General features: G+C 35.8%; 4 protein-coding genes across 6 annotated transcripts; all 4 read left to right on the top strand.

Moving 5' to 3' along the window:
- Window positions 1-20,751: 20,751 nt before the first annotated feature.
- LOC138885438 (uncharacterized) lies at window positions 20,752-22,402 on the top strand. The gene is made up of 2 exons (XM_070166386.1): window positions 20,752-21,288; window positions 21,704-22,402. Exons 1-2 carry the CDS (start codon window positions 20,752-20,754, stop codon window positions 22,400-22,402), a joined length of 1,236 nt encoding a protein of 411 aa, XP_070022487.1.
- Window positions 22,403-23,281: 879 nt separating this feature from the next.
- On the top strand, window positions 23,282-25,486 carry LOC138885437 (uncharacterized). The gene is made up of 4 exons (XM_070166385.1): window positions 23,282-23,645; window positions 23,730-24,259; window positions 24,371-24,757; window positions 25,250-25,486. The coding sequence occupies exons 1-4, from the start codon at window positions 23,282-23,284 to the stop codon at window positions 25,484-25,486; spliced, it is 1,518 nt and encodes a 505-aa protein (XP_070022486.1).
- Window positions 25,487-40,151: 14,665 nt separating this feature from the next.
- On the top strand, window positions 40,152-45,156 carry LOC104211382 (CDPK-related kinase 5). Its single transcript, XM_009760424.2, has 11 exons — window positions 40,152-40,995; window positions 42,094-42,224; window positions 42,472-42,513; window positions 42,633-42,741; window positions 43,133-43,211; window positions 43,358-43,654; window positions 43,737-43,849; window positions 43,952-44,059; window positions 44,143-44,205; window positions 44,304-44,471; window positions 44,626-45,156. Exons 1-11 carry the CDS (start codon window positions 40,438-40,440, stop codon window positions 44,764-44,766), a joined length of 1,809 nt encoding a protein of 602 aa, XP_009758726.1. The 5' UTR covers window positions 40,152-40,437; the 3' UTR covers window positions 44,767-45,156.
- A 3,204-nt stretch (window positions 45,157-48,360) lies between these two features.
- Window positions 48,361-57,695, top strand: LOC104211381 (zinc finger CCCH domain-containing protein 62-like). Of its 3 annotated transcripts, none has more exons than XM_070168155.1 (10): window positions 48,361-48,697; window positions 48,856-48,953; window positions 50,004-50,142; window positions 52,088-52,149; window positions 52,255-52,306; window positions 52,398-52,503; window positions 52,716-52,814; window positions 52,901-53,033; window positions 53,105-53,543; window positions 53,870-54,067. In XM_070168155.1, exons 1-10 carry the CDS (start codon window positions 48,570-48,572, stop codon window positions 53,931-53,933), a joined length of 1,320 nt encoding a protein of 439 aa, XP_070024256.1. In that variant the 5' UTR covers window positions 48,361-48,569; the 3' UTR covers window positions 53,934-54,067. The 3 variants fall into 3 exon arrangements, with proteins under 3 accessions (XP_070024256.1, XP_070024257.1, XP_009758724.1); XM_070168156.1 differs by lacking the exon at window positions 53,870-54,067 and adding an exon at window positions 57,530-57,695 and having other exon boundaries at window positions 48,362-48,697; XM_009760422.2 differs by lacking the exon at window positions 53,870-54,067 and having other exon boundaries at window positions 48,362-48,697; window positions 53,105-53,868.
- Window positions 57,696-72,089: the final 14,394 nt, after the last annotated feature.

Raw genomic sequence — 72,089 nt, 5'->3', positions numbered from 1 at the left:
CTGGGCCCATATATATATCACCTTTTATTCTTTCCAGAAATAAAGGGATTCAATCCCAACCTTTAACTAGTATATCATGAGAATAAGCAGCACAAGAGAATTCTTGAAGAATCTTCTATTCTTCAATATATGTCAATGTAATTCTTAATTAATTTTTCGCATCATAATTGAACCGAGATGGTCAATCGGTCATGCCAATTAATATTTGTTTTAGTAAACAACAACAACAACAACAACAACGACCCAGTATAATCCCACAAGTGGGGTCTGGGGAGGGTAATATGTACGCAGACCTTACCCCTACCCCGAAGGGTAGAGAGGCTATTTCCAGGAGACCCTCGGCTCAAAAAAGCAACAGGAGCCGATATATTAGTACCATAAAAATGCATAATAAAATACCAGCCATATAAGAGATATGAAATACAGAATACGAAATACGAAATAGATGGTTGGTATAGTACAACTAGCAGGTAAAGCCCTGCATCAATAGACGACCAATGACATTCTTAGTCTAACTCCTAACTGGCTAGTCTCACTCTATTGTGCTGTAGAAATATTCACAAGTTTCCCCTAACCTACAACCTTAATGCTCGACCTCCATAATTCCCTGTCAAGGGCCATGTCCTCAGTAATCGTAAGTCGCGCCATGTCCTGTCTGATCACCTCTCCCCAATACTTCTTAGGTCGCCCTCTACCTCTCCGCGTGCCCACTACAGCCAGTCGCTCACACCTCCTCACCGGTGCATCAGTGCTCCTCCTCTGAATGTGCCCGAACCATCTGAGTCTTACTTCCCGCATCTTGTCCTCCATGGGGGCCACGCCCACCTTCTCTCGAATATCTTCATTCCTAATCTTATCCATCCTTGTATGCCCGCACATCCACCTCAACATCCTCATCTCTGCTACTTTCATCTTCTGGATGTGTGAGTTCTTTACCGGCCAACATTCAGTTCCATATAACATGGCAGGCCTAACCACTGCTCTATAAAACTTACCTTTTAGTAACGGTGGCACTTTCTTGTCACACAAGACTCCCGACGCTAACCTCCACTTCATCCACCCCACCCCTATACGGTGTGTGACATCCTCGTCAATCTCCCCGATCCCCTGAATAACCGATCCAAGGTACTTGAAACTACCCCTCTTGGGAATGACTTGAGAGTCAAGCCTCACTTCAACTCCCGCTTCCGTCGGCTCAACTCCAAATTTGCACTCGAGGTATTCCGTCTTCGTCCTGCTCAACTTGAAACCTTTAGACTCAAGAGCATGTCTCCAAATCTCTAGCCTCTCGTTGACGCCGCCTCGTGTCTCGTCAATTAGAATAATGTCATCAGCAAATAGCATGCACCATGGCACCTCCCCTTGAATATGATGAGTCAGTGCATCCATCACCAGGGCAAATAGGAATGGGCTGAGCGCAGACCCTTGGTGCAACCCCGTAATAACTGGAAAGTGTTCAGAGTCGCCTCCTACTGTCCTAACCCGAGTCTTAGCTCCAGCATACATGTCTTTAATCACCCTAATATAGTCAACCGGGACCCCTTTATCCTCTAAGCAGCTCCATAAGACCTCCCTAGGAACCCTATCGTACGCTTTCTCCAGATCAATAAACACCATGTGGAGATCCTTCTTCCTATCCCTGTACTGTTCCACCATCCTCCTAATAAGGTGGATAGCTTCTGTGGTAGATCGCCCCGGCATGAACCCGAACTGGTTGTCTGAAATAGACACCGTCCTTCGCACTCTCATTTCTACCACTCTCTCCCAAACTTTCATGGTATGACTTAGTAATTTGATACCCCTATAGTTATTACAGCTCTGGACATCACCTTTATTCTTATACAACGGAACCATTGTACTCCATCTCCACTCTTCAGGCATCCTATTAGTCTTGAATATAACATTAAACAATGCAGTAAGCCATTCCAAGCCTGCTCTACCCACACACCTCCACAGTTCAACCGGAAATTTGTCTGGCCCGGTAGCTCTGCCCCTTCTCATCTTACGCATTGCCTCTATGACTTCATAGAGGCAATGCGTAAGATGATTCCAGCATATGATTCCAGCATCATGCTTATATTTGTGTAGTACAAATAGAATGAAGATCGGGTAACATTTTATATTTACCCGGTATGATTATAGAAATACGAAGATGTTCAATCTTCCTTTCATTTATAATCTCAATATGCCAATCACTTTGACTTATATATTTGAAACTCAAAAAGTTTCTTTTGAGACTTTACAATATCAATGTCATGAATAAGTTTATTCATCCGGGTAGTAGCAAATTAGTTTTTCCGGAGTTCTTAACAACTTTTGTACTACTAGATCTTTTATCATACCATTCATATGGTAAATGTCTCATTCACGAATAAAATTATATCATAATAAATTGTCATGGTCAAAATCATCATAAGCAAAATCATTTCTTGCTTTAATTTTTCCTTTAATAACTTTTATAAGGCATGACAAATAATATTTGGCGTATCACATGTACGCGACCAATGACATATTCATGTAACCATACAATAATATTTAGTCTCTTTATTTTACTCAAACCTCCCTTAGAGGTGAGTTGTGTGGTATTCATATAATCATGAATTGCATGTCTTTATTCATTGCTTTTATCATATATTGCCACATTCAACTTTAGGAATGGGTTTGCATTCTCAATGCTTATCACAAGTCACATTCTCTTCAAGGAATGGATCATAATCAGCGATGTGCTTTATTATTTTCATACCAATTTGATGGTAAGCATTGCCTTCACATTTTGAAGGACTATTTTGAGAACCCTTATTGTTCTCCTTTTATAATCATAGTGATGATTATTATTATTTTGATATTTGGAACGCCCACGTTCATTGTTCAACTACTTGTCTTCATTGAAACTTATTATGCACTGTTATCACATTCACTTCAAGAATGGAGCAAATCAAGTGGGACAATTTTTATGCCTTTTCATGAAAAATATATTATTTTTCTTTAGTCATCATTATATCATCAATATGGTACATTGAGACCCAAACCCAATGTCTGGCCAATATAAAGGCATGTTAGGACATAATAAATTGGGACTCAAACCCAACTCTTATCATTATGGATCATCAGGACTTGATCCCGATGTCTTATCCTCAATTAATGGCATAATAGGCTAAACAATATTGAGATTCATTCTCAAGCCTTAATTTCAATCACATGCCAAGAAAGTTATACACAACTAATTTGCAACTTAGCAAATCAAATTTGCTTTCTTAAATAAGTGTACAAATCTCAAATCAGCGTAAAGCTTTATTAATTATTTGTAGCATCTATATGAAATACAATTGTTTGTAGTCAGAATATTTCTTCTAAATTCTATTAGAGTTTAAAAGGATCATAAAATCATTGTCATAATATTTATTGAGTCTCTCTCAAAAATATTGTTGTTTTCGGGGTATACCCTACCTATTGGATTTGATTTAACGCCATGACTTTCCTTCACTCAATTCAACCAAGCAATTAGTGAATAAATTTATCAAAAGTACACCATATAGGTAACAACACATATATAGTACTAATACATAAATTCAGCATTTATATTACCTGAAAAGTGACATTATAGGTAACAACTTACCAGTTGTAGCTTGTGCATCATTCATATAAAATACTTAAAAATGGTAAGTCAGTAGCAAACATCAAGTAGGTCATGGATACTCAAAAATACCTCTTCTAGTAGTCATACTAATCATTGTTTGCTTTCAAATGATACGACCATAAATTATGAAGTATACTTTCTCAATAGCTGGTTTGTTTTCCAAACTTCAAAGAAGTAATTAATCAACCTAGATAAAGATGTGAAGTATTTCTTGTTTTCTTCAAGATGATTTATGCTTTTAATCAGTATGACCAATTTTATTTTATTTTTTATTCCTTTTTTTTTGGTACTATATGCAAGTGTAAAAATCCAAAAGGAAAAAAAATATTCATCCAAGTAAAAGAAAATGTTAAAAGCGGCAGGACAGATTGAAGATAGTTAACACATAAATATGCATAAGACAATTTATATAAAATATCCTTGGTTACCATGACATGCATCATATCAACAATTAACTGTTACTACGATTTTAACATACAGAACTTCAAAAATTTTATTCCATTCATGTGATATAAAAGATGTAATATTAATATGTGCTTATGCAATATAGGTGTAGTACGAAGTTGTGTGCATAAGAGATTTTAAAGGAATGACAAGTATAAGATAATCATACCTTCTTACATTTCATTACTTACCATATGTAGTTTTTCTTTAAATTTAACCATGTGATGATATGTATAGCTTCTAATTGTAATTTTTTCGGATGTAGGAAATTTTTTTGTAGATATATATACAATTGGTTAGAGACTCGTGTTGATAACGTGTTATGAAATAAAAGCAATTTAGTAAAACGTGAACAAGAAATAAAAGCAATTTAGTAAAACATGAACAAGAAATAGAAGCAATTTAGTAAAACATGAACAAGAAATAGAGATAGAGAGAAGGAAGAGATTTTCTTCTTCAATTGTGTGTATTTTCTTATCTATTACAAAGCCTTTATATAGGCATGAAAAGTGAAGAAAATATGTCATGGAATATGTCATTGAATATGTCATTAACCATTTGAGAGAAAGATCATGGAGGAAGAGTAGACATCCACCATATTTTAATTTTTATCATAACACTCCCCCTTGGATGTCCATAAATAATGTGCCTCGTTAAAACCTTATTAGGAAAAAGCCCTATAGGAAAAAATCCTAATGAAGGAAAAAGAGTACACATATTTAGAAATACGCCTTTTGTGCCTCGTTAAAAACCTTGCAAGGAAAACCCAATGGGACAAAACCTTGTAAGGGAAAAAGAGTACAACATGTATTAACTCCCCCTGATGAGATCATAGTTCACATCGTTGAGCCTTCGTATCTGGTGGCCCATGCAGGTCTCCATATAAATTTTTATTCTATTTATGTGATATAAAAAATATAATATTAATATGTGCTTATGCAATACAAGTGTAGTACGAATTCTTTGGAAAATTTTATTCTTTCTTCTCCATTTCTATATCACAAGTAACTACTGTTGTGCCTCGTAAAGTAGATGGTGAATTTTTCTGTGGGATTACAGTGTTCCACCTAGGTGGTGGACCATCTTCATCGTCTTCTGATTCGTGTTCTATGCTCCCCATCTCTACATCAGTAGTCAAGAGAAGCTGTTGATTTTGTTGCTGAGGATTTGAGGGCCAACCAGGAGGTGGGCCCTCATCTTCATCAGTCTCATCATTAGTTACTTCTTCTGAAATGGAGATGGGTAGCAAACAAGAAGGCACAAAAAATGAGGAGGTAAAGCCCCCAATTGAAAAACAAGAAGGTACAAAGAACGAGGAGGTAAGGCCCCCAATTGAAAAGCAACCTACATCGCATTTATCACGGATTAAACCTACAGCGCCTCAATCCTCATTACATGCAACAACATCTTCTGCCAAAATGGGTCAGATGGTTTGTGGTTCTTGCCGACAATTACATACTTATCCACAAGAGGCTAAATTGGTGAAGTGTTCGTGCTGATAACGTGTTATGAAATAAAAGCAATTTAGTAAAACATGAACAAGAAATAAAGACAATTTAGTAAAACATGAACAAGAAATAGAGATAGAGAGAAAGAAAGAGATTTTCTTCTTAAATTGTATGTATTTTCTTATCTATTATAAAGCCTTTATATAGGCATGAAAAGTGAAGAAAATATGTCATGGAATATGTCATTGAACATAGAAAATATGTCATTGAATATGTCACTAACCATTTGAGAGAAAGATCATGGAGGAAGAGTAGACATCCACCATATTTTGATTTTTATCATAACACTCCCCTTGGATGTCCATAAATAATGTGCCTCGTTAAAACCTTATTAGGAAAAAAAACCTATGGGAAAAAAAATCCTAATGAAGGAAAAAGAGTACACATATTTAGAAATATGCCTTTTGGTTGCCTCGTTAAAAACCTTGCAAGGAAAACCCAATGGGACAAAACCTTGTAAGGGAAAAAGAGTACAACGCATATTAACTCCCCCTGATGAGATCATCAGTTCACATCGTTGAGCCTTCGTATCCCAATCTTGTACACTAGTTTCTTGAAGGTTGATGCCGGTAGATATTTGGTGAACAAATCAGCCATATTATCACTTGAACGGATCTGTTGCACATTAATATCACCATTCTTTTGAAGATCATGTGTGAACAATAATTTAGGTGAAATGTGTTTTGTCCTAACTCCTTTATGAATCCTCCCTTTAATTGGGCTATGCATGTTGTATTTTCTTCATACAAAATTGTGGGTAGTTTATCACACTTCAAACCACATTTGTCTCGAATAAGATGTATAGTAGACCTCAACCATACACATTCTCGACTTGCTTCATGAATAGCAATTATCTCAGCATGATTAGAAGAAGTAGCCACGATTGATTGCTTAGTCGATCACCAAGATATTACAGTGCCACACATGTAAACACATAACATGTTTGAGATCAAGCCTTGTGTGTGTCAGATAAATACCCCACATCAACATAACCAACAAGATCGGTATTGCAATCATTGCCATAAAATAAGCTCACACCGGTAATTCCCCTTAGATAACGCAATATGTGCTTGATTTCATTCCAATTTCTGCTTGAGCGGAGCTATATCTTGCTAAGACATTAACTGAAAAAGTTATGTCATGCCTTGTAGTGTTAGCAAGATATATTAGCGCACCAATTGCATTAAGATATGGTACTTTAGGACCAAGAAGCTCTTCATTATTTTCATGAGGTCAGAGTGGATCTTTATTTATATCGAGTAATCTCACAACCATCGGGGTACTTAATGGATGTGCTTTATCCACATAGAAGCTCTTTAAAATCTTTTTAGTGTATGCTGATTGAAGGACAAAAATTCCATCTTTCATATATTCAATTTGTAGACCAAGACAAAATTTTGTCTTTCCAAGATCTTTCATTTCAAATTCTTTCTTTAAACAGTCTACTGCTTTAGGAAGCTCTTCCGGGAGTTCTAATGATATTTGAATCATCAACATACATGGCGATTATAACAAATTCAAATCCATATCCTTTTATAAGGACACAAGGACAAATTGAATTATTCTTATACCCTTCTTTCAACAAGTATTCTCTCGGGCGATTATACCACATGGGCCCTGATTGTTTCAATCCGTATAAGGATTTTTGAAGCTTTATTTAATAAATTTCTTGGAAACCTTAATATGCTCCAAGACAATTTAAATCTTTCAATGATATCCACTATACGCATATCAAGTTTTTCATATATTGCCAGATTAAAACCTGAAGTGACTATATCCACTATAAGAGAACATGTCTCCATATAATCAATGTGAGGATATTTACTAATTTTCTTGTGCCACAAGTCGTCTTTATGTCTATCGACTTGAACCTTTCGCACAAGAACACATTTATACCTCAATTGACTTTATACTTTCAGGTGTTGGACTATCCGTCCAACTTCACATTTTTCAAGTGAAGTCAATTTCATTGCGTATTTTTTATTTGGCCAATCTTTTATCCGTCCAAATTTCATGACAGATTTGATCTCAAGATCCTCGTCAATATTAATCATATTGAGTGCTACATTATATTAACAATATCGTCGACAATCATTTTATGTCGGTTCCATTATTACCCAATAAAGACATAACTTATTGAGATCTTTTTATTTCATTATTTTCAATTAACTGCTACTATGATTTTCACATATAGAACTTCGAAAATTTTATTCCATTCATGTGATATAAAAGATGTAATATTAATATGTGCTTATGCAATACAAGTGTAGTACGAAGTTGTGTGCATATGAGATTTTAAAGGAATGACAAGTATAAGATAATCATACCTTCTTACATTTCATTACTTACCATATGTAGTTTCTCTTTACATTTAACCATGTGATGATATGTATGGCTTCTAATTGTAATCTTTCTGGATGTAGGAAATATTTTGTAGATATATATATACAATTGGTTAGAGACTCGTGCATTGGCGGCATTTTCAATCCAGAATCAGACTCTAGAGATATGATATACACCGTCTACACTAACACAAGCATTAGTGATTATATCCACGGCTCGAATCTGTGATCGATAGGTCACACAGAGACAACTTTATTGCTTCAAGGCTCCTCTTCTTATATGTATAATAAAAGTTTGAATGCAAGACGTGTCTTATAATCATTTTAATTAGTGTTAATTTTTATGTGCGAGTAAGATTTGATAACTTTCACTTATTTATAGTGGGAATGGACCATGTGTATTGGGAAAAATTAAGTTTATATATGAAATTCATTATAAGATGACACGTCATGACACGTGGACCAGTTAAAGTAGGATAGGTAATGAAGAATAATCAAAGAGACACGAGCTTCAACAGGCACGGGCGGACGTTCAGATAAAAAGCAAGGAGGATAGGTGCTCGAACCTCTTTATGATGGAAGGAAATGAATGTGATAGTAAATAAGGTATAGATACGTACAATTGGGCATTAAATACGAAAAACGTTAAGGATTCTGTATTGAATCAAATATGATTGTTGATTCTAACGTTATATTAAATGTCATTAAATGTCATTAATTGACAGTAATAGCTCAATTATGATAGAAGCGAAATGTATTAGCTAGAAATAGCTATAAAAGGAGAAGACTAATTGTAGACATGTGATTTTTGACCCTCCCCAAGATTTTTCATATTTTAGCACATAGATATTGAATTTAGGCCCAATATAGCTATTTTAAGTAATTTTGACTCTTTTACTTTATTTTATTGCAAGAAACGAAAATTTCAAAAAAATAATTTCATTGATGTTTTGTAGTTATTTTTAATCTTGAAAAATACCAAAAATAGTGTTGTTTTAATGGTCAATCTTATTTTTAATAGTTATTTTATTTAAGTAGGACCAATTAATAAATGAGATTGTATTTTAATCTCGTTCGCGTGGAAAGAATAAAACTTGGGCTCGAGCAACCCATTTTTAGGCCCAATTTTGGACCTAGCCCATAATTCCCAGCCCATAATTCCTAGGCCCATACCCCTTAACATTAAAAACCCTACAAATACTTGGACCCTAGGCCAAAAAAGGGTGGCGGTTTTCTTTACTAAAAAATATCTGAGGCGGCGTCTTCTTCTTCTTTGAGAAAGACAATTGTAGCATTTTCCCCCATTGAAACTAGCTAGCTTCACCCCCCGTCAAACACCATTTGCATCACTTAAATATCTTCGAAACCAACCCTCTAAAGTACCTTCGCTAGCTCCAAAGTACCAGTTAAAGATCTCCAAAATGGATCTCAAATTCACCCAATTACAACAGTAAAACGACCACAAAACCAACCCCAAAACTACTCCTTCTTTGATCGAAAATTACCAGTTAACAATCTCATATTTCAGCCATGTAACCATCGCAAAAATGCCCCAACCCAGTGTGAAAATCAACTTGAAACCACCATCCAAACCCAGTCGAGATGAGTCCATTCAGCGACGTCGATTTCGGTCCAGGGTCCTAGTCTGTAGCTCGTTTGAGGATTATTGTTCTAGAGTTTCTATTTTATTGTATCTGCTCCAAAATTTCATCAAATAGAAGGTTCTTACTTTCATTTCTTCATTGGTTATTTACCCGTATGTCTGTTATTTGCGTGGACAAAAGAATATACAACATGGCATTCCAGTTCATTTTACTGATTTTTGGATCATTTGATCTGATTTGTTTCCTTATCTCAACATTGATGAATATATGGGTTTTGGGGTAAACTTGTCTTATCAATCTATATTATATAAGAATTGAACAATTTATTTTGGATCTAAGTTGGTCACGGGGGTGTAAGCACAAAAACCAAAGGGATTGGATTAGCTAATAGTGTTTTATTTTTTGTTTAAGTTAGGCTTTGTTGATTTATTCTTTATGTTTGGTCCTGCTCAATAAAGTATGGATAGATACTATATATTAATGGAATTTTTGGTTTGTTTGACAATTGAAAAGAGAAATCGAGTTTTAACTTGGCTGAACAAGCTAATCGGCCCGTTTTTCCTTTACTAGTTGATTTTTGCCAAATATAATTCCAAATAGAAGGAAGTTTCTAAGTGCTAGTTGTTGTAGGCCAGTACTTAAATCATTGCAACTACGAGTACGATTCCTGTGGCGTGGTTGTGATACCCAAACAAATTAGTTGTAAAAATAAATATCCGTAGCTTAACTAATTGCTTTTCCTTGAATAAATTAAGGTGTGTCATCCAATCACTTAGTCTATGGCCCTCATGAGCTAATTTAGAAACCTTTTGGCTGGAATAAATCGAGGTGTGCCGTGCCGAACAAAACCTCAAAATGCATGGCCTTCATTTGATTAATATTCAAATCTTTAGAAATCGAGGCGTGCCATTTAGTTAAATTTCCATGGCCCTCGCAAAGTTGAAAATGTGTAGTTGCTTTAGGCGCGCTATCTTAAAATTACCTTCCTAAACTCGGGTGCGCATTTATGTGACCCAAATCCAAATCTCAACAATATTAGAAAAAATATGTCGAGGACCGCGGGTGCATTTATGTGACGTGGTTCAAGACATATTTTAAATGACATTGCAATCTTCCTTAAAGATGATTAAAAGCGGCTAATGAGTTAAGATTGCATCATAGGCTAAAACATGTACCAAAATCAGATAATAGGCCAATTATAACAGTTGAGCGACCGTGATAGAACCACGGAATCCGGGAATGCCTAACACCTTCTCCCGGGTTAACAGAATTCCTTACCCGGATTTCTGTGTTCGTGGACTGTAATATAGAGTCAATCTTTTCCTCGATTCGGGATTTGAACCGGTGACTTGGGACACCATAAACTATCCCAAGTAGCGACTCTGAATTTTAAAAATAAATAATCCCGTTTCAACTGTCACTTAAATTGGAAAAAACTCCTTTATACCCTCCCTTCCGGGGGTGTAGGTAAATAGGAGGTGTGACAGCTCTGGTGACTCTGCTGGGGACCCAAACCCAGAACTTTGGTTCAGGGTTTAAGAATTCGAGCTTAGAATAGTTGTTATGATTGGCTTTATTTATTATCTGATTTTTGTACATGTTTGAGCCTAATATGCTAAATGTTGCTTTTACTGCTTTGATATTATCTTAACTGTATATAAACTGCTACGAAACCCCTCTCTTCTCTCTTCTAGGGAGTGCACGCTGGCGTAACTCCTCTTCTATTAGTGTCATATCCCAAATTAGAACGAGGTTCGGACAAGTTGCAAAGCCGAATGATCTTTTGGTTAACGGTACGCTGCCCCCCTCGGCTCGAGTTGTCCGCTCGGGTAAGCCAGGTCTAGAACAATACACCCAGGTTTTAAACTTAGAATAACTCATCCTCATGTCGGTTCCCTAGTAGGAACGCCTGTTTGCATCATGTGCATTTGACTTTGGGGACTCAACACAGGGGTTGGGTCCGTCTAGGACAGGGGTACCCAAAAATCAAAAGACTATCTTGATGCATCATACGTGCTACTTGCGTATCTGTCTGTTTCAGCTTGCATGTTGACTGGCTTCTAGAATATGGAAAGAAAATTAAAAAAAAAATCTAAAAAAAAGAGGAGAAAGAAGAAAAAAGAAACAAAAGTGAGAGGTAGGTATTTAGAAAATTCCGAAAATCTGCCAAAATTCTGGAAAAAAAAGTCATTTCAAAATGAGCCAAAATTTTCAAGTGTCATGTTTTCCTGTTCCGTCAAAACTGGCGAACTGCACGGGTCTGATTCTCACCGGATGTGAGATACGTAGGCAAACCTCATCGGTTCCGGCCCACCATTTTCAAAAAAATCCAAAAATATTTTCCTTTACTTTCTTCTTTAGAAAAGTCTTTCTTTAAGACCCCAATTTTTTTTAAAAAATCCAAAAATATTTTCTTTTAATTTCTTCTCAAAATCCAAAAATATTTTCATTCTTCTTTCAAAAATTGAAAAGAAAATTCAAGATTCAAAAATATTTTCTTTAGAAGTCTTTCTTTCGTAATTTTAAAATAAAAGCCCAAAAATTCAAAAATATTTTATTCTTTCTTTAGAAGTTTTTCTTCGAAATTCAAAAAAAAAAAAAGAGGTCAATATTCAAAATAAAATATCTCTTTTCTTTAGAAGTCTTTCTTTGCAAAAAGTTTGAAGAAGAATCAAAATCTCAAAAATATTCTCTTTCTTCTTTATAAATCTTTCTTTCGAAAAAATAAAATGAAAAATTCAAAATCCAAAAAAAGAAGTTAGTTTATTTTCTTTATTCCTAATCTTCCCGAACTACGCAAGATCTGATTCATGTTCCCACATGATACGTAGGCAACCCATATCAGGTTCGATCAAATGGCTAAAAACAAAAAAAGAGAGAAAAAAAAGAGAAAAGAGAAAAAAGAAAGAAAGAAAGAAAGAGAGTGTTTATTCTAACATGTTTATTGTTTTAAAATAAAAGCTAATCAAAGGTGGTCGGTTTGTTGGTTTTCATTGGCGAGTCACAAAAACCATCCAAGATCTTTCGGAAATAAAAGCATCTTCTCAACCTATGGAACAAGCACCATTATTGTTGATCCATGGTCACGAAAAGGCAAGTAGTCAAGTTGGCGGTGAAAAATAAAAAATGGAGGCAAATGTGGGGGAGACTTTACTAGATTTGAGCAATAGAACATGGGCTGCTCGGGATGATTATCAAAATTTGAGTGTTGAATCTAAAGCAATTAAAATGGTCAAAATATCGTGGTAATGTTGATGTGCGAATGTATGGCAAGATGTCGCTTAGCAACTGGAAAGTCACTCCTCCTTTAACCATGGTAGCTTATTTTTGTCTTCTTTTCTTCTTCTTTTATGTTATCGGACCCTGTTATCCTTCATTCAATAAAAAATAGTCATTCATTTTGTGTCCATTTTGTGCATAATTCTTTTCATGCTAGTACTAGTAACATGACATGCATGCGGAATTTTTGGCCAGATCTTAGAAAACTGACGTAGTCTTGAATTGAATAAGTGAGAAAGAGACACTTTTGGAAGATGAATAAAGACATAAAACATTTGGAAAATAAGCATGAGCCAAGTTTACATGGAACCAAAGCAGTCATGCTCATGGAAGTTAAGGATCTCTACCTTTTGAATCATTTGAGAAGATCGGGCTTAAGGATAATCGGATGGGCTGAAGTCTGTTTAACACTAAGAGATAGAAAGTATTTTCAATAGAAGGTGTATTCCAGACAACTTGAAATGTATCAGTTAGTGGCAAAATGCATCTTCTACATCAAGACAAAATCCAAGAAAAGTCACCCAAATTGACAAGGGTCATTCAAGGAAAGTATTGCTCATACAACTTTACACTGAAAAAGACCCAAGAAGTCAGGCATGTTCATCAATGATGTGATCGCGAAAAAAATACTATAATTGGCATTTTCGAGGCTGGGAGGCCTTTTTTCTGTTATCCAAACACTTTATACCCTTTGTTACCCCTTTTGAATCTGTGTTATTTTCTTTGACCACACTTTTTTGGAATCAAGTTTAAAGTCAAGAGTCCAAAAAAACATGAAAAAAAAGAAAAAAAATACATGTCCCAAGAATACAAACTGGGGCAATTCTTAGAAAGTTCAAGTGAAAAAAAAAGATTTGTCAAAGGTCTATGCCCTTAAAAAAAAATAGAAGTTGGGGCAACTTGTTTTGAAAACAAAAAGAAAAAAAGAAAGAAAAAAAAAGAAAAGAAAAGAAAAGAAAAAAACAGAAAGAAAAATGAAAAAAATTAGTTAGGTCAGATGTTTGAACTACGTTCGACCTGATTCCTTAAAAAAGGATACGTAGGCAGCCTCACGGTTCGGTCTAGCCAAATAAGAATACAAAAAAAAGAAAAAAAGAAAAGAAAAATCCCAAAAAATCCCCAATAGCTGAAACTGGGGCAAAAAATTTATTTCACTTTTGAAAGAGTCGATTTCAAGAGTTGTAAGTCCACAACCCCTCATTTTGAGTCTATTTTGAGCCTTTATGCCGACCCTTCTTTCCAACCCTATCCAAAATCCTTCCAAATAAAGACCTCCCAATATGCCTTTAACAATGCCAAGAGAAGCATGCAATGAGAAATGGTTGTCACACAACATATAACACTGTCAAGTTACACACAAAAAGAAAAAGAAAAAAATGAGAGAGTCTTACTAGTGAAAACCCTCACGGGCACAGTAAGACGACGATAAGTAGAGATGAATAAATGAGAGAGGCTTGTTGGTGAAAACCCCCGGGGCACCACTAGTCGAAAGTGAGTCATGAAGTTGATGCAAAGAATTGGCACAAAAAAGCCCGACTTCAAAGGTCATAAGAATGGCAAAACGGAAAATTGGATTAGTTGGATAGATCAGGCCGTAGAGTCCAAAATGCATGTCATGACCATTAAGGTTAGTTATTGGGAAAAAAAAAAGAAAAAAAAAGAAGAAAAGATAAAAAAAAAGAAGAAAAGGAAAAAACTCTTCCTTCTGTCCTTCCGACAGGGGCATTTCTTGTTAATACTTGTTTCATTGCATCATTGTGTCCTTCACTCTGAGTCGGTCCTTGTCAAAACAAGCAAGAAAAGATTTTAAAATCTGCTACCAGCTTTTCAATCTACCAGCTTTTCAATCGCATAAAGCATATTTGGCCACCACTAAGTTGTTTCTGTCAATATACCTTGAGGATTCATACAAAGGTTTCCCCCAAAAAGACTCTTCCCAGCCTACTTGGCACAAGAAAGATAACTGGTGATTCTCTTTGACAGACAAATTGCTCAAAAAGCAAAAGTCATTCAAGTTATCGGAAATGGTTACTAGGCAAAGATCTCCAGTTGAGATAAGGCTAATTGAGCCGCAAGTACAAATGATACTAGGTGTGAAACAATTAGGGTTGATGCAGAGCAAAAGTCTCTTGAAGCTGACTCAAGCTGATTGAACAGAAGCCAAGCTGCCCAAAGACTCAAGGTCACAAACCAACCACCATTTTCAAAACTGACAAATTTTTCTTTGTATGAAACAGGAACAAAGCGGTGCAAGGAAAGTGATTCAAAACGAGAAAAGAAAAAGGAAAAGGAAAAAAAATAAAAAAAGAGAAGAAAGAGAAAAGACGAGAAGAGCCGGCAAAGGGAAGTTTCTCAAATCTTTGCTTTTATTTGGCTTGCTATTGTGCATAAAATCTTGCCATTGATCTTCACATTTTTCCTCCTAAGATAAAAAGTCCTAGTCTGATGGATTTTCCTCCCAATATAAATCTTAGTCTGATGAATCTTTCTCCTAAGGTAGAAAACCTAGTCTGATGAACTTTCTCCTAGGATAGATGTCTTAGTCTGATGAATTTTTCTCCTAAGATAGAAAACCTAGTCTGATGAATTTTCTCCTAGGATCGAACTCTTAGTCTGATGAATTTTTCTCCTAAGATACAAAAAAAAGGAGGCCTAGTCTGATGAACTTTCTCCTAGGATCAAAATCTTAGTCTGATAATTTTTTCTCCTAAGATAGAAGACCTAGTCTGATGAATTTTTTCCTAGGATCAAAATCTTAGTCTGATGAATTTTTCTCCTAAGATAGAAGACCTAGTCTGATGAATTTTCTCCTAGGATAGAAACCTTAGTCTGATGAATCTTTCTCTTAAGATAACAAAAAGAGGACCTAGTCTGATGAACTTTCTCCTAGGATCAAAATCTTAGTCTGATGAATTTTTCTCCTAAGATAGAAAACCTAGTCTGATAAATTTTCTCATAGGATAAACGTCTTAGTCGGATGAATCTTTCTCCTAAGATACCAAAAACAAAAGCAAAAAAAAAAAGAGAAAAAAGGACCTAGTCTGATGAATTTTCTCCTAGGATAAACGTCTTAGTCTGATGAATCTTTATCCTAAGATAGAAAACCTAGTCTGACGAATTTTCTCCTAGGATAATTTGAAAAAAAAAAAGAAAGTCTGAATTTGAAAAAAAAGGTCAATTTTTAGTTTCCTTAAGTAATCAATGTTTAGTTTTCTTGAAATCAGGGGCCCCGCCTGGAGAATAAGGTCAATCTTTACTTTAGTCAAGCTTAGTTTATAGTTTTCCGCAAGCTCAATCACTTTTAGGAGACGTACATCCTAGTCTAATCTTTAGTTTACTCATCATTTCATCAATAGTATAAGTGATTTACAATATTGTTAACAACTCACAAATCTTCCTAGTGCAAACTGGGGCAGAAAATTTCATTTGTTTTGTTGATTTTGATTTCAGGCGCCCACCTGGAGAACAAGGAAATACAGTTCAAGTTTTGGCAATCATGCGCCCACCTGGAGAACAAGGAAATACAGTTCAAGTATAGGCAATCAAGCGCCCACCTGGAGAACAAGGGAAGTCATTTCAGAATTCAATTCAAGTTAAGTAGCATAAGCTCGCGGCAATAATGCGAGTCAACAGTCCGAGATGATCAGCAGAATTTAGTCACAATCAAAATAATAAAAAAAAGCAAGAAGTGAATACAAATGCAGAAATAGATGAAACATGTGAGCTGCTCGAGACATGGCTAAGGTCACAATCACTACATGTCCGGTCTTGATCCGAAAAGCTGAAGAAGAACGAGCTAGCACCTGCAGCTAACAAGAGTCAAAGTTCAAATCCAAAGTCTGCATGAAGAACCATTCAAGACTCAAGATCAAGCTTCAGAAGACTTATAGATAGAAATCTTGTAACTCACAGTTGACACGCTTAGTTAGTCTTTTTCATTTTTTGATTTTGATGTAACATCAGGACCGCGGACCGGAACCCCGGCGGAACGGCACCTCGACCGGCTCTCCACCTCGGTATACTCCATCATCTCACTCTCCTCTAAACTATATATGGCCTGATTCCTTTATAGCCAAGGATATGTAGGCAGCTCAGATACCAGAGCTCGGTCACATTCCTTTTTCCTCTTAGTTTTGGTTTCTTTAAATAAGGGTCGGGTCAAAAACCTGTCTAGTCATTCTTTGTCTGAAAACTCTTCGCATTTCCAGTCAAAGATGGGCAGCTGTAGACATGTGATTTTTGACCCTCCTCAAGATTTTTCATATTTTAGCACGTAGATATTCAATTTAGGCACAATATAGCTATTTTAATTATTTCGACTCTTTTACTTTATTTTATTGCAAGAAAACGAAAATTACAAAAAAAAAATTCATTAATGTTTTGTAGTTATTTTTAATCTTGAAAAATACCAAAAATAATGTTGTTTTAATGGTCATTCTTATTTTAATAGTTATTTTATTTAAGTAGGACCAATTAATAAATGAGATCGTATTTTAATCTCGTTCGCGTGGAAAGAATAAAACTTGGGCTCGAGCAACCTATTTTTAGGCCTAATTTTGGACCTAGCCCATAATTCCCAAGCCCATAATTCCTAGGCCCATACCCCTTAACCTAAAAAACCCTACAAATACCTAGACCCTTGGCCAAAAAAGGGGGTCGGTTTTCTTTACTAAAAAATATCTGAGGCAGCGTCTTCTTCTTCTTTGAGAAAGACAATTGTAGCATTTTCCCCCATTGAAACTAGCTAGCTTCACCCCCAGTCAAACACCATTTGCATCACTTAAATACCTTCAAAACCAACCCTCTAAAGTACCTTCGTTAGCTCCAAAGTACCAGTTAAAGATCTCCAAAATGGATCTCAAATTCACCCAAATGCAATAGTAAAACGACCACAAAACCAACCCCAAAACCACTCCATCTTTGATCGAAAATTACCAGTTAACAATCCCATGTTTCAGTTACGTAAATTCAGCCTTATACCATCGCAAAAATGCCCCAACCCGGTGTGAAAATCAACTTGAAACCACCATCCAAACCAAGTCGAGATGAGTCCATTCGGCGACATCGATTTCGGTCCAGGGTCCTAGTTTGTAGCTCGTTTGAGGATTATTGTTCTAGAGTTTCTATTTTATTGTATCTGCTCCAAAATTTCATCAAATAGAAGGTTCGTACTTTCATTTCTTCATTGGTTATTTACTCGTATGTCTGTTACTTGCATGCACAAATGAATATAAAACATGGCATTCCAGTTCATTTTACTGATTCTTGGATCATTTGATCTGATTTGTTTCCTTATCTCAACATTGATGAATATATGGGTTTTGGGGTAAATTTGTCTTATCAATCTACATTATATAAGAATTGAACAATTTATTTTGGATCTAAGTTGGTCACGGGGGTGTGAGCACAAAAACCAAAGGGATTGGATTAGCTAATAGTGTTTTGTTTTTTTGTTTAAGTTAGGTTTTTATTGATTTATTTTTTCTGTTTGGTCCTGCTCAATAAAGTACGGATAGATACTATATATTAATGGAATTTTTGGTTTGTTTGACAATTGAAAAGAGAAATCGAGTTTTAACTTGGCTGAACAAGCTAATCGGCCCGTTTTTCCTTTACTAGTTAATTTTTGCCAAATATAATTCCAAATAGAAGGAAGTTTCTAAGTGCTAGTTGTTGTAGGCCCGTACTTAAATCATTGCAACTATGGGTACGGTTCCCGTGGCGTGGTTGTGATACCCAAACTAATTAGTTGTAAAAATGAATATCTGTAGCTTAACTAATTGCTTTTCCTTGAATAAATTGAGGTGTGACATCCAGTCACCTAGTCTATGGCCCTCATGAGCTAATTTAGAAACCTTTTGGTTGGAATAAATCGAGGTGTGTTGTGCCGAACAAAACCTCAAAATGCATGGCCCTCATTTGATTAATATTCAAATCTTTAGAAATCGAGGCGTGCCATTTAGTTGAATTTTCATGGCCCTCGCAAAGTTGAAAATGCATAGTTGCTTTAGGCGCGCTATCTTAAGATTACCTTCCTAAACTCAGGTGCGCATTTATGTGACCCAAATCCAAATCTCAACAATGTTAGATAAAATATGTTGAGGACCGCGGGTACATCTATGTGACGTGGTTCAAGACGTATTTTAAATGACATTGCAATCTTTCTTAAAGATGATTAAAAGCGGCTAATGAGTTAAGATTGCATCATAGGCTAAAATATGTACCAAAATCAGATAATAGGCCAATTATAACAGTTGAGCGAGCGTGCTAGAACCACGGAATCCGGGAATGCCTAACACCTTCTCCTGGGTTAACAGAATTCCTTACCCGGATTTCTGTGTTCGCGGACTGTAATACAGAGCCAATCTTTTCCTCGATTCGGGATTTGAACCGGTGACTTGGGACACCATAAACTATCCCAAGTGGTGACTCTGAATTTTAAAAATAAAAAATTCTGTTTCGATTGTCACTTAAATTGAAAAAAACTCATTTATACCCTCTCTTCCGATGGTGTAGTTAAATAGGAGGTGTGGCACTAATCATTTGTAAGGACATGATATACTATTGGAATATACTAATTTACTTTGCTTTCTTATGTTCATCTTACTATTATTAAACTCAATTTCTTTTACTTATTATATATTTTATTATCAGTAAACCGAGTTCTTCTAAAATAAAGCTTTGACCGAAATTTCTATTTTTGGTTAAACAAATTGGTTCTGTTATCAGGAATCTGATAATCGTTTACTTTCTTAATCAATTCTTTCATCAAAAAACTTACCATGTCGAATAACAACGACAACAACCAACAAGATCCTCAACATCAGGAGAATGATGCAGGTGACAGGACCTCACTTCCCTCACAACGTCAGTCACGAGAAGGAACTCCAAATGGGTCTGAAACAAATAATGGGGTTGCAAATCAAAATGGATTCGAGGCAAATCAAAATGTTGGAGTTGCGAGAACAAGCACTCGATGATCCCTTAAAAAATCTCATTGCTCAGCAAGTCAGCAATGCTCTTCGAGCTTTTACTAGCCAATTGCCAGTTGCACCACCAACACCAACTCTGAATTAGAATACTTTGGAAAACCCACGTGTTGGGCTCGTTAACTCAGGCACTGGTGGAACTCCAAGCGAGTCTTGTAATGGCCAATTACTTTGCTTTCTTATGTTCATCTTACTATTATTAAACTCAATTTCTTTTACTTATTCTATATTTGATTATCAGTAACCTGAGTTCTTCTAAAATAAAACTTTGACCGAAATTCCTATTTTTGGTTAAACAAATTGGTTCCGTTATCAGGAATCTGATAATCGTTTACTTTCTTAATCAATTCTTTCATCAAAAAACTTACCATGTCGAATAACAACGACAACAACCAACAAGATCCTCAACATCAGGAAAACGATGCAGGTGACAGGACCCCACTTCCCTTACCACGTAATTCACAACGTCAGTCATGAGAAGGAACTCCAGATGGGTCTAAAACAAATAATGGGGTTGCAAATCAAAATGGATTCGAGGCAAATCAAAATGCTGGAGTTGCGAACGAACAAGCACTCGATGATGCCTTAAAAAATCTCATTGCTCAGCAAGTCAGCAATGCTCTTCGAGCTTTTACTAGCCAATTTCCAGTTGCACCACCAACACCAACTCTGAATCAGAATACTTTGGAAAATTCACATTCTGGGCTCATTAACTAAGGTACTGGTAGAACTCTAAGCGAGTCTCGTGATGGCGAACCAGGTAACATAGTTGATTCTGATTTACAAAATTTAGTTCTAACCTTGCATAAGCAGCTCAAGGAGTAAAGCGATCGCATAGAGCAAATACCTGGAGTGTTACCTGTAATCAAAGGAATAGACATGGATAAGTACTCACAATAACCATGGAAGCCTAGTGCTGCTCCGGTGCCGATCCCAAAGAAGTTCAAAATGCCTGATATTCCAAAGTATGATGGCACAACTGATCCACAAGACCACGTGACTGCATTTACAACTGGTGTGAAAGGCAATAATTTAACCAAACAAGAAATTGAATCTGTATTGGTCAAGAAATTTGGTGAAACACTCATCAAGGGAGCATTAACATGGTATTCCCTCTTACCCGAAAATTCTATTAATTCTTTTGTTGAGCTAGCAGATTCTTTTATCAAAGTGCACTCGGGAGCTCAAAAAGTTGAAAAAAGAATGGAAGATATTTTCAAAATCAAGCAAGGAGATTCAGAGCTGCTTAGAGAGTTCGTGGATAGGTTCCAGCGTGAAAGAATGACGTTACCACACGTACCTGATAACTGGGCAGCTATGGCTTTTGCCAGTAATTTGAATGAGAAAAGCTCAGAAGCCACGAGACGACTCAAGGAAAGTCTGTGTGAATTCCCAGCAACAACCTGGAATGATGTTTACAACAGATACAACACGAAGTTGAGGATAGAAGAAGACATTATCTCCCGATCTCAGAAAGAGGAAAAGGTAAGTTCGAGACATTCAGAAACCGAAAAAAGATCCGGTAAAAATAGATACGAACCATATATGGGCCCAGCAGGAAAAGACTCACAATCAAAGCAGGATAATTCAAGGTACGATCATAGATTGAGAAATAGAGAGTCAGGTTCATCATCAAGGTTTGGAAACGATCGAAACACACGAGAATTCGAGATGATGAGAGGAACTTGAAGGAAAGATTTGGCAGTTACAATTTTAATGTCAGAACTTCAGAGTTAGTAGCGGTATTAAGGGGCATGGGTGATAAGGTACGGTGGCCAAAAAAATGAGATCAAATCCAAACAGGCGCAATCCTGATCACTAGTGCGAATTTCACAATGATCATGGTCATAAAACGGTAGATTGTAGATTACTACAAGGTGAAGTTGACCATCTATTAAAGCAAGGGTATCTCATCGAATTATCCAGTGAGAAGGGTAAGCAAGCATACTTGAAGAACAGGCAGGAGCCCCCTAAATCTCCTTCTCCCAAAAGGACCGTCAATGTTATAAGTGGGGGCGAGGAAATCAATGGTGTGACGTATACATCAGCCAATAAAGTCTCTAAAGTTACAATTACCCACGGGAAGCTGGTCCGACATGTTTTAGAGGAAGAAAGTATTACATTTGATGATGCAAATGCGGATGGCGTGTTAACTCCATATAATGATGCACTGGTAATATCTCTACTTGTACATGATACTAATGTGAAACGAGTTTTGATTGATCCAGGTAGTTCCGTGAATATTATTCTGCTAAGAGTACTAAACGAGATGCAAGCTGAAGATAAACTAGTACCAAAGGTGCATACTTTGTCTGGATTTGACAATTCAAGCGTTGTGACAAAAGGGGAGGTAACATTTACTACATTCGCAGAAGGGGTTGTCAAAGATACGAAATTTCAGGTGGTAGAGATGGAAATGGCTTACAATATGATTCTCGGGAGACCATGGATCCACAAGATGGATGTCGTTCCATCTACCTTACATCAAGTTATTAAATTTTCATCACCATGGGGAGTACGTCAAATTCGTGGGGATCAACAGACATCCAGGAGCATCAACTCTATAGCAGATTCAAATACGAGAAACGAAGAAAAATAGCATTTACAAAATACAGCTGAGGATACCACAGCACAAGCTTCAACTGAACAAGGACGAACAGCGTGGACTCAAGGCATGATTCAATTCAAGAACCAGAAGAAAATGAAAATATCAAATTGACAATTGAAGAACTGGAGGCTGTAGAGTTATTTGCATAATAGCCGGAAAGGAAAGTCTACATCGGGGCCAACTTAAGCCACGACATGAAAGGTAAGTTGATTGAATTTTTAAAAACTAATGTGGATTATTTTGCCTGGTCCTATTCTGATATGACAGAAATACCCCCGGAAGTAATGACTCACAAGTTAAATGAAGACCCATCGTATCCACCTATCAAACAAAAGAAGAGAAAGCAGGGGACTTTCAAAAATTAGGTGATTCAAGATGAGGTTCAAAAACTATTAAAAATTGGGTCTATCCGCGAGGTAAAGTATCCTAATTGGTTAGCCAATACTGTAGTAGTACCGAAAAAGAATGGCAAATGGTGAGTTTGTGTAGATTACACCGACCTTAACAAAGCATGTCCTAAATATTCTTTTTCCATTACCACATATAGATCAACTAATTGATGCTACTGCAGGACATGAATTGTTAAGCTTTTTAGATACGTATTCAGGGTATAACTAGATTAAAATGGATCCCCTAGATGAAGAAAAAACATCATTTATAACAGACATGGGAACTTACTGCTATAAAGTAATGCCCTATGGTCTCAAAAACGCTGGTGCAACGTATCAAATATTGGAGACCAAAATGTTCCAAGAACATTTAGGAAAAACTATGGAGGTCTACATAGATGATATGCTCGTTAAATCTTAACAAGCAGGGGATTATATATCGCACTCGTCTGATACACTTCAGATCTTACGAAAATTCAATATGAAGTTGAATCCCGAGAAATGTGCATTCGGCGTTTCATCAGGTAAGTTTTTGGGTTTTCTTGTTTCTAACCGTGGTATTGAAGTAAATCCCGCGCAGATTAAAGCCATTGAAGAAATTCCTGACATGCTTACAAGTAAAAAAGAAGTACAGAGACTGACAAGAAGAATTGCAGCCTTGGGGAGATTTATTTCCAAGTCCTCAGAAAAATATTTTAAATTCTTTTCAGCTCTCAAAAAGCAAGATCAGTTCGAATGGACTGAGGAGTGTCAACAAGAACTGAAAAACTTGAAGACATACCTGTCAAATTCGTCGTTACTCGCAAAACCAAAGGTTGGGAGAGATTGCTTATCTATCTGGATGTGTCAGAAGTAGCGGTGAGTGTTGTTTTAGTTCGTGAAGACCAATGTAAACAGTCTCTAATTTTATGTTAGCAAATCATTATTAGATACGGAGACACGGTATCCTCAATTAGAAAAGCTTGCACTTGCACTAATCATGGCATCTAGGAAACTAAGGCCTTATGTTCAATGCCACCTTATTTCCGTAGTAACTGCTTATCCATTACGCAATATATTACATAAGCATGAGTTATCAGGTATATTAGTCAAATGGGCTATAGAATTAAGTGAATATGACATCACATATCAGCCCAGAACTGCAATAAAATCTCAGGTGTTAGCAGATTTTTTGGCTGATTTTAGCCAAGGGATGCAACTAGAAGCAGAAAAAGAATTACAGGTATTCAACGGGTCTAATCCAGGAATTTGGACCTTATTTACTTATGGCTCATCTAATGTAAAAGGTGCAGGTTTAGGAATTGTTTTGGTACCACCTACGGGTGAAACCATTCGGCAAACCATAAAGTGCCATTCTATAACTAACAATGAGGCAGAGTATGAAGCTGTGATTACAGGTATAGAACTGGTACAGGAACTCAGCATTAATCAGATTGTGATCAAAAGTGATTCGCAGCTTGTAGTTAACCAAATGCTGGGGACTTATATAGCCAGGGAAGCACGAATGCAGTAGTACTTAGTGAAGGTACGGGATCTGATTAGGCAGTTCCTAACCTGGAAAGTTACGCAGATACCAAGAGATGAAAATGTCGAGGCAGACGCCCTAGCTAATCTCGCATCTGCGGCGGACTTGACGAGCAATGAAAATGCCTCCATAATTCATTTGTTTCATTCAGTGCTTGATCCAGACAAAAATGAGGTAAATTTCAATAACTTAACCTGGGATTGGAGGAACGAGATTATTGCTTTTTTGCAGTATGGTACCGTCCCTGAAGACAAGAAAAAAGTTCACGTGCTTCAGAAAAAGGCTGCTCGATATCGTTTAAAGCAAGGTAATCTTTACCGAAAAATATTCGGTGGACCCTTAGCAAGATACCTCGGGCCTTCTCAAACGGAATATGTAATGAGAGAGATACATGAGGGGCATTGTGGAAATCACGTAGGAGGAAGATCACTGGTAAGAACCATGATTAGAGCAGGCTATTATTGGCCTAAAATGGAAGAGGAAGCAGAAAATTTCGTAGCTAAATGTGATAAATGCCAAAGATACAGTAATGACATACATAGACCTGCGGAGTTGTTACATCCGGTCGTTGCACCGTGGCCTTTTATGAAATGGGGGATGGATATTGTGGGTCCTCTACCATAAGCAAAAGGCAAGGTAAAATTCTTGCTTGTACTCACTGACTACTTTACTAAATGGGTAGAAGCAGGAGCATTTAAACATGTACGAGAAAAAGAAGTCAGAGATTTTATTTGGCGAAATATCATATGTTGATTCGGTGTACCAAAGGAAATCGTGTGTGATAATGGCCCCCAATTTATAGGCGCACAAATCACGGAATTGTTTCAAAGTTGGCAGATTAAAAGGATTACTTCAACACCTTATCATCTGGTGGGTAACGGATAAGCTGAATCGTCAAATAAAGTTATAATCAACAATTTGAAGAAACGATTGGAAGAATCCAAAGGTAATTGGCTAGAATTGCTACCTGGTGTTTTATGGGCATACCACACTACAGTAAAAACAAGTACGGGTGAAACACCATTCTCATTGGTGTACGGAGCTGAAGCCTTAATTCCAGCTGAGATAGGGGAGCCAAGCACAAGGTACACGCAAGCGTCAGAGGAGTCCAATGAAAAAGAAATGTGCATAAACCTTGATCTACTTGAAGGAAAAAAGTAAGCTGCATTAATAAGAATGGCAGCACAAAAACAAGTCATGGAACGCTATTACAATCGGAAGGCACGTCTAAGATACTTCAAAATTGGGGACTTCGTACTCAAGAAAGTTTTTCAACCCACAAAGGCGGCTAATGCGGGAAAATTAAGTCCAACTTGGGAAGGACCTTACAAGATTCATGGTATCGCGGGGAAGGGAGCATACGAGCTGGAAACAATGGATGGAAAGATATTACCTTCACATTGGAATGTCGTTCACCTGAAGAGATACTATTTCTAAGGAGTACCCATGGTCAGGTATCCTCATTTCAAAACTTTATTTTTGAATTGTTAAAATTTTACCAACAATTTTAGATGATAGGCAAAAAGTTAACCCGTACTAAATGATGAATCACGACCTGCAAGGCACGTGGAATAGATTAGAATTCCCGGTCTAGGGTTACAACTATTCTGATAGAAATTGAAACGGGTTAAGCAATCTTCGTCTATAATCGTACCTCTGAATCCCATATGTTTTATTCCTTTACAGGAAAAGGACCAAATAAGAGGAGTAATCAAGTTCTCGAGACTTCATACTTCAAAACTCAAACACTTGGGGGGACTATATAATATACATAGACATATGTATAAAGAAGGCAATATAATATACGTAGACATATGTATAAAAGAAGGCAAAGAAGATTGGGAAATAATCAAAGTTCAAGCCTGAAAAGTGTACTCATTGAATGAGTCAAGTGCAAAGCAAAGTTACGAGCTAAGACCAAAGAAAAACCTTATCATAGTTAGGTCAAAGTCAATGTACTGAAACGGGTTATAAATAAAAACCTTGTGTTTTATTTTCTTTTTTGAAATCTGTTGTAAGGAAAATAGTTACGAAGAAGTTATAAAAGTTATTTAGTACATGTAAGGTGTTATTTAATACTTGACCAAGTTCAAATAAAAACTTGTCAAAGTTATTCCAAGAAACATATTTATTCCTATTTCTTTTATCGTACATTAACACCATTATGAAGTTGAGACGTCTTCTTCAGTAAGTGTCGAATATAAAAGGGCCCTCTTTTATAAAAATTCATGATTGATCTAAAACATTCATGGAGTTAAAAGCATTTTACAAAATACAAGTGCAAATTATTGAATAAGTCTTTAAATATAAAGGCAAGACAGAAGCTCAAAAAATAGCTACGAAAACTTCTTAACATTAAAAAGTTTAGACCAAGTATGAACTTAGTCATAAACTAAAGAAGTTACTTATACAAAACACCCCAAAAAAGGTCTGGGGACTTGATGTTATCAACAACCCCTCAAATAGGACCAAGGGTTGTAACCACATTCCACTAAAAGAAAAAAAAAGGAGTCATATATCATTAACTTGTCACTGAGGAGTTGAAGAAGGAACCAAAGTAGGGTCATCAGCAGCAGTAGGCTCAACTTGACTTGAAGGAATTGGAATACTCACCGTACCCATATCATCTTCAACATTTCCAGAAGCTTCAGTCACGGGAAAAAAAAGTCTTGGCTCTGCTAAGTCTTTTCAATAGTTTCTCTTATTTTGGCTAACTCAGCTTCCAAGTTAAAATTCTCCTGGCTAACTTCCACAAGGGTATCATGGTGAGTATTTAAAAATACCAACTCACTTCAATTGTGGTTTTGTCTTCAAGAATCTCGTAATCTCTCTCCCAGTCAGCAATTTCACTTTTAAGCTTTTCATTCTCAACCAAGGCAGAATCATAAGAAGTTTGAAGAAAATCATGTGAACTTTCTAAGGAACGGACCTTATCAAAAGTTTCCCGGTGGTCTTCTTGAGTTTGAGTCAGAATTTGCACGAGTTCACCAGCATACGCTTCTTTCTCACTTAAGAAAGCCTTCAACTCTCTAATTTCTTCACTAGCCTTGGAAAGTTGCTCGAAAAAAGAAGTTTCGAGAAGATTCTTGTCCTTACCAGCTTGATTTGAGGAAGCTTTTTCAACCGCCAACTCTGAAGTTAAAACCCTAACCTGTTGCTCTAAGATATATTTGCTCTCTTCTAATATTTCCATGTCGATTTGAAGACTTTCATACTGTTCCTTCCAATTGTCCGCTTCCACTTGGTAGTCTTGCATTAATTGCTCTAAGAGGGAAACTCTCTTCATCATCTCCGTGCTAATTAAATTGATCTAAAAAAAAGAGAAAGAAAAAGTGAGAACCCTGAAAATAGAAAAAGGGTGAAGTAAAATTTGAAAAAGGGTACCTTTAAAGAAGATTGCACTATATCGTTCATCAAGGTCAAGGAGCTGTGGCTCTCAAGCTTAGCTTTTTCAACTGGGCCAATCAGAGGTTTCAACCACACATCAGCTCGTCCTGATTTCCTCAAAAGGATACCCTCGGCAGGAACTTCGATGATAACTTGCCTCATAGCTTCACCTCCACTTGAGGAACTAACCTTAGTGTGATGGATAGTTGAAGGAGGAACTGTAGAAGAAGTAAAAATAGCCTGGGGAGTCAAAACAACCTGGGGAAGAGCAGCAACGGTAACAGTCACGACTGACAAAGGGGGTATCATAGGAATGGTTGTAGAAAAAGAAGAAAGAGGTGCTTCATCAGAAATTGGCCCTAAACTTTCATTACCAAACCCGCGGGCAAAAAGCTGTTCAGTAGAATCATAAATAGCAGTGAGAGTATCGTCATCAGAAATCACCAACGAGGCTTCAACAGGCTCGGTGGGAGGAATAGAGTGAGGGGAGATGCTTCATCATCTGAAATAATTCTTCTTCTAGCCCGTGGCCTTTTTATCAAAGAACCCTCGTCTTGTTCTTCTTCCTCCTCAAAGTCTTGTTCAACAGTAGCTTTCCTCTTCGATGAAGAACCCAAAATTATCTCTTGAGCCCTTTCTAAAGAAATTTTGGAAGTCGCGACGGCCTCAGCACTTATGCCTTGAATGGGAAATCCTGACAAAAAGAAATATCAAAATAATTTCTGAAGAAAGTAATAAGTAAATCTATAAAAACAAACTCTTACCAATAGTTTTCACTTTCCAACCAAATCGATGAGAAAGGTTTTACCAAGACCTACCGTACATTGGAGCAACATTTAATAGCTTGCTTACCCAACCACGGAAGTTGGGAATTTCATCAACAACTCCCATGATTGCTGAAAAAGAAAAACGAAGTTAAAAGATGATCACCAAAATTGAGAAAAAGGTACGGGTTACTTATTAATGAAAACTCACGGGCAAAATTCCACTTCTCAGAGAAGGGAACATTTCCATCACCCACTAAACTAATAGTGGAGGTAGCAACAAACCTGGCGTACCAGCCACGGTCTCTATCATTTTCAGGACTGACCATAACTCTTTTGTTCCTTGTCACTAGAGTAAAGACTCATTGGCAAAAGAGTTTGGGAGAATAGAGATGGATTAAATGAAAAAATGTAAAAGGTATCCCAGCCATGTTGGCCAAATGCCTCAAACAAGCAACAACCCTCCACACAATAGGGCCGATTTGTCCTAAACAGACATAAAAAAGCGACAGAATTCGAGGATAACAGGGTCAATAGCAGGTTTGAAACCTAACGTGAAAGGGTATGTATAAACAAAAGAAACCCCCATTGAATATGAGGTGATTTTTTTGTTCGCATTGGGGATTATAATGGGGAAGTCATGGCTCCAATGGCAATCTCTACGAACTATTGAAATCAGACCTTCAGTGATTTGAGTCAGGTAGATATCAGCACGATCTAATGAAGACAGTTGATTTCTAATAGATTCTCTATCATTGTAGAAAGATAGTTCCGCAGGAACAATTTCATCTATTAAAGGTTCACGAAGAGGTTCAGTGGGTTCTTTAGTCCTTGATGAAAATCTTTGAGAAAGTGAACCCCTAGTTCTGGAAGGAGGAGTAGAATTCGATAAAGGAATAGAGGGGTCTCGTGATGAAGAAGACCCTAAACTTCGAAGCCTTTCTCCTCTTCTACTTCTAATAAGAGCAAGAGAAAGGTTGTCAACAATGGGGACTCTCCGAAGGTTGGGGTTTGTAGAAGACATAGTAGTACGAGGAAGAAGAAAATTAGAATTGAATATTCTAAACTTTTGTGAAAAGGATAAAGGTAAAAAGTTATATTTATAGTCAGAAGCAACCATCAAAGAAAAAGGTGCAGTGATGAAAACGTCATAATGAGAACTGACGCTTCGTAATTGGTGAAGCTGTAAAAAAGCCTTAAAAGGCGCTGAAAGGTTGCAAAGCCAACCAGGAGACGCCACGTGTCATGGACATTAAATGGAAGAGACAGTTGAAGCATCAGTTCCAGGGAAAAATTAAATGGCGGCAAATAATCCCTCTTTAATGATGTCCACTTCCCAAATATTCTATTGATGAATAAATGGCAAGTGGGGGGGGGACTATCCGTATTGGGAAAAATTAAGTTTATATATGAAATTCATTATAAGATGACACGTCATGACACTTGGACTAGTTAAAGAAGGATAGGTGATGAAGAATAATCAAAGAGACACGAGCTTCAACAGGCACGGGCGGACGTTCAGATAAAAGCAAGGAGGATAGGTGCTCGAACCTCTTTATGATGGAAGGGAGTGAATGTGATAGTAAATAAGGTATTGATACATACAATTGGGCATTAAATACGGAAAACGTTAAGGATTCTGTATTGAATCAAATATGATTGTTGATTGTAACGTTACATTAAATGTCATTAATTGACAATAATGGCTCAATTATGGTAGAAGCGAAACATATTACCTAAAAATAGCTATAAAAGGAGAAGACTAATCATTTGTAAGGACACGAAATACTATTGAAATATACTGATTTACTTTACTTTCTTATGTTCATCTTACTATTATTAAACTCAATTTCTTTTACTTATTTTATATTTGATTATCAGTAACCCGAGTTCTTCTAAAATTCCTATTTTTGGTTAAACACCATGTGCTTCGTTTAGCTCCAACTAACTTACTGTCAAGTGTCACCGTCTCAATCACCCCATTCAATACTAATGAAAGCAACCAACTAACAATGCGTCCTTAATTGTATACTGGAAACAAATTAAACGCCATAGCTTTTATGGGGCTTCCCTCAAGGCAGCGACAGAACTACTTGACAATGAGATGAGCTGTTGTTTAACAGATCAGATTTGTAATGTTTCCCGAAAAGATTTTCCTTCTGAACCAAGAAATAACCATATTGTAGAACTGTACAGTGTACATGCATTTTCTGGTTGTTTCTCCATTTTCTATAAGCATGGGCGGATTTAGGGGACGAAAAATTATACTGTATATATAAGGCAAAATCTGTTTTTTACCTCTATATATTAAGTTTTGGATCCCCTTAACACAACCCAAAAGTGTAGTTTAGTATAAGGTCATAGGTTCAATTCCCACTAGCTAAAAAAAAATTTGAACCCCCTTCGTGGAGATGCAGAGCTAGAGTGCGGGAAGCGGGTTCGGCCGAGTAGGTTTGGTTCGAACTCTAGATTTAGCTTAAAAAATCTATTGAATATGTAAAAATTATTAATTTAGAACCCAGTAACTTAAAACAATTAGAATCCCAAACTCATAATAAGCTTGAAATCTTGGTTTCGTCTCTGGCTTTAATAGTCAATTTGGATGGTTGTTATTTATCATTTCTTAATGTATCGTATTGTATTATTTTAATTTATACAATATATATTTGAAGAAATTGTATTATTTTCCATCTTTCATAATGTCATATACCAACAATTTGAAGAATATGCGTACAATATTACGAAGAAAAAGCATAGTATGAGGTGGAGTAATTATTAAAAGGTAGGATGAAAAGTTAAATAGAATTATAGTAAGGGCAAGATTAAAAAAGAAAAAAAGTAACAATGCGATCACAACATATCAATTGTTACGTAAAATAAATTTTTACATAATAATGAATTAAAGATATGATACAATAAAATTAAAATAATACACAAAATAAATATTATATTTAAAGCAACAAACGAAACAATAGAATACGTCACAACCATTCAAACAAACTGTGAGTTCTATCTCTCTAGGTTTATGTTTATCTCTTTAATTTATCTTCTTTATGATTATTAACAACAGGAGATTTGTCAATTATATTCCTGTGGCTCAAGGCAAAGCCTTGTTCAACCCAACTCTTCAACCGAAAAGGGATTGCTGACCAGCTCCATCCATTTTCTAATGAACATGAATTGTTTAAATTTTCCTTTGACTTCTTCGGGGATGATTCGTGATTTATTTTCTATTTCCAGATCAGAGGATCTCTTTTCAACAATATTCCTCTAGCTAGTAAACAAGTTTCTAACTACAAATCAACAATTACTTAAGCACGTATTAGTAATGGAAAAAGTCTATTAATTCAATCTCCAACCATAGATGATAATTATATAATGGTGATAATAATGATGATGATAAGATATTTTTAATGACAATAATAAAAGATTTTAATTAATTGCTAGAAAGTCGTTTATGACTTAAATGCCTAAGAAGGAAGAATCCAATCTATATATATATATATATATATATATATATATATATATATAATCAAGAAAAATGAAAGCTAGAATCTATGCAAAAAATTGTAGAACTTCAAAATTGAAGTGCATGATTCCGTCTGTTTGATTTTTTACTGAAACGCTAAAAGTACAAACCAATATCCTAAGAAGATAGCTTCGGTTTGACGAATTTGCTTTGACTTCGTTTGGTATATGGAATCTAAACATCTTTTTAAGTCTATTATACTTTTACTGAAAATTTCTAGATCACTATTAAAACCGCACAAAAACCGACGATGTTGACCGGTAATTGATAAAAATCGATGAAAATCGACCAATTAGTGGCGGTCGACAATCATGCAATACGGTAGAGTCATTCGGTCTGTTGTGACAATCAACTTCGATCAAGTCGTTGATTTCGCTCGGTCAATTAAATTCTACAACTGACCAAAAAAAACAATCGTGTTTTCTTAAATTATTTAATTAAAAAATACACTATCTAAGAATTAAATCGGGGTTTTTAGGATACTATTGTGCCACTAGACCATTAGTGCTTTTCTGTTTAAGATTTTATTTTATTTTATTTTATTTATACTCTTTAATTGTATTTTCGCGCAAAAGTAATCGACCTATCTCGGTCGATTTTGTTAAAAAAATAAAATTACCGATCGAAATAGGTCGACCTATAAAATGATTGACCAAAATAACCGACCGATTTCGTTCGGTTTTCTTAATATTAATTTTAATTTATTTTAAATAAAGATTGAAGTTAGTCGGTTTTAAAAAATAAATTTCCTGTGTTTTGGCGTAAAAAAAACCACCGAATTCGATCGGTTTCGTAAAAAAGAATTTAGAAAGAAAATTTTAAAAACAATCGACGAATTTCAGTCGGTTTTTCAATCGGTGAGAAGTCCGCTAGGTCGGTTTTGGCGAAATTTCTAGTGGTGGATCTAAAACACCTACTACAATTTTTAAAACCTTGAAGTTGATCTTTTTGAAGGTTTAGATTTTTCAAAATTTAATTTGGTTTAGATTTTTCTGACTACATCTACCAAGGAATATACTATTTTCCAATAGCAATTTTTTTTACACTGTAACTCATGACGTCCGGAGTTGATCAAATTCAAACACAAGAGGGGTAACATTTGAAGGAGCTTGTAATATTCCAAGAAATTCAAAATAAAGAAAGGCAAATAACGGAGTTCTGTACAAACAGTTTTGAAAACTTGGAATTTGGAAAGTGAAGATTCTTTTGCTACAAAATGCCAAAACAGAAGAATTGTCCCTTGTTCCCATTCTTTGGTTTTTCCCAAATACTAACAGACAAAACTTAAAACCTTTTCAAGACAAATATCGTAGGTTAATTTTGTCTCAATCTCATCTCACTTTTCGTCTTTTCTCAAATTTACATAACCCAAACATCCAACTATTTTATTGGACGAGCCATGACCTGCTATATTTTAAAAGGAAGTTATAAGATATATTTTTATTTGAAATATATTCTTCTAACTTTTTAATATACTAGTATCTATAAACGTGCGTTGCACGTTAATAATAATATATGATGGTTTAAATATTTATTTATATGAAGGAATAATAAATTTAATTAATGAGAGAAATTTTATACATCATACTATAACAATCATCTAAATAGCGAAAAATATTTTTACATTACCATAATACGTGAATTCAAAATGAAAGGATATCATCAGAACTTACATAAATGATCATTTTTAGTCATATTAAGTAGATAATTATGTATTGTAGTTTAAAAATATTTAATGCGATATATCTTACCGAATACTTCTTTATAGATGATGTTTGTTTTGTATATATTTCCTTCATGCTTTGATTGCTCTGCCATAACCAGAACTATTGTTGTTGATATTGATATCTCTCTTGAAAGCACAACATATAGTTATTCGTGTAAGAAAATATATTGTGGTAAATATAGTTCAATATTTAGGATGTTTGTCCTTGTGCTTTATTTATTATAACTACAAAATATAAACAACTGAAACTTATTTTCACACAAATTTAAAAGGATATTCTTTAGTTTCGGAAGACGAAAATTGAATTCGGAGATAAATTTATACTTAGAAGCATATTGACCAGTATCATAAGTTCTGCATATATGACGTTATTGTCAAAACTTCTATATACCATATGTGTACTATTACATAAGCTATTCAACGGATCTAAGTTTTCAGTAGCATGACAGATATATTTTTCTTCAAAATCAACCTATATGCAATAGAAGATTAATTTTAACTTAGTCTATTATATATATGGTGACACTAACATACATAATAAATAATGAATTTGAGAACAAACATGTACGGTAGAAAGCCATTTGGTACTAAAATATTTAACTATTCTTCTTAGTAGTTATTGTTGGCATCATCTTCTCATGAGTCAAAACTGAAAAATATTTTATTTTTACCATAAAACTTAGCAATCAACCTTTTATTTAGTTAATCAACATATTCATGTCTGCTAGCTAAGATAGCTCTTTAAATTCTATCGTGTAATTTGTACAAATTGCGTTCTAATCTAATAATGAAAATTTATAGTTTCCTTATTAAATGCACTACTATTACCATTGGGGTTATAGCCAAGTGTTCTAGAAGCATCAAATCATCTTTTATTGGATGCTCTTCTTTGTTTCTGACACGAATCAAGAAGTCATTGAATGTTGCATTTGTTCTTACTTTTATATTTCTTGTCATTTGAATATTTTTCATTTGAGGTCATAAGTATAATTTTGGCAAGCTAGCTTTTACAGTTTTTGCTTTGGTCAATTTTGGTACTACTAATCGTATTTGACAGAAATCACCTCCCAAACTATTACTTTTTCACCAAACGGTTCATCAATATCCAATATATCTCCAAAACTCTAGGCGATTGTGTTCGATCGTTTGACGCTTAGCCAAAAGCGCTTCATCCCATATCATCACTTTTGCTTTCCTTATAAATTTAGCACTATTGTTCTGATTTGATATATTTGTGATGGTTATTTCAGTTATTTTAAGAGGCATATCAAATCTGAATTGAGTTGTACGTCCTCATACTAAAATCGTTGCTAGTACACCACTTGTTCTTATTGTTAACAATATCATGCCTCTTGATATGACATTTGCAAGTAATGCATGACATAAGAATATTATTTCGATTCTGTCGGAGGCATCCACAAAGGATAATCCCGCTATACCAGAGTCGATTATTTATAATATAGTCTTGAAAGTTTATTCTTGTTCAGGATTTAGCTTTGATTGTGCCTCCTCAAACACTTGTAAGGCCTTTTTAATACTATATTAATCTTTTTTACTTTGTGATCTATTTTTTAGAATAATTTATGTACCCTAAGATTTGTTTTAACTTGAAAAATAATTTTACTCATATGATGAATTTAAAAAATAATTTAATTGGGTTCTCTTGCAAATAATTAATTGAAAGATTTGATTATTTGATTTTAACATAAAATATAATTTATTTTCTATTGATTTAGATTCTTAATATTAGTTCATCTCATGTTTGAATATTTAACCGTGATTATAATTTTTTCCGCCATAATTTTTTTTAAAGAGTAAAAAGATCGATGACATTCCAATTTTAGATTTTTATATTTGCAAAATCTTTAGTGGTATTGGCTCTTACCAATCTTTTTTCTTTCTTTTCTCACACATTTATATTCTTAAAAATTTTCTTAGTTGTTCTTTAATAATTGGGTATATTTTTCTATATTACACGAAAAATTAATAATAAAAAATATTATTTGAGGAAAGCAGTTTAAATATAATATAATAATATATTATTCTGGAATTTTCTTTCTCAATTTCAATGCTTTATGCAGTCCGTTTAGCATTTCTTTTAATTTTTTTTGTATTGAATATTATAGAGTGATAATATATTACCGATATGGAGGATTTTTATGAAATAGATTTTATTAAACCTTCCTACATATTTTAATAAGAATTTAATAGACAAGATTGTATTAATTTTAAAATCTTAAATATTTAAAAAAATTAACATAGAAGTTATTGTAGTTCAAAAAAATAAGTTACTACAGCTATGTCCTTTCCCTATGAGTTCTTCTGTTTAATATTTTAGAGCTATTTTGGTCTGTCGATATTATATTCGTGCTTTTATAATAATATAGACTCTCATATTTTTAAATGGTTTTGGACAATATAATATATTTTCAAATTGAATTAGTAATTGGAATTTTTTAAGAAGTATATCCTAAAAGTAATAGGATTACAAGGCTAATATATATTCCCAAAAATAATTATACTAATAGGATTCCTAAAGGTAATCATGTAGGATTCCTAATGTGTAGTATTATGTCCTAAAACTAATAGGATTATAAGGCTAATGTCTAGAATTCCGATTATGTCCTTTTATTATGAGTTATTATGCTTAATATTAAAAGGTTATTTTTGTAATCCAACATTTTATTCATACTTTTATAACAATATAGATAAAGTTGTTAATAATCTTTTTTATAATCGATTTCTAATAATTCTTTTAAAATTGATATTATAGCCAACTCATTTTAGTCTTTCTTGAGATATTATTAATTTTAGATAAGATATTATAGAGTAATAGAAGTATAGAACTATTGGAAGATTAAATGTATTGTTGAGCACTTACAGCTTGTTTGGATGGTTGTTCCCTGTTGTATCGTATGGTATTATTATCCCAAAACAATATTTGTTTTGATTGTTTCATTAAAATTGATTGTATTGTATTGTTAAATACATTGTTCCAGAACAATAAAATGTCCCCTTTTTGAAACAATCAATTTGGTGTGGTGGGATTGTTTCCTATTTTTTTATCCAATTATGCCCTAACTTAATATTCCGCAATTCTATTTTATCCTTTACCTTTTTTACTATTTTAACTCGAAATCTCCAATCTATAACCTACTTTTTTTCCCCAGAACTTCTGCCGCAAACGTTAAAGGTGCTTTAACGCATTCTGTTTTATATTTTCTCCTAATTTGCTTTTAACTCGATTCTAATTAGCTATACTCCTTTGTTTTGCCTTCTTCTGTCTCGCTCCCTTGTTCTGCTTTCTTAAGGTGTTTTGCCTTCTTCTGTTTTATTTTTTTAAAATTATTTGTATGCATAAATTTTGATAAATTTAATATTTAAACAATTAAGGGTATTTTAGTATACTTATCAGTTACAGTTCAGTACGATACAATCAAACCAAACAGTAAAATATTATTTAATAATAACAAACAATACAATATATCCAAACATTATATTCATAAAACGATACGATACAATACAATATATTATAAGATGATGGGGAACAATGATCCAAACAGAGTGTTAAACTAATAAAATCTTGGAGAAAGAATAAGAGTAAGAATATTAAAGAAAAAGACAAAAAATATGTACGGGTTTTTGAAATATGAAGTGATTGGAAAAAAGAAAGATTTACTTGAACAAATTAAGAAAGGGAGGGTAAAAATACATGTTATCTAATGAAGGAGTAAAAAGTAAAAAATTGAAACATTGGGAAAACTTTTTATCTACCCATTTTTAAGCAAGTCAGATTATTACTTTATTTATATATAAAGACTTTTTTTTTCTTTTTATATTAAAAACTCTACTTTTGTATAAAGTACTAAATATTATTTTTTAAGTACCTATAACCCTATTATTTTTTTAAAAAAATGGAGCCCCCGAATTCGGGGACTAAGAGCTAAGGCATAAGCCTTACCTCTAATAACGTTAGATCCGACCTTTACTACTTTTATGTTCAAAGTATTTGAAACTAATTTATGTCAGTATTAAAAAAATATGAAGAAATTAAGCCCCCGTTTAGTCACAGATATTATCAAGTTTTTCTAAATTTTTTTGGCAAAATCTGTTTGTTTTTAGATTTTATCCATATTTTGACAGATTTTGAAAACAAATTTCAAATCCCAAAACTAGCTCTACACCTGTTTTTGGCCCAAAATATTACCTTTGAAGTTTTTAACAATTTCAAAATTACCCCAAAGTTTTGTATTTTATAAAAAAATGCACCATCTATTATGATCTAACTAATCTACCAGCTAGTTACTATAATTTTTTTTGGATTGTTGAATCTTGTAATATTATTGCAATTTGGACGAATTGTCATATCTAGTGATTGTGTTATTAACATATGATATTAAAATATCATGGTGTAGTTTGGGAATAGTGTATTATGTAGTTCATCGTAAAAATGATGAGTCTGTGCGAAACTTATCTATGTTTAGGACTATGGTTTGTGAAAATGATAATAAATGGCATCAGTGAAGGTTGGGGCATTTGCATCTATACCCGCTTTTTGTGTCACGTTTTAACTTGTGCCCGCTTTGCAAAAAAATTGCAAGCGTACCCGCTTTTTCGCATAACTTCAGCATACGGGGTTGAAGTAGCAAAGACAATCACGCAAAACTTCAGCATTCTAGTAGTCGCGCCTGAAGTTCAGCTCTAGAGCTGAAATTTTTGTTTTGTAACTGTCGAACTTCAGCTCTAGAGCTGAAGTTTTTGTTTGTAAGCTTCAACTCTAGAGCTGAAGTTTTTGTTTGTGAGCTTCAGCTCTAAAGCTGAAGTTTTTGTGTTGTAACTGGGAAACTTCAGCTCTAGAGCTGAAGTTTTTATATTGTAACTGGAAAACTTCAGCTCTAGAGCTAAAGTCTGAGGCAATCACTACTGTTTTTGGTGTTTCGCGGTTGATCAACTAGAAAGAAAAGAGAACTAAATAACTTTAGCTCCAGAGCTGAAGTTTTTATTTTGTAACTGTCGAACTTCAGCTCTACAGCTGAAGTTATTTAATTCTCTTTTTTTTCTAGTGCTTGTGTGTTCCAGTTCTTTTCTTTCTTCTTCATCTTCTGCTTTTTTGTCTTTCGTTTTGTAATTTTAAACTCCAGTTATTTCTTGCTTACTGAATTATTAATACCCTTGAATTCAAATTTTATTTTAAATAATTTCCCTTCTGAACCTACCTGATAAAGATAAAGAACTATCAATATACAAGTGCATTCAGCATAAATTCTTATTATGAGTAGAACAACAACTTCAAAGGTATTATATTACAGAATACAGATGTACATTTAAAGTAAACATAAATTGTTTCAATGTGTGCTGAGCACAAAAAATAAATACGTACTACATAAAAGGTAAAAGTTAGAAGGAGGAGGAGAAAAGGGAAGGAGGAGGAGAAATGGAGCTGAAGTTATTTAAAAAGTGGGTACACGTTAAAAGTTTTTAAAAAATGGGTATAGGTTAAATGAGGGCGATAAAATAGGGCGCCCGTGCAATTTTTACGTGAAAGTTTTTCATATACAAGATTAGCAAGTTTGTTTGTTTGGTATTATTGGGTATTTTTGATAGTTTCTTGGACTTATAGGTATAAGTCACGTTTCATTTTTTTCAAAAAAAAAAGTCCAATCAGATTTTCATCTCCAAACCAAACTTCACCCAAAACAGATTTTTTAAACAAATTTGAGAATTTGTGGCTAAACCCTAGCTAAGTTGTTTATAAAATTAATACTTACACCCACATTCAAATACACTCTCCATATGTAATTCTGACGTTCAATAAGTTTAAAAGTAGTGTTTATTGATAGCGTAACACGTGTATATATATATATATATATATATATATATATATATATATAAATCTATCATTATTGGAGAGTATTTATTGGAGAAACTCCATATATTTGAGCATATTTAAATAATTTGGACCATAGAGCATATTGACCATAAATTTCAATCATGATATTATATACATAATATCATGATTGAAATTTATGGTCCAAATTATTTAAATATGTTCAAATATATGGAGTTTCTCCAATAATGAGATTGATATGAAATACTTGAGGTCTCAAGCTTTTTGATTCTGCCAATATCCATTTGAATCGAGATGAAACATGATTTTGAAAAATTCGACCTTCACCTTAAATAGGCTTTTGGCTTCAATTCAAACATGTTTTATGATGATTTATATATTTATCCCATCTTATCTTTTTAATGTAGAAAGAACACTAGAAGGACAAAGGAAGCTTCTAAATATTGATTTGTAACTTACACAAAAAATAGTCAAATTACTAAACATATTATAGCTTTTACACCACAGATGCAAATAAAAATTATTTTCAATTGCTTTTAAAGCTACCAATATCCTACTTTTTTCAAATATAAAAAAATATTCACTTGCAACTAATTCAGACAAAAGCGAACACATCGTCGTTTCCTTTTTATCGCCATCTGCAGATCCATCTTCTTTTTCTTCTCTCTTGCATTCAAAACTTGAAAGTAAAACCTCCATTAAACAAACACACAAATTTCCACTACTTTATAGTAATAATTTCGTTTTCATGCAATTCTCTTGACTTTGAACTACTCTTTTCTTTTCTCTTTGTTCTTCAAGTACATTACATTGCGTTTCTGAAGCAAAAAAAATAAAATAAAGCTTCAAAAATAGCCTATGGGTGCTTGCACTTCAAAACCCTCAAATTTTTCCGTCGATGACATTACCGTCGCCGGCGACGGCGCTACATTTCCGGTGAAATCTGGACCGAGCAATGACGACGATGTTAACAGCCATCAGACGAAGAAGGACGAACCTAGTGTGGGTAAAAAGTCACCCTTTTTCCCCTTCTACAGTCCAAGTCCGGCGCATTATTTGTTCTCAAAGAAATCTCCGGCTACGAATGCCAGCTCTAATTCTACTCCCATGAGGTTCTTCAAACGGCCGTTCCCTCCGCCTTCTCCGGCGAAGCACATCCGTTCTCTGTTGGCCAGGCGACATGGCACCGTAAAACCGAACGAGTCTGCAATACCCGAAGGGAATGAATCTGAGGTCGGAGATGGAGGAGGCGCGGGGCTAGATAAGAGCTTTGGATTTTCGAAGAATTTTGTGAACAAGTATGAGATGGGAGTGGAAGTAGGAAGAGGGCATTTTGGGTATACTTGTAAAGCTAAGTTTAAGAAAGGTGAAGTCAAGGGACAAGAGGTTGCTGTTAAAGTCATCCCCAAATCAAAGGTTTGGCCTTTTGTTATACTCTTATTTTCTTTTCAAGTTTGATTCAATTGCTATATGATCTATGTGTTCCAAGTACTTGAGTAACAGTGGTCAGATCTACTTTGCAAATGTCTATTCATACTACTAGTAATTTTTTGTCAACTAGGTCCATCATCTACTGTTTCCTTAGGTGGTGTAGTTGCTGGTTTGAGTTTAAAGCTTTGATTTTTGGTAATTAAGTTTAGAGGCTGTCAAGTGATGGAAGTAGGAAGCTAATTGCAGCGTCTATTGTAGTGTCAGAATTTATGCTATTTTTAGTTATGTCCTTGACTGTTTTAAGGAAGCTCTATTGTTTGCAGTGCACTAGAGTCTGATTTTTGTTTCTTTCCTTTTTAGAGTCTGAAAGTTAATCTGTTTGATTGCCCATAAGATGCCCTAAAAGAGGAATTATGAATAAATAGAATATCGAGATTTTAATTGGGTGGGATGAAAAGAGGAAGTGCAGCGTAAGGGGAGTCAAGGAGGAGGGCTAATGCTCATGACGACTTAGAACACAGTAGCTCTTTTATCTTTTTCATAAGTAAATGGAGAGATAGAGTTAAATATGTTTTGTTTGCCTTCCACTTGTTCCAGATAACTCTAGAGGGAGAAGGATAAGTTTGCCTTCAATAAGTAAAGCATCAACAGCCCCTTCCGCCAACCCTCCCTTCCTTACCAAAATCATACTTTTTGTAGTGCTTAGGGGTTCTTATTGCTGAAACATTTTCACCATGTATTTCTCTGATGAAACCAGCAAAAAACTTCTTGAACAATGTTATCAGTTGCTCGGTTTGTATAGTCAAGGCAGCTGACAGTTTGAAGGATGGACCTTTTTAACATACATATCAGTAGTTGGGAGTGATCACAACAGCTCCCCCCAAAATCCAAAAAAAAAAAGGTCCTGTGGAATTATATAGCTGTTCAGAAAGCTGCTTTCTGATGTTTGTAGTTTGATCTTTCTATTTTGCTTAGGTTGCATAATGTGATGATGACTATTGTTGTTCTGAATGTGCATCAGTGGATTTTTTATTCTTTTCTGGCGTTTTATCTGAAATATCTGATCCTAATTTTTTTCTCCAGATGACTACTGCAATAGCCATTGAGGATGTGAGAAGGGAGGTGAAGATATTAAGAGCTTTGACGGGACATAATAATTTAGTAAAGTTTTATGATGCATATGAAGACCCCAACAATGTGTACATAGTCATGGAGTAAGCTTTGGTCACTCAAACTCTCGTCGCATCTGCATCTGCATCTGCAATTAAATTTAGTCTCAAACTCAGCTTTAGACGTTGGTTATTTATCAGGGTTTCAAGTAGCTTGACATTTTGTTAATTCTCTATTAGTAAATATATGGGTTTAATCATTGTATTTTGCTGTTATCAGGAGCTTGATTTGCTTATTTTCCTTATCACACTGCTCTTTGAAGTACTGCTGATTAATCTTGTTAAATTTCAGGCTATGTGAAGGAGGCGAGCTTTTGGATAGAATACTCTCGAGGTTGTTCTTGCTCTTTGCTATGTTTCCATTGTTTTGGAATTTGAATCTTGTGAGTTTTGAATTGTGGCAAATCTTTTGATGAAAAGAGAGTACTAAATAGGTGTCTTTTTGTCATGCAGAGGTGGGAAGTACACAGAAGATGATGCAAAGTCTGTAATGATACAAATACTGAAAGTTGTTGCATTTTGCCATCTTCAAGGTGTGGTGCACCGGGATCTCAAACCAGAGGTAAGAGGAGCAAAATGCTCAATCTGTGATTACTTAGACAGTACAGCATCTTAGCATATCTAGTAATTTCACCTGGTGTAAAAGAAGAAGGAAAAAAGAAAACCTTTTTACTTTAATGGATCTTAAATAATGTTATATTCCAGTAGAACAACTTTTCAGTCAGTTTCAAATTGCTTAGGTTTTTTATTCATCAGGTGAAGTTAGTGTTTGTTTCATCTAGTATTAGAGTAACGGATCTGCTGAGCTAACAAGTAACAGAGAAGCTCAAAATATCAGCTGTGGCATTTTGCTATGGTTAATAGTATTACTTGTTAGAGAAGATGTGCTATCTGCTTCTGTAAGCCTTCTATCATGCTCTGTCTTATCTAACTCAAGCTTTCTGATTGACCAGAACTTCTTATTCACATCTAAGGATGAAAACGCACAACTTAAAGCAATAGACTTTGGATTGTCTGATTTTGTGAAGCCAGGTTAGTCCATTACTGTGTCTGTAGAACCACCCCTCCCCTCACCCCCACCCCTCAAAAAAGAAGAAAGAATTAAACAACTACCCTGCATAAGATTTGAGTAGCTCCGCCAACCTGTTGTTTACTTGCCATGCTTGATTGCCTTGCAGATGAAAGACTTAATGATATTGTCGGTAGTGCATATTATGTAGCGCCGGAGGTTCTACACAGATCTTACAGTACAGAGGCTGATGTGTGGAGTATAGGTGTCATAGCATATATCCTGTTGTGTGGAAGCCGTCCTTTTTGGGCTCGAACAGAATCTGGGATATTTAGAGCTGTCCTAAAAGCTGATCCAAGTTTTGACGAACAGCCTTGGCCTACATTATCTTCTGAGGCAAAAGACTTTGTGAAACGTCTGTTGAATAAAGATCCCCGGAAAAGAATGACCGCAGCTCAGGCTTTGGGTGAGTTTCTTGAGTCAAGTTGGAAAAGGAGAATTCTCGTTCTTTAAATTTATTCAAACTGCTTAACAACTCACTCTCTCAGGTCACCCATGGATAAAGAATAGTCACAACATGGAGGTGCCTTTGGATATTTTGATATTCAAACTAATGAAAGCTTACATGAGGTCCTCTGCTCTTAGAAAAGCTGCACTACGGGTGTGTATGATGCTATTGAGAAAAGTTCTCCGGTTCCCATTTTATCTTCGGACTTGTAGAAGTTTGTTTAATAGCTCAATCTTCACCTGTGCACTTTTGCAGGCTTTATCAAAGACATTGACTGTAGATGAGCTATTTTATCTGAAGGAGCAGTTTGCGTTGCTGGAACCAAACAAAAATGGCACCATAAGCTTCAATAACATTAAAACGGTTTGTATTTTTACGAAAAAATGAATGCTATAATCGTTTCTAGTATTTTGCAAGTTGTTGCTGACCTTCTGTGTTCTTATCAGGCCCTGATGAAACATGCAACAGATGCTATGAAGGAAGCTCGCATGCATGATTTTCTTGCATCGGTAGATTTTGAAATCCATTGACTTCAGATTCTGACTGATATTGTCTTGCTCTGGGTTTAACCTGTGATGCTTAACTCTCCTTTTCCTTCTCATGGCAGCTTAATGCACTGCAATACAGGAGGATGGATTTTGAGGAATTCTGTGCTGCTGCATTAAGTGTTCATCAGCTTGAGGCTCTTGACCGATGGGAACAACATGCACGTTGTGCCTATGAAATTTTTGAGAAGGAAGGCAATAGGGCTATTATGATAGAAGAATTAGCTTCGGTAATTATGATTGTTCATTTCTGTTCTGAATACTGTTTGCCACATCTTTGTCTCTTACGTAACAATCTTTCTTTTTGTCTTTTCGGAGGAGGGGGGAGTGTACAAATAATTGGTGAGGAATCTAACTGAATGAAATTTGAATCTGGCATTCCAGGAACTTGGTCTTAGCCCTTCTGTTCCAGTCCATGCTGTTCTACATGACTGGCTTAGGCATACTGATGGAAAGCTCAGTTTTCTTGGTTTTGCAAAGTTGTTGCATGGAGTGTCCAGCCGCTCAATTACAAAAGTTCAATGATTCAAGCCACCTAATCAGAAAATTTAAATGAGTTTTTTGGTTCACTCATGTTCTCGTTCTGTTGCTGATGCCATTGTTGGCAAACAAATGAGCAGTGAAGAAATGATGAAGATCAACTTCTGTCCCTCATGCTGGAGCTTCATAGACCTCAGTATTTTCTCAGGACAAGTGAGATTCCACGGAACGATTTTCAAGGAGAGGATTAGAGTTTTGGCCATGTGTTATCAGAGCAATGGCCCCCTGCATATAGAGTTCTTACTGTAAAGCTGTAGTTAATTACTGTTTGATTGCAGGTGAGAGCATCTCTCAGCTGGTTTGACAGTGTGCGGACACACACAAGATGTTGTAAGTTGTTGGACATCGCTAATGTCTACTATTTGCCTTGTATAATGTTGTCTACATCTCTTTCTTGTTGAGAAGTTCCACCACTTCTTTTCTTGCTTCTCAACTAAAGTGGAGAAAGGAAAGACATGTGTGAGAGCAAGGGAGTTAATTGTTGTTACAACAACAAATCCAATATAGTCCCACAAGGTTGGGTCTGTGTACGCACACCTTAACCTCTACCTTCCAGGTAGAGACTGTTTCCGATATACCCTCGGCTCAAGAAAAGATGAAAAGAAAGCAAGGGAGTTAATTGTTGTTAATTAGAAAATAGCTGTAGCCTTAGAAATGCAACAATAGCTTGAATGATCTTATAAGCCATGGTATTGTACAATGGACTATTTTTCTTGATCAACTGTCTTCACAGTGATGATCAGAAGGAATTGGCCTTTAAAGTACAGACAGTATTTACTTTTCCTTAATTTTAAATGGTGGTCGACCAGCCAAAAGTTAGAAAAACAATTCTACCTGTCCCATTGTTTACACTCTTCTCGCTATCTTTATTTAAGTAGCGAAGTGCAACATAATATTGGATAAGTGGACAAGCATATTTATTACATATTTATTAACTTGTCAAAAAATGTGTTACGGAGTTCAGCAGAAGTATATTTACGATACTTATGTTGCACCCAAAAAAGAAAAGATACATACATACGACCAGCAGATGAAAAACGAAAAGTGTTTACAAATTTGTGAGACAAAAATGAGTCTCATACAACTAGTGTCAGTTGTATGAGACACAAAATAAAACTTGTCTGAATTCTCCGACCTAACCTTAAATCCAAAATGGTCGGCAACCCCTATTTCTCCATAATCTCGATAATCATGTTCTTGGAGATTCGTCAAGAACTTATTCTTCAATCAAATCTCAAGAACCCAAATCAAACAGAATAATTTGAAAGTTTTCAAAGGTTCTAAAATCCATAGACCCAATAAAAAGTACAAAGGTTCTGAAAAGTTCTTCATTAAATAGTGGCTGGTTTAGCAGCGAAGGCGGAGATGAATTTAATAGTGAAACAGAATATGCTTTTATCAGCTTGTCTATTGGTCTAAAAACAACTGAAATTTGTCTAAAAACCACGTTTCACGGTGCCGTATCGCCGGCTAACAAGGAATGGATGTGCTTCGGCCGAGAAAGCGGGTGGAATGGCCGTTTAAAAGACCTCCGGCGAGTAGAATTAAGCTGACATTCGTCGCCGAGATTTCTTTGAGAACACCGTACTTGGACTATAAAGGGGGCCACATCGACTTCGTCTTTTTTCTTTTTCGTTTTCAATTTTTAATTTTTTTCTTTTAATTTTATTATTTTTTCAATCAGAATATTATTTTCAAAAGAACGTAAGTTTATGTACCAGATTGACAAACTGGAACAAATTTAAGTGACCACGAGACCATTTTGCCTAATTAATATACTATATATTTTCTCTATGAAGTAGCAAAAGTAGCAAGAAGAACATATAAGTTGGATAGGTATTAGGTACATCATATTCTAATGAAAGTTGAGCCTAGAACTTCTTGTCATAAGATCTTAGCACCTCCGCCTCGACTAGATGAATGCTTCTGTTATGAATCAAGATATTGTGCCTAGAAGAACTATTGGGCCGAGAAGAAGCCACGGGGCCAGAAAACATTCAAAAAGGTTAATTTGAAATCCAGGTCCAAGATTTGCAATAAGGACTCAGTAAAAGGGACTGAGCATTAGTACTGATAGGGCATACAAAATATTGTTAGAAACTCCTTCTCTGCTCTCTGTCTCTCTCGCCTCTCTCTGTGATTCTGCCCCCATCCCCCTTTCTTTCTGTAATCTTCACTCTCCTCTACCCAGTTCTTACTATCTTATATTGTACTGAGATCTTTAATGTATTAGTAATCAAATCACTTTTCTTAGATTATTGTTATTGGAGGTTCATAACAGCTTCATTGAAAGTTGAAACTATAGCAACTTGATTTTGTCAACAAAAAAACATATCAAATTTCAAAAAGATTTAACCCATTGAGATTAAATTGTCAAGGTTACTCTTTGCTTTCTAACCATTTTGCATTATTTCACATGAAATTAGCGATGAAAAGTTAACTAAATTAGAACCCATCTCAATATTTATTTAAAATATAATTATCTTGATCTTATTAGTTCTCTTCTTAGAAAAATGAGAAAAGGTCCATATGTGCTCTTGAATTATACCATTATATACTCCTTTCGGTTAAAAAAGAGTGTCCACTTGCCTTTTGGGGGCTAAGGGGTTAAAGTAAGTGTCCACTTATCAAATCAAGAAAGAATTAAATACTCACTCCGGTCCAAAATAAGTGATTTTTTGGTTATTTTCACGCATATAAGAAATTCACTTTTTAACATTAATTAACAATGAAATTGATCATATTAACCTTTATTGTCTCTTCACATAAACACTCCTAACACATACTCCAACATTAATTACTCCAAGGGCAATGTAGGAAAAAAATAATTAATTCATTCTTGAAATCTGGAAAAATCACTTATTTTGGACCACAAGAAAAAAGTTAAAAAATCACTTATTTTGAACCGGAAGGAGTAATATTTTTTCAAAATTACCCTTATTTTTATATCCTTAAAAGTCTTTTAAATTACTTTTTTCTATGTTAGGTGACCATTTTGAGAAGAAGTTTAAAGGTTTATTTCTTCTTTACTGCTTCGGTAAGTGCGGTAAGTTGGAGCACTTTTAACTACGCCTTTTATCGAGTCAAAAAGAAATAATGGACTATTCTTTTAATCAAAGCAATATATTCATACTAGTTAATGTTAAGTGTTTATTCTTGTCTCATATTATGTATCGTGTTTCTCTTTTACATACATCTTAAAAAATTATTAATTAGGAAAAGAATTAGACTATTCTATCTTTATTTATGTCATAAGATAAAATCTCGAATATTTATTCTGTTTATGTCTTATCTTCATCTTCAAGAATAATTATTATTAAGGGTAAAAACAAAAAAAAACAATCAATTTTGTCTTGAACTTCTAAAACGACAAATAATTTGAGATAACTACTTTTGATAATTGTGACTATTAATATGAGAACAAGTTAATAATATGAAAATTTTAATTAGGAATAATTTAGTCAAATTATTTATATTTTTATCTTAGGTGGGTGCAGATGGCGAAGTAGAGACTTATTTTGAATCGGGGTGAGTAATTTATATTTACCTTCAGCTGAAGCAAATTTACCCTTGTCATTAAAAACACAGAAGCTTAATCTCTAATGATAAGTAGCAGCTAGTGATGTTAAAATGGAAAAATCAATGTACCATTTTATTAAGATCAAGGATTAATTTGACGGTTTAAATGTGGGTTCGTGAATCAGTGGGACCGTATAATTTGGGCATTTGAAATGAAATGGTGTTGCTCTTAAATTACAAGCTTCAAATTATCAGTCTAACTAATTGAGATGGCGACGAGGAGAGGAGCAAAACGCAGTGTTATTGAAATTTCCTCTTCTTCCGAAGAAGGAGATGAAGAAGAATCAGAACCATTATCAGAATCGGATGACGATGATTTTGACTCCTCCGCCTCAAGGTATTCTTTTCCAATTAATATATCAATCTATCAACCAATTTACGCCTCAATTCCAAACTAATTAGGCTGGGCTATATGAATTATTATTATGTTCATTCAAATACTACATCGTTTATTGTAAATTTTATCATGATCAATTTTTGGGTAATTTGGGCCAGCGAGAGCGATGGCGATTACGAAGAATATGATGATGAAGATGATATCGAAGAGGAAATTAAGGAGTCGGGGTGCGACAGAGTCCTTCGCCTTCTCCAAGGTATATAGGGATTTTCATTTTTCTGCTGTTACGCTTCTGGCAAATGTATGGATAAACTAAAGAAAAACTAAGTTGCACTGTTACTGTAGTAAAATGTTAGGGTTAATTAATTTTTATCAATTTTGTAGCAAATTGATCATTCTTCAACCAATCCCAGTGTTCTATTTTTTAGTTGAAATTAATGATTTAAACTCAGTTGCTTTCTGCACAAATGAGTTTGATCTTTAAATGTGCACGCTCCCACATTTAACTTTGTAACTAGTACCTGTGATGTTGTGGTGGCTAGTCTTAAATGTTGAATTGCCTATTTGATTTGCCGGAGACCTACATGGTCTATCAATCGAAGACCAATCTGAGCTATCAATTTTGTTAGATAAACCCATGGAAGTGCATTCTAGAGAATGGCATTGGTGACACACCATGGACTACCCTTTGCAGTTGCATGAGTTTTTAATAATCAGCAAGTAGAGGAGCAAAAGAAGGGGCTGAGACTTTGAGAGCTACTAAAAAGAGTTTGCTGGGGTTGGGAGCAATGACTATCTCGGCTGAACACCCAGTTAAAAAGCGGACCTCTTTTGTCCATGAGTTTGGCGCAAATGTGTTATCGTGTTATCTTCTTGTTAGGCAACCTGCATTACTGGAGCCAGGTGGGCAGGAAGAAGATTTTTATATGGAAGTACTGTTGATATATGTTTTGCATGAGCTTTTGTGGACACGGAAGGAAAGGGTGCAAAAGTAATATGGACCCTATGCCTGCCATTGAGGAGGATAGAATTAGTAAAAGATGCAAAATAATTTACTCGTTATTTAATGGACAATTTGGTGTATTCACAATATTTTGTAAACCGTAGATCCTAACATATATATACTACAATGCACTTATTGATTCTTCTCATAACTTGTTCTCTTTTCACGGTGGAGGAAAATGTAGAAAATTTCTCCAACTAATAACAATTTTTTTCGTGTTCTGACTCAAAACAATAAATTAGCTAGTTATGGTCTCTCTAACATATAAATATATCAAGTTACAACCTTTTGTATGTTATATAGGGGGTAGAGAATTGAAGAAGCTAAAGGGAGAATTGAGGAAGCTAACGTTGACGGACTATAAAGCATATTTGCGGTCAAATGGGTTGAGGTTATCTGGTACAAAGGAAGAATGTGTAGAGAGGATCATAGAGCACTGGAGGTATGTCGGAGTGTAAGATGTAAACCTCATGTATTTGAATGCACCCCTAGAATTTTTGCAATTTCCAATAAAGTGTGCTCTCGTGGCATTCCATCAAGCATTTCTATTTTTTTCTTTTCATTGTTTTTTTGTTTTTGTTTTTGTTTCCTGTTATGTTGTTTCTTTTGTGGTGTAAGAAAGGGTCCCGTTAATAGCTAGAGTCTCAAGCATTCAGGTTGCTTATTGTGAGTAGCTAAAAAGGGTATATGACTCTTAAGTAAAAGGGACAAATGTTAGCATATTACCATGTGCCTACAGCATATAGTTAAGCAGATTAAAAACCCTGGTTTGACTCATTGTCAGTGAGACCTAGAAGTGCTCCATGATTTTGTTCCTACCTCATCATTCTATATTTGCAAATTGACCGAAAATATTTCAATCTGTGTGCTACAATTAATTTCTGAATCATTCTGAAGATTTAACCAACTAAATTATTCTCTCCTTGAGCAGTTTGACCTTTTCGGATCATTGCACTATAATTTTGTTAAGATATTGTGTCGTGGAGAATATACTGTGCTTATCTTAGTACTTACGAAAAATGGAAGTTCCACACTCATCTTCATGGTTGCTATTTCATCTCTTTGTCCCCCTTTTGTCTCTGAACATTAATCTCACATGACAGATATGTGGGTATAAATGGCTTTTCTCTTTTGAATGTCTTGCACTTATTGTCCAGCTATGGCACTGAGTATGCCAATACATCAGGAATCTTTAGTTTTTTTTTTGTTTTGACCTTATGTTCTTTTAGTTCCAGAGGCACTTGTTCCACAATGACTCTGAAAATCAGAAATTTCATTCTTCTATTGACATCTCAATCAATGTGCTAAAAAGTTGCATATAGAAAGATATTGAATTAATTTGGTTACTTGCAATAGCTCATTGTCCTGTGAGCTTGGTGCTTCCCACTCAACAAAAACAAGTAAAAGAAGGCAGCGTAAGTGATTGAAGCTCCAGCAAACAACAACAACAACAACTACCCAGTAAAATCCTACCAAGTGGGGTCTGGGGAGGGTAATGTATACGCAGACCTTACCCCTACCCCGATAGGGCAGAGAGGCTGTTTCCGATAGACCCTCGGCTCAGAAAGACGAAAATAAAAAAAAATAAGAAAAGACAATTCATTAGTAACTCCAGTAGAAACCGTAATAGTAACAGAAGCATAACAACCAAAAGATGAATGACATGCAATAACAGTAACCAGTATCTAAGGCCCGGGGCTAATATAAACAGCAAGGATAGTGTGGATTCAACATAAACTGCAAGCCATCTAAGATCAACCCTAATCCAACCCCGCCTCACCCCCGGTATGAAGTAAGGAAAGTTCTACTACCCCCTAACCTACAACCCTAATGCTTGACCTCCAGACCTTCCTATCAAGGGCCATGTCCTCGGAAATCTGCAGTCGTACCATGTCCTGCCTGATCACCTCTCACCAATGCTTCTTAGGCCTCCCTCTACATCTTCTCGTACCCACCACGGCCAACTGCTCACACCTCCTCACCGGTGCATCAAGGCTTCTCCTCTGCACGTGTCGCATCTTGTCATCCACAGGGGCCACGCCCACCTTCTTCCGAATATCTTCATTCCTAATCTTGTCTATCCTAGTGTGCCCGCACATCCACCTCAGCATCCTCATCTCTGCTACCTTCATCCTCTGGATATGGGAGTTCTTAACCGGCCAACACTCTGCCCCATACAACATGGCCGGTCTAACCACAACATGATTGAAGCGGCAGCACAATTCATTAATTCTTCATGGTCTCAGTTTTCACTTAGTAAGGAACTAATTGTAAATAGTATGATGTTGTAAGTCTATATTTTGAAATCTCTTGTTCCTTTCCCAGTAGTTTCTTTTATTTTTTTCCTTTTTGCTAATGGAAAGTCCTATTACTTGATTTGTTCACAGGATGAAAGATGGAAATGGTCAAAGACTATATCCCAAATCATCATTTACCATTAACTGCACCGGTAGTTTATATTTGGCATCATGACACCTTCTCTCTTTTCTTATACTTCTTTATTTTCCCTTTTGTTTTTTTCCATCTTTGAGTATTGAGACTGGTGATTCTGCAGGTGACGTATGTAAAGGAGATGTTGTATTATTCACACAGAAAGTGTACAAGAAGTATTCACCTAATTGATTCTCCTGTTTGTTTCACATTTTGTCAGTGTGAAGTGGTCTTTGATTCTTGGATTAACTGTGTCGTGTTTCTAAGTTTTGACAAGATGACAAGGGGTGGAGAACTATTAGGGAAGAGAACCATTGCTGGGAGGATTGTTAAGGAGAGTTATGGTGTTGCCAAACAGCAGCATACCTTTACGGTAAGGCTCAATAGAAAGTTTTGAGAGATGTATAAGGGTTGAAATCTTGACCCATAGTTATGTGGATATAAGCTTGCAACTTGGCACAAAATCCAATTGTAGCACTTGAATACCTAGCTGTATCATCCTTCTAATAATAACCCTTTCGTGCAATGTCATGCGCAAAGTTTTGCTCAAAATTTCTCCATCCTCTAATTTTTGTGATTAACAAGGTTGAGGTGTTATGGAGTCGAGGGGTTAAACAATTATCTGCACTTTTTCCATTGCTTGTAAAGGGACGAAACCTTTATAAGTTGAAGACTTTCAGACAGGTGAACCCGCAGCTACTCTGGAGTACCTGCAATTCCTTTCAGATATTCTAACATTTTAACGGTATTTCTTGCTGCTGCTTTATTAGAGATGGAAGAATGAAAAGGAAAGATTAGAAGTGCTTGCAGAGAAGCACAAACGTGGAGAAGCAGCAAGATTTATTAGAGCAACAAGAAAATCAAAATCGATAAAGCCGACAAAAGCATCCTCTAAAAATAAAGGTGCCCTTATTGAAAATTAAATTGATGTATCACCTTTATGTTTACTCTAATGTAGTTTTTGGTACATGTAGGTAACAAGCGTCAGAAACTTGATCATCATAGGAGGCCAAGCAAGACGATACAGACAAGAAAAGTAAAGAAACATAATTGTTCTATTGATGAACGCGGGAAAGCAAAGGTAGGAAGCAAAAGAACAAAACACCACCATGAAAAGCCTCGTTCACCTGGGAGATTGAATTTGGCAGAGTCCAGAAATAGTAGAGCCCCTATGAGGCATCCAAACTTTGTGCCTGCCATTGGGGAGACCTCATTACAGTTCAATTATTTTTCAGCGAATAATTTCCGCCATTTTGAATCAGATTATTATGGCCAAGGAGTACCATATTCTTATTCATCTAACTGGCATTCAGCACCAAGATCACATTTAAGCTCTTATTCCTCTTATGCTCTGCCTGCTCCAGAACATCAACAATATGATCATGGAAGCTATCCTAATTTTTCATATCCTAGGTATGTATCTCAGTCTAGTAATCATCCACGTTTTCCTGGAATGGTGGGAACTCACAGATCATCTGGTTCATTCCCATTTGTAAACTATGAACGTAGATAAAACTCTTAGCCTTTTGTCTCTCTTGCTCTGGCCCGTGCTGTGCACATAGGAGCAGCAAGGGGTTTATGTAAACCCGGTTTACATAAACAAAATGGTGCAAGGGGTCTTAAACTGACTTTTGGAGCATTGCCTTGTTGCAAGTGTCAAATTTCAAATATTTGTACAGCAAGTTGCAAAAGTGTTTTGTCTTTAATTAGCAGTATTAAAGCTGTGCTCTCTTTTTTAGTTTTAGTAGTTCCATTTTCTTTTGCATTCAAGTGGAATTTGGGACTCGGATTTTGGAAGGGTGAGCTTGATCACGCCACAATTTCAGAGGTCTGTTGGATCCTGTCCTTTTATTCCTCTTTTCTCTGTTCGTTGAGTTATTTACGATCTTGTACTACGTCTAACTAGACGTGTCCCAAAAAATAAAAGATGAGCTTCTCTCAGTGGGCGTTTGGACATAATAATTGTAAAATTTAGGAAAAAAGTGAAAAAAATATTCAAGTGAAAATGATATTTGAAAATTAGAGTTGTGTTTGGTCATAAATATAATTTTGGGTTGTTTTTTAATTTTTGTGAGTGATCTGAAGTGAAAAAAAGCTTTTTGGAGTTTTTCGAATTTTCAAAAAATTCTGATATTCATTTTTAAGTGAATCGAAAATTTTATGGCTAAACGCTGAATTCGAACAGAAGTAAAAAAAAAAAAGTTCGAAAAAAGAAATATTTTTTATGACCAAATGGGCCCTAAATTTGCTTAGAGTGAAAACCGTATCAATTTCGTGTTAATTCAATTTTCATTCATTGATTGTTGAAATTTTTCCCCTACTATTGATTGATGATTTTATAAAAACAAAGACCATTTTACCTTGTCTATTACCAAGTTCTTGTTTTATGTATTTTGTGAACGCCTTGCACAGGAATAAATTTGATGTTTACATTAAATTGTATGAATTTACATGATTAAGTATAAATTAAGGTGATAATGTATATAATTGATAATTAGTATGTTTAGAAGATTTACCGAAGATATATGTTTTTTTTAATCTTACAGAAGATATCTGAAATGTATAATTTTTCTTTTCTTTGCATGACCCTTGTAAGCATGTGATTTTTGCCCTATGAAAGAATTACTCCCAAAAATTTAAAATAAAACGATTTTCCTTGGTATGCAATTTTGAGAATTTTTGTGACATTTTTGGATAATTATTTGTATTTGTCTGTGCATGTTTATTTGTTAAATTAATAAAAAAATACAAAAATATGTCGCATTTGCATTTAGGATTTAATTCTACAATTAGGAATAATTAAGTTTGTTTTACAAGAATGAAAATTACAAAAATATGCACCGTTTGCATTTTTAGCATTCAATGTCAGATTGTGAAATTTTGTTTTAATAGGTGTTTAATTATGTATGATATTTGTCGCTAGGAATTAATTAGTATTTTTTATAAGTTAATTTAGTTTATAATTTAATTTAGAATGTTAGTTTTATTAATTAGAAAGTGAAAGAAAATAGAGCAAAAAATATAAAGAAAATCGGAATTGGGCCTTTTCTTCAAATTCAAACCACAAGCCCAAAGATACCCAACCTTCCCCATGACCCGGTCCATTTCAACACGGGTCGACCCAGTCCGCCCCATAACCCCAAATGACCTAACCCCTCCTAATCTTCATTTCATTTTCCTAACCCTAAGACTAAACCCATCCGCCCCCTGTCTTTCTCTCCATCTTCTCCAAGCTTCCAAGCCCCCTTCCATGGCTGCCCTTGCATCGTCTTCTTCGACACGAGCACACGCACACAGCTCCAAACCAAAAGCCAAGCGGACTGCTTCATCTTCTTCGTTGACCACCATGAATGATCCCTCTGCTTCATCTTCTTCATCATCCTCACGACCTCCAGCTCGAGCTTCCATGGATGCCTTCTGCTACGCCCAGCCATGGACAACACCAAACCACCACCATCATCTTCCTCCTCACGCGAGGCAACTCCAAACAAAAAACCAAGCAAGCTGCCTTCTTCTTCGTCGTCGAGTTCGAGCTCGAGCTCCCATGGCTGCCTTCCTCGACGACCATGCACCCTAGCACCTCGCTTTTGCTGCTTCTGCTACGTCCAAACAGAACCCATGGCTGCTACTTCTTCGTCATCTCCTTCAGTCGAACAACCCATCGTCAACACTGCCCAGTCGACCTCCAACTGCCTCGACGAGCTTCTGCTTCACCTCCAGCTGCCTCGTCGAGCTCCATGTCCCGCAGTAGCAGTTGCTGCTGTTTCACTGCCTCCGTAACTGCCTAGTCGACCTCCAGTTTGGCGACGCAGCAACAGCAACTGCTGTTTCTCCGGGGTGCTGCTGCCTTCTGCTTCGTCCATCTTCTTTGACGGGCTGCCACTGCCTCGTTTTCCAAACGATACCAAACGAGCATCTTCTTTGATCGTCCGTTCGTGGTCGTCTTCGGCGTCGAGTTATTTTGGTGCGATAATTGTTTCCGGGCAGATTTATTTTCGTTCAAGTTCATCGTCGTTCCGATCCGGTTAGTTGGTTTAACCAATTCGTGTTTATCGTTTTTCTTATTTTTTCTTCAGTTTGTTTCATTTTTCTTGTTTATTTTTAGGTAGAAATTGTTAGTAATTATAATGTTTTTAGATTTAAGTTGAAGTTCAATTAATTATTTCTTTAGTTTGTTTTATTAATTTAAAAGGATTTAGTTTTAATATAGAAGAGTGTTAGTTTAAATCGTTTGAATCCGTCATGTTTGTTGTTTAATATAGATTTAATTTATGTTCATTTTTGTTTAAAGTTCGTTTCTAATCCAGTGATTTAATGTGAGTTTATGTTTTGGTTTTTAATTTTTTGATTTAGTTTGAATCATGTATCTTTGTTGTTAATATTGTTGTCTCCTTGCTCATTCATTTTTGTCTAAGTTAACCAGGATTGGTTCCCAATATGGTTAACTTATTCCCATTAATTTGATGTTGTTCAATCTGTGTTCATGGGATTTGTTGTTTGAATTTGTTTAGAAATTGGTTATATTTGCTGTATTTTGGTTGGAATTGATTAGGTGAATTGGTTATAGCTGATGGGGGTAGATTGGTAAATTGCAGTACGTTCAGGGGTAAAATGGTAATTTCAGTAAGGTCGGAGGGGTATTTTTGGAATTGAACATTTGAACAATTATTTAATCTAAGTGCTCTGTCCACTAGGCATTAACAATATTAAAATAGTACATTATGGGGGACAAGACATAAGTTAGTGGGGAGGTGATATAATTGTTTAATATAGTGGGGGCCAAGACATAATATAGTGGAGGAATAATATAATTATTTAAGTTAAGCATGGGGGACAAGATATAATGGAGTGAGGTTGATATATTTGTTTAATGTAGTGGGGGACAAAACATGTAGGCATGAGGGACAAGGGAATTAAATAAGAAAAACATTAAGTAGTGGGGGCAAGACATGCAATTAAAAGAATATTTCGGGTTAGTGGTTCGAGACAAGAGTCTTGCTATAAATAAGAGTCATTTTGACATAGAAAAGGAGGGATTTTTGGAGGACATTTTTGAGATATAGTTTTTTAGAGAGGATTTTTGGGAGAGAGGAAGACATTCTGAAAATCTTAAGAGAGTGTTGGAGAGTTTAAATAGAGAAAACAAAAACAAAGTGAGAGACGAATTTAGTTTCGGGTTTAATACACGTGTGGTTCAGTCTGTTTGTGGTGATGTGGTTTGTTGTTGTTTAAGTCTTTTACAAACTTTTGGGTTTGTCCTATCGAGCTTGCTTGGTTTTCTTCAAACTTTCTCGGGCCTCGAATCTGGTTTGACTTGCTGCTGTTGGGTTGCTGTTGTGTTGCCGTATTGTTACTGCTGCTGACTCCTCCTTCTTTTCTTCTTGTATTGCCATTTCCAGGTACACAACTGTAACCTTGGTCATTTGTAAGCCGAAAACATAAGCATGAATATACATGAAGATTTGAAGCTTTAAGTTTGATCTAGTTTTTCTACTGATTTGTATATTAGGATATCTCATTCATTAATATCGCGCAAATGCTCGCCGAATGCATAAAATGGACTGTTGAATCTATTTCTACAAACATGTGAATAATGCTAGTAACTAATATTCTCGAATGTTAGTGATTGAAGTTAGCCTAATGTCGTTTTTTAAGCATTGACGCATTTCTTCGACAAGTCGAAAAAAGAGAAGAAAAGAAAAAATGGTTTTGTCTCACACATAGTCAATTCCAATAGTTCAAGTCATCTAATAATGTTAGTTTAAATTAATCAAAGAATAGTTAATTTGTTTTTGATATTACTGTGCGTCAATCTCACGTTCTAGTGTTATTAAATAATAGAATATAGAACGAAAGCAATCTCTCTTTGTACAAACTCGATTGCAATTTTCCATTTGCATTTGTCTTAGACTAATAACTAATAAGTCACGTCCTTTTTTTTTTTTAAAAAAACATGTAATTAATTTAGAGATTTTATTTTAGAGACAAACTTAATAAAATGTAGTCACTTTAGGATTGTCCTTTTAAAATAAATGAGATGAGCCTCGCTGGATAAACACATAAATGGCGGGGCCCTCGTTAAATGTATGTATTAAATAGTTAGATTCCGGGATGGGCCATTTAGCAAATTTCACGGCCTTACCCAAAATAACAACGCGTTAGTCTTTAGGCGTGTATTTAATAATGTTATCTTATTAAACTCGGGTGCACATTTATGTGACCCAAATCCAAATCTCAACAGAGTTGAAATGTGCCAACAACCACGTGTGCATTGATGTGACGTGGTTCGAGCTGTATTTCCACGATGTTGCAATTCTTGATAAAAATAATAATAATGATAAAAGCGGTTAAAAGTTAAAATTCACGCATAAGTTCAACATGTATTAAATCAGATAATCAAGCCGAATATGACAGTTGAGCGACCGTGCTAGAACCACGGAACTCGGGAATGCCTAACACCTTCTCCCGGGTTAACAGAATTCCTTATCCGGATTTCTGGTACGCAGACTGTAATATAGAGTCATTCTTTTCCTCGATTCGGGATTAAAATTGGTGACTTGGGACACCCTAAATCTCCCAAGTGGCGACTCTGAAATAAATAAATAAATCCCGTTTCGATTGTCCTTTAATTGAAAAAACTCCTTCACCCCTTGCGGGGGTGGAAAAAGGAGGTGTGACAGCTCTGGCGACTCTGCTGGGGAATTGAACCCAGAACCACTGGTTCAGGGTTAGAAATTCGAGCTTAGATAAATTGTTATATTTGGTTTTATCTGATTTTGTTACATGTTTGGGCTCAATGTGCTAAATGATGCTTTTACCGCTTTGATATTATCTGAACTATATATAAACTGTGCCGAAACCCTTCTCTTCTTACCTCCGGGGAGGAGCTCGCTGGTCGAGACTCCCTATTCTGTTAGTGTCAATACCTGAAATAAGAAAGAGGCCGGATAAGTTATAAAGCCGGACGATCCCGCGGGTCCCCGGTACGTAGCCCCCTCCTCGACTCGAGTTGTCCGCTCGGGTACACAGTCTAGAACAAATACCCAGGTTATGAACCTAGAATAACTCAGCTTCATGTCGGATCCCTAGTAGGAACGTTTGTTTGCATCACGTGCATTTGACTTTGGAGGCTCAACACAGGGGTTGGGTCTGTCTAGGACAGGTGTACCAAAAAATGAAAATGACCATCTTGATGCATCTTACTTGCTGCTACTTGTGCATTTATTTGATTCGGACGTGTGTGTTGACCGGCTTTTGAATATCAGGAATATTGTAAAATTGAGGAAAAGAAAAAAAAAAGATAGCGGTTAGGGAGTTGATTGTTTATTTTTGGAAAAAAACCCAATGCCCAAATACTGTCGAAACTTTGCCGAAATTTTGAGAAAATGTTTTATTAGTTTGTTTTACTAAAAGCAAAGGAAAATTAAAAAAAAAGGGTCGTTGTTCTGTCTTGTTTTCAAAAATAGAAAAGGAAAATAGTTTGTCTTCCCACGAAAAAATGAAAATGAAAAAGAGTCTTGTTTATTTTTTAAAAATAAAATAAAATAAAAAATAAAAAAATAAAAAAATAATATAGTTTGTTTTATTCCCGAACTACGCGGGTCTGATTCTCACCGGATGTGAGATACGTAGGCAAACCTCTTGGGTTCCGGCCTACCATATTCCAAAAAATCCAAAAAATATTTTCCATTACTCAGTCTTTTAGACCTCAATTAAAAAAAATAATGCAAAAATATTTCCTTCTAATCTCTCAAAATCCAAAATATTTGTTTAAAAAATTCAAAAGAAAATTCAAACTTCAAAAATATTTTTTTTTCTTTTCTTTTGTAGTATTTCTTTCAGAAATTCAGAGTAATAGTCCAAAAATATTTCCTTTTTCTTTTGAAGATTTTCGAGCTTTCCAAAAAAAAAAAAAAAAATCGAAATTCAAAATTATTTCCTCTCTTCTTTGTACGTATTTTTATTCGAAAAAAAGGAGTTAGTTAATTTCCTTTATTTCTGATCTCGAACTACGCGGATTTGATTCTCACCGGATGTGAGATACGTAGGCAATCCTCATCGGGTCCAACCTCCCCTTTTGCTAAAATAGCCAAAAACAAATAAAAAACATGTTAAAATTTTAATTTTGTCATAAATAAGTCGGGTGATGTCCAACCTCCCCTTTTGCAAAAAAAAAAAATAGCAAAAAAAAAAATATGTCAAATTTTAATTTCATCATAAAGATGTCGGTTGACGTTGTTTTGTCAAAACATAGCCGAATGTTCCCGAAAGGGACGCCGGAAGGCTGACTTTGCACAGACAGCCACTTTGGGGGTCATTTTTTAGATTTTGACCGATTGACCCTCACAACCTTTAACATTTACGTCCCCGAGGCGTTGAAAGGTCGTGTGTGCAATATCGGGTCTTCTATTTTGAAAAAATAAAAAGAGTCATAAATAATTCGGGTGATGCTGTTTTTGTCGAAAATAGCCGAATGTTTCCGAAAGGGACGCCGGAAGGCTGACTTTGTATAAACAGTCACCTTGGGTCATTTTTTAGGATTTTGGCCGGTTAGCTAACGCAGCCTTAAAATCTTTGTCCCCGAGACGCTGAAAGGATGTGTTTGAAACACCAGGTCTTTTATTTTATTTTATTTTATTTAAAAAAAAAAAGAAGAGTCCGCGGCCAGGTGAATACCGTTTGGATTTTTAGTCAAAATAAGCCGAGTCAGCTTTGACAGTGTCTTAAACCGTTCTTGCTGAAATAGCCTTAGAGTATCTTTCAGTTGTCGAAAGGCTATTTTCGTAAAAGAACGGACAAGTTTGTAAAGTGTCATAAAATAATCCTCCCCGGCCTCAAAATTCATGTGAAATTTGGAAGGGGCCACATTTACAAAAATAACCGTTTGGTTGCATTTGTCAAACGGAGAAAGAAAGCCGGCCGTTTGTTTTTGAGTTTGTAAATCTTTTGATTAGAATATGTGGGTTGTTTGATTTTCGAGTTTGTAGGTCATCTTTAAACCTTTGAAACCCAGTTTGTTTTATTATGAAAATTGATAATTCAAAAAAAAAATGTTTCATTGTTGTTACCTTTCATTTTGTCCGAACTACGCAAGGTCTGATTCATGCGGGGTCATGATACGTAGACAATCTCCATAAGATTCGACCACAACAAAAAAAGAGAAAAAAATGAAAATCGAAAAAAAAATGAGAAAAGAAAAAAAGAAAAAAAGGGAAAAAGATGTTAATAATGAGGACCGACTGAGTCCATTCTAACCTGTTTTATTTTGAATCGCAAAGAAAGTTAAGGTGGTTGGTTTGTGGTAAGCCGGAAACACAAGATCCAGGAAAACCTATTGTAATCCAAGACAATGACACCTAGAATATCACGCAGAATCCTTTACCTGCACATTATGATGCACACTTTGTGGGATGAGGCCTGATGACAGAAGCACTCGAATCCTATTGGGAACTTGTTGACTGAGGTTGATGATATTAAAGTTGGTAATGGTCTTGGCAATATTGATGCGAAGCTCAGTGGCTAAGATGCCAGATTTGATAAAGTGAGAGGACGCTCCGTTCCTTGGTTAATAAGAGAGAAACTTTTAGTGGCTTATTTTGTTGTCATTTCTGTTGTCCGGATTATGCTTAGGGTTGTAATTCGGATATTGTCTTGTGTCAAACTTTCTTATCTTTCCATTTTTGTCATAGCGGTTTGTTCAGTTTTGTCTAGGTTTGTTTTGGGATTTTATTCTGGTTTGTTTTTGTTTGTTTTGTTATTCAAACCATTTCACCGTTAGTCTAATGCAAAACCCGGTCTTTTATTATTTCCAGTCATCTTCTTTGTTTAATTCTTTTTATCCTTTTGTTTTGTCCTCGTTCATCGCAGATTCTAGTGACATGACATGCGCACACAGTTTGGGCCTAATCTTAAAAGTTAATCATAAAACCCTGGAAAGGTGATCAGAACATTTAAAAGAAATAAGGACGGTTTGAGATTATTCGGAGCTCGAGTCATGTGGAACTGTGGCAAGTAAAACATAAAGAAAACCGTTAAAGGTAAGATTCGCCAAATTGACATGAGGGTCGTTCATGATAATGAGAGTGAGAGTGTTGCCCAACGGTGCTTTAGAGAGGACAAATGAAAAAGCAAATGTGTGAATATAATTGTCAAGTCCAGCACCATCAGAAAAGGCTACAAATCTTTGTTTAATTGTGTTGTTTGCACTTGGCATGTTTTGATGACTGGAATGACGAAGACATTTTATTCCGCTTCCTAAACACTTCATCCTTCGTTACCCCTATTGAGCCTTATTGTTTTTCTTTCGTACCCCTCGTTCGGGGTCAGTAGCAACGACTAGAAAACACAAGCATGGAAGATAAAGAAAAAAAAAAGAAAACAACAAAACGACAAAAGAGAAAGGAGAAATAAGTAAAAGAAAGAAAAGAAAAGAAAATAATAGGTAAATGAAAAACAAAAGAGGAATTGGGAACTACGTTTGACCTGATTCCTCAAAGAGGATACGTAGGCGCCTCACAACTCGGTCATAGGGTGCATAATGTGCATAATGTGCATAGTGTAACATAGTGTAAAGCAAAAAATAAAAATCCCCAAGCAAGAAACTGGGGCAGAAGTTGTGCTTGATGTAAAGAAAGCCGGTTCCGAAGGTTGTAAATTTTGAACCTAAATTGATTCGTTTTGAGCCGCTAATACCCTTTCTTTCTAGCCCTATCCAAAACCCCACGTTACGGTCCAAAGAAAGACCTTTTTGACCAGTCTTCGAAAGATGCCAAGTCATACAAACGGAAGTCGGGGATAGCACCCCAATTCCCAACAGAGAAAAGGATCATGGATTGGAAATGAATTGATAGCCGAAAAGAATCCCCAACAGAGAGAGTCATATCGGAAACACACCAAATCCCCAGCTGGAAAGTGATACAAATGAGAGAGTCTTATGGGTGAAAATCTTCACGGACACCACAAGGCGATGAAAGCTGAGAGAAAAACCAAAATGAGAGAGGCTTGATAGTGAAAACCTTTTGGGCACTACAAGTTGAATAAGATTAAGAATCAGATGGGGAATCGCCAAGTCAAGATCTTGAAAGACGATTGACGGTAGAGGATAGGCCACATGTACATGTCATGATTATTATAGTCGGTATCTGCGTTTGATAGACTTTTATTTATAGTTTCTCTTGTTAAAGAGTCATCTTTTTCCTTTGTCTTTTATTCGGTTCCCTTTTTGTTTATCTTTCTCCTTTCATAGAAAAATTCCCCAGTAGAGTCTGTTTGGTCAGAACAAGTGAGAAATGACTTCAAAATCTGCCATCAGCTTTCCAATTATGCAAGACCAGATCCGATTAGAACATCCAAATGGTCTAAGTCAGGAAGGAACAAGCGCGAGGCCAGTGTCAAGAAAGATATCCCCCGCAAAAGGAGATTGACAAAAGGATGTGCGAGTGTCAAGAAGGATATCCTTGCCAAAATCAAAGGTTATAAACCTCAAGGCCAAGGCCCGTGGAAAAATCAAGGAGAGCAATGAGCATGATTTGGGAAATTCATACGAGACTAAAAATCGGGGAAATGCCAGTTTCCGAGCTATGCCACAAAAGAAGAGGGATATCCCTAGCAGAAAGGGATCATCCCCAGCAAATAATATCCCAAGCAAGTTTTGATAGTGTAATGGAACGCAGAGCATAGAAAGAGAAAAGGAAAAGCCATCCCCAGTAGGAGTATCACAACCAACCACCACATTTTAAACTAACAAAATTTGTTTGATTTGAAACAGGTAAAGGAAATGGCGTTGATGACGGAAATGCATGCCACAAGGGAGATTATCAAACTGGGGCAGAAAATTTTCCTTTCATTTAGAAAATTTTCTCGAAGTCAGGTACCAATTTGGGGAAGAATAAAGATAGCACCAGTCTCAGGGGAAGTGGTCTTTGAACCAGTGTTACCCCCAGCATAATAAGTTTTAATGAAGGAAGTTGTTCCCCAGCGGACAGAACAAAAGGATGAAACTTGTGCTCGGAAAAAGCAAAAGGCCAGTGTCATTCCTAGCAGCCTTCCGAAGAATGAAACACTAGTTTTGAAGGAATTAAAATCCCCCAGCAGTGTTATCCTCGACAGCGTTATCCCCAGCTGATAACATTTTATCCCCCAACAGGTAAGTAAATAATTCCCCAGCAGTGTTATCCCCAGCAGTTTCGAGGGAAGACAACACAAGTTTTTAAGGAAAGCAGTTCTGTAAGAAGGTAATTCAGGAAGAAGGAAATGGTTCACGCATAGGAGACGCATTTCCTAAGTTTATTTTTACCCATAGGAGATGCACTTCCTAAGTTTATTTTCATGCATAGGAGACGCACTTCCTAAATTAAGTTTTCATTAATAGGAGACGCACTTCCTAGTTTAAAATCATTAAAGTTTTACCCATAGGAGACGCACTTCCTAAGTTATTTTTACCCCTGGGAGACGCACTTCCTAAGTTTAATTTCATGCATAGGAGACGCACTTCCTAAATTAAGATTTCGTGCATAGGAGACGCACTTCCTAAAATTAAGTTTTCATTAATAGGAGACGCACTTCCTAGTTTAAAATCATTAAAGTGTTACCCATAGGAGAAGCACTTCCTAAGTTTATTTTTACCCCTAGGAGACGCACTTCTTAAGTTTAATTCCATGCATAGGAGACGCACTTCCTAAATTAAGATTTCGCGCATAGGAGACGCACTTCCTAAATTAAGTTTTCATTAATAGGAGACGCACTTCCTAGTTTAAAATCATTAAAGTTTTACCCATAGGAGACGCACTTCCTAAGTTTATTTTTACCCCTAGGAGACGCACTTCCTAAGTTTAATTTCATGCATAGGAGACGCACTTCCTAAATTAAGATTTCATGCATAGGAGACGCACTTCCTAAATTAAGTTTTCATTAATAGGAGACGCACTTCCTAGTTTAAAATCATTAAAGTTTTACCCATAGGAGACGCACTTCCTAAGTTTATTCTTGCCCCTAGGAGACGCACTTCCAAAATTAAGATTTTATGCATAGGAGACGCACTTCCTAAATTAAGTTTTCATTAATAGGAGACGCACTTTCTAGTTTAAAATCATTAAAGTTTTACCCATAGGAGACGCACTTCCTAAGTTATTTTTACCCCTAGGAGACGCACTTCCTAAGTTTAATTTCATGCATAGGAGACACACTTCCTAAATTAAGATTTCGTGCATAGGAGACGCACTTCCTAAAATTAAGTTTTCATTAATAGGAGATGCACTTCCTAGTTTAAAATCATTAAAGTTTTACCCCTAGGAGACGCACTTCCTAAGTTTATTTTACCCCTAGGAGACGCACTTCCTAAGTTTAATTTCATGCATAGGAGACGCACTTCCTAAATTAAGTTTTCATTAATAGGAGACGCACTTCCTAGTTTAAAATCATTAAAGTTTTACCCCTAGGAGACACACTTCCTAAGTTTATTTTTACCCCTAGGAGACGCACTTCCTAAATTTAATTTTATGCATAGGAGACGCACTTCCTAGTCTGGTTCATTTCAGTTCATTCGTAGGAGACACACTTCCTAGGTTAAATCATTGAAGTTTCACCCCTAGGAGACGCACTTCCTAGGCTGGGTATTTCGGGTTATATTTTTGCTTTAGGAGACGCACTTCCTTAAAATGAGAGTTTACCACTAGGAGACACACTTCCTGATTTTGGTTCACCCAAGTTTTACTCGTAGGAGACACACTTCCTAGTTTGGTTCATTCAGGTTTTATTTTTAGCAAACGCATTTGCTTGTCAAAGTTTCGGGTTTTACTCATAGGAGACGCACATCCTGGCCTAGTCGTTGGTTTACTCTCCCCATTGCATATAGTATAAGTGGTTTACAATATTGCTAACAATTCACAAATCTTCCTAGTGCAAACTGGGGCAGAAAATTTCCTTTGTTTTGTCTATTTTGTAGAAGTCAGGAGCCCGCCTGAAGAGCGGAATGACGAATTTATTTTCAAAGTTGTTGTTGAGGTCAGGAGCCCGCCTGAAGAGAGGAATGGCAATTTATTTTCAAAAAAGTTGTTGAGGTCAGGAGCCCACCTGAAGAGAGGAATGGCGAATTTATTTTCAAAGTTGTTGGTTGAAGTTGGGAGCCCGCCTATATAACAGAGGAATACATGCGAGTCAGTAAAGCAGAAGAATCCAACAGGAATCCCCAGTGGGAAACAATAAAAATCCCCAGCACCGGAAAGTGGAAGGTTGCAACAAGAGATCCCAACGCAAATTCAAGTGCATGAGTCAAAAGGAAGGAAAGACGCATCTTGAAAGAAGTGGCCTGTGAACATTAAATTATGCCCAGCATAACAAATCTGATGAAGAAAGCCGTATCCCCAGAAGAACCACCGAAAAGCTTAAGGAAGGATGCCATACCCCCGGCGGACCAAACCAGACAGTGAGAATTGGTATTCCGAGAAGCAAAAGGCTGGTGTCATCCCCGTTAGTTCTCGGAAGAAAGAAGCACTGGAATACACACAAGCCGACAAGACAGCAAGGCATCAAGAACAAATGGAAGATAGATGGGATCTTGTAATCCGTAGTCTAGCCTAGCTTCTTGATTTTTCTTTTAAGCACAGTGTAATAAGGATATCGGTAAGCAGTAATAACAGCATGCAACAGCAGCAACATTGCAGTCCCATGGTAGTCCCAGCTACCAAAACTTCCCGAACTACATTAACCTGATTCCCTTCTAGCCAGGGATATGTAGGAAACCTTTGAAGCAAAGGTTCGGTTAAATCTTTTTCAAAAAATGCTTCACACGGAGTACTCGGATGGGCAAAAATCGCTCACTTTATCTTTGCACGAAAACCCTTCGTGTCTTCGGGCAAAGAGGGGCAGCTGTAAGCACGTGATTTTTGCCCTATGAAAGAATTACTCCCAAAAATTCAAAATAAAACAATTTTCCTTGGTATGCAATTTTGAGAATTTTTGTGACATTTTTGGATAATTATTTGTATTTGTCTGTGCATGTTTATTTGTTAAATTAATAAAAAAATACAAAAATATGTCGCATTTGCATTTAGGATTTAATTCTACAATTAGGAATAATTAAGTTTGTTTTACAAGAATGAAAATTACAAAAATATGCATCGTTTGCATTTTTAGCATTCAATGTCAGATTGTGCAATTTTGTTTTAATAGGTGTTTAATTATGTATGATATTTGTCGCTAGGAATTAATTAGTATTTTTTATAAGTTAATTTAGTTTATAATTTAATTTAGAATGTTAGTTTTATTAATTAGAAAGTGAAAGAAAATAGAGCAAAAAATATAAAGAAAATCGGAATTGGCCTCTTCTTCAAATTCAAACCATAGGCCCAAAGATACCCAACCTTCCCCATGACCCGAACCATTTTAACACGGGTCGACCCGGTCCGCCCCATAACCCCAAATGACCTAACCCCTCCTAATCTTCATTTCATTTTCCTAATCCTAAGACTAAACCCATCCGCCCCCACTCTTTCTCTCCATCTTCTCCAAGCTTCCAAGCCCCCTTCCATGGCTGCCCTTGCATCATCTTCTTCGACACGAGCACACACACACACAGCTCCAAACCAAAAGCCAAGCGGACTGCTTCATCTTCTTTGTCGACCACCATGAACGATCCCTCTGCTTCATCTTCTTCATCATCCTCACGACCTCCAGCTCGAGCTTCCATGGCTGCCTTCTGCTACGTCCAGCCATGGACAATACCAAACCACCACCATCATCTTCCTCCTCACGCGAGGCAACTCCAAATAAAAAGCCAAGCAAGCTGCTTTCTTCTTCGTCGTCGAGCTCGAGCTCCCATGGCTTCCTTCCTCGACGACCATGCACCCTAGCACCTCGCTTCTGCTACGTCCAAACAAAACCCATGGCTGCTACTTCTTCGTCGTCTCCTTCAGTCGAACAACCCATCGTCAACACTACCCAGTCGACCTCCAACTGCCTCGACGAGCTTCTGCTTCACCTCCAGCTGCCTCGTCGAGCTCCATGTCCCGCAGTAGCAATTGCTGCTGTTTCACTGCCTCCGTAACTGCCCAGTCGACCTCCAGCTTGGCGACGCAGCAGCAGCAACTGCTGTTTCTCCGGGGTGCTGCTGCCTTCTGCTTCGTCCATCTTCTTTGACGGGCTGCCACTGCCTCATTTTCAAAACGATACCAAACAAGCATCTTCTTTGATCGTCCGTTCGTGGTCGTCTTCGGCGTCGAGTTATTTTGGTGCGATAATTGTTTTCGGGCAGATTTGTTTTCGTTCAAGTTCATCGTCGTTCCGATCCGGTTAGTTGGTTTAACCAATTCGTGTTTATTGTTTTTCTTATTTTTTCTTCAGTTTGTTTCATTTTTCTTGTTTATTTTTAGGTAGAAATTGTTAGTAATTATAATGTTTTTAGATTTAAGTTGAAGTTCAATTAATTATTTCTTTAGTTTGTTTTATTAATTTAAAAGGATTTAGTTTTAATATAGAAGAGTGTTAGTTTAAATCGTTTGAATCCGTCATGTTTGTTGTTTAATATAGATTTAATTCATGTTCATTTTTGTTTGAAGTTCGTTTCTAATCCAGTGATTTAATGTGAGTTTATGTTTTGGTTTTTAATTTTTTGATTTAGTTTGAATCATGTATCTTTGTTGTTAATATTGTTGTCTCCTTGCTCATTCATTTTTGTCTAAGTTAACCAGGATTAGTTCCCAATATGGTTAACTTATTCCCATTAATTTGATGTTGTTCAATCTGTGTTCATGGGATTTGTTGTTTGAATTTGTTTAGAAATTGGTTATATTTGCTGTATTTTGGTTGGAATTGATTAGGTGAATTGGTTATAGCTGATGGGGGTAGATTGGTAAATTGCAGTACGTTCAGGGGTAAAATGGTAATTTCAGTAAGGTCAGAGGGGTATTTTTGGAATTGAACATTTGAACAATTATTTAATCTAAGTGCTCTGTCCACTAGGCATTAACAATATTAAAATAGTACATTATGGGGGACAAGACATAAGTTAGTGGGGAGGTGATATAATTGTTTAATATAGTGGGAGACAAGACATAATATAGTGGGGGAATAATATAATTATTTAAGTTAAGCATGATGGACAAGATATAATGGAGTGGGGTTGATATATTTGTTTAATGTAGTGGGGGACAAAACATGTAGGCATGGGAGACAAGAGAATCAAATAAGAAAAACATTAAGTAGTGGGGGCTAGGCATGCAATTAAAATAATATTTCGGGTTAGTGGTTCGAGACAAGAGTCTTGCTATAAATAAGAGTCATTTTGACATAGAAAAGGAGGGATTTTTGGAGGACATTTTTGAGGGAGGACATTTTTGAGATATAGTTTTTTAGAGAGGATTTTTGGAAGAGAGGAAGACATTCTGAAAATCTTAAGAGAGTGTTGGAGAGTTTAAAAAGAGAAAACAAAAACAAAGTGAGAGACGAGTTTGTTTTGGGTTTAATACATGCATGGTTCAGTCTGTTTGTGGTTATGTGGTTTGTTGCTGTTTAAGTCTTTTACAAACTTTTGGGTTTGTCCTATCGAGCTTGCTTGGTTTTCTTCAAACTTTCTCGGGCCTCGAATCTGGTTTAACTTGCTGCTGTTGGGTTGCTGTTGCGTTGCCGTGTTGTTACTGCTGCTGACTCCTCCTTCTTTTTTTCTTGTATTGCCATTTCCAGGTACACAGCTGTAACCTTGGTCATTTGTAAGCCGAAAACATAAGCATGAATATACATGAAGATTTGAAGCTTTAAGTTTGATCTAGTTTTTCTACTGATTTGTATATTAGGATATCTCATTCATTAATATCGCGCAAATGCTCGCCGAATGCATAAAATGGACTGTTGAATCTATTTCTACAAACATGTGAATAATGCTAGTACCTAATATTCTCGAATGTTAGTGATTGAAGTTAGCCTAATGTCGTTTTTTTAAGCATTGACGCATTTTTTCGACAAGTCGAAAAAAGAGAAGAAAAGAAAAAATGGTTTTGTCTCACACATAGTCAATTCCAATAGTTCAAGTCATCTAATAATGTTAGTTTAAATTAATCAAAGAATAGTTAATTTGTTTTTGATATTATTGTGCGTCAATCTCACGTTCTAGTGTTATTAAATAATAGAATATAGAACGAAAGCAATCTCTCTTTGTACAAACTCGATTGCAATTTTCCATTTGCATTTGTCTTAGACTAATAACTAATAAGTCACGTCATTTTTTTTAAAAAAAAACATGTAATTAATTTAGAGATTTTATTTTAGAGACAAACTTAATAAAATGTAGTCACTTTAGGATTGTCCTTTTAAAATAAATGAGATGAGCCTCGCTGGATAAACACATAAATGGCGGGGCCCTCGTTAAATGTATGTATTAAATAGTTAGATTCCGGGATGGGCCGTTTAGCAAATTTCACGGCCTTACCCAAAATAACAACGTGTTAGTCTTTAGGCGTGTATTTAATAATGTTATCTTATTAAAATCGGGTGCACATTTATGTGACCCAAATCCAAATCTCAACAGAGTTGAAATGTGCCAACAACCACGTGTGCATTGATGTGACGTGGTTCGAGCTGTATTTCCACGATGTTGCAATTCTTGATAAAAATAATAATAATGATAAAAGCGGTTAAAAGTTAAAATTCACGCATAGGTTCAACAATCAGATAATCAAGCCGAATATGACAGTTGAGCGACCGTTCTAGAACCACGGAACTTGGGAATGCCTAACACCTTCTCCCGGGTTAACAGAATTCCTTATCCGGATTTCTGGTTCGCGGACTATTAAGCAGAGTCATTCTTTTCCTCGATTCGGGATTAAACTGGTGACTTGGGATACCCTAAATCTCCCAAGTGGCGACTCTGAAATAAATAAATAAATCTCGTTTCAATTGTCCTTTAATTGGAAAAACTCCTTCACCCCTTGCGGGGGCGGAAAAAGGAGGTGTGACAACCATAACTTTGAAACCCGCTCCCCGACCACGTCACCTACGGTAGCATCAGCCAGCAGTAATGAAAATGAAAGGTTAAGGTGGGTTTGGTGTTCGCATCGTACCCTTTTGAGATTAGACTCACGCGATAAGACATATCTGAGACTAATCATTTTTTGGTTGTGTCGAGCTAAATTATGGGCCAACTGGATAACGACTACTCCTTTTCTTTGGTCCAAATACCATAGGTTACACGTCATAAAGTTCTTTGTTCTCGCTGGATCGAATCCTCCGCCAGAAAATTTACTCGAAGATACTGTTTGCATAACTATGATTGGACAAAGAGTCGTATACCACAGAGAGTGGAAGGATACCTGCAGAATACATAATCCAATGTGCAAACAAGCGCCTCTGTATAAAAAAAAAAAAAAAGGTAGTTCGATGTACAAAATATTTTGTATTCATATAAAATTTTAGAAAGAGCCGAACCTCTAAAGGTGTGATGTAGACAACCTACCATAATATAAATATTAGTGACTATTTCACGGCTCAAACTCGTGAGCTATAGGTCAACGAAGAAATGCCTGTATGTTATGAATAAGAACACGGATACCGCTTCGATTCTTTTAACCACTGAGAGCCTGTCCCCCACCTAATTCATATTTCCTACCCTTATTTTGCAGTGTGCCCTTTCCTATTTTTTCATTCTCCCCTTCTAAAATTGGAAAAGGTGGGTATCTAAAAAGCTCACCTTATCCTTTGCACTCCTTCACCTACATTAAAATAGATGGAAATAGCTGACACATGGAATTGTATGAGGCAACTTTTTTGTCTCACAGTTTTGTGGACTCAGATTTCTGTGGACTCATAAGTGTAAGATTGGGGTCCACAAATTTATGAGACAAAAAGGAGCCTCATACAACTAGTGTAAGTTGTATGAGACACAAAATAAAACTTCTCCTGACACATCTGTTAACTCGATGTATACATAGAGAGTGAGATTGTAGTCACTTAAAATATAGTAGTATTAACATA

This window comes from Nicotiana sylvestris, chromosome 2 (genome assembly GCF_000393655.2).
Source record: "Nicotiana sylvestris chromosome 2, ASM39365v2, whole genome shotgun sequence".
In the NCBI taxonomy this organism is placed as follows: Eukaryota; Viridiplantae; Streptophyta; class Magnoliopsida; order Solanales; family Solanaceae; genus Nicotiana; species Nicotiana sylvestris.
Note: the sequence above shows the minus strand (reverse complement) of the source record. Positions and strands in the feature narration are given on the sequence as shown.

Excerpts from the sequence above, each read along its gene's own strand:
- LOC138885438 (XM_070166386.1), top strand. The coding sequence starts at position 20,752 with ATGCCTGATATTCCAAAGTATGATGGCACAACTGATCCACAAGACCAC. Across the intron at positions 21,289-21,703 it reads GATCTCAGAAAGAGGAAAAG|CAAGGGTATCTCATCGAATT; the intron begins GTAAGTTCGAGA and ends CATCTATTAAAG.
- LOC138885437 (XM_070166385.1), top strand. The coding sequence starts at position 23,282 with ATGAAGTTGAATCCCGAGAAATGTGCATTCGGCGTTTCATCAGGTAAG. Across the intron at positions 23,646-23,729 it reads TTGCTTATCTATCTGGATGT|ATACGGAGACACGGTATCCT; the intron begins GTCAGAAGTAGC and ends AATCATTATTAG. Across the intron at positions 24,758-25,249 it reads ACGTAGGAGGAAGATCACTG|AAACGATTGGAAGAATCCAA; the intron begins GTAAGAACCATG and ends AACAATTTGAAG.
- LOC104211382 (XM_009760424.2), top strand. The coding sequence starts at position 40,438 with ATGGGTGCTTGCACTTCAAAACCCTCAAATTTTTCCGTCGATGACATT. Across the intron at positions 40,996-42,093 it reads AAGTCATCCCCAAATCAAAG|ATGACTACTGCAATAGCCAT; the intron begins GTTTGGCCTTTT and ends TTTTTTCTCCAG. Across the intron at positions 43,655-43,736 it reads GACCGCAGCTCAGGCTTTGG|GTCACCCATGGATAAAGAAT; the intron begins GTGAGTTTCTTG and ends TCACTCTCTCAG.
- LOC104211381 (XM_009760422.2), top strand. The coding sequence starts at position 48,570 with ATGGCGACGAGGAGAGGAGCAAAACGCAGTGTTATTGAAATTTCCTCT. Across the intron at positions 48,954-50,003 it reads AGTCCTTCGCCTTCTCCAAG|GGGGTAGAGAATTGAAGAAG; the intron begins GTATATAGGGAT and ends TATGTTATATAG. Across the intron at positions 52,815-52,900 it reads AGTTGAAGACTTTCAGACAG|AGATGGAAGAATGAAAAGGA; the intron begins GTGAACCCGCAG and ends CTGCTTTATTAG.